The sequence below is a fragment of the Astatotilapia calliptera genome, chromosome 6 (assembly GCF_900246225.1).
Source record: "Astatotilapia calliptera chromosome 6, fAstCal1.2, whole genome shotgun sequence".
Taxonomy (NCBI): domain Eukaryota; kingdom Metazoa; phylum Chordata; class Actinopteri; order Cichliformes; family Cichlidae; genus Astatotilapia; species Astatotilapia calliptera.
Genome location: NC_039307.1, coordinates 8,423,099 through 8,477,928, shown reverse-complemented (window position 1 = coordinate 8,477,928; position 54,830 = coordinate 8,423,099). Strand labels below are relative to the sequence as shown.

Here is a 54,830-nt window from a genome sequence, read left to right as displayed (position 1 = left end):
TGGGCTCTCCCTTAGAGATAGGGTGAAGATCTTGGTCATTTGGAAGGAACTTGGAGTATAGCCTCTACTTCCACCTCAAAGCCACTTAAGTTGGCTTTAGTGTTGATTGTTTCACATCGTTTGTTCCTCTTTTGAGGATTCTACTCCGACTTCTGATTAGGACGCCGCCTCCTAGGTGAGGTGCTTTGGACAAACCCAGGAAACGGTGGAGAGATTATATCTTTGGCTGGCTTGGGAACACTTTGGGATGCCCTTGGTTGAGGTGTAAGAGGTGACTGAGGAGAGAGAGGTCTGAGCTTCTTTGCTTAAATTGGTGTTCCCACAACCCAAAACCAGATAAGCATCAGAAACTAGATGATGGATATTATCGTGTTGTCTCATTGTTCATCTGATTTGGCCCGTAAAATGTTTTTTCTTTTTCTCTTTCAGTGTTTTAAAAGCAAGTCTTTGAATGCATTGCATTTGCATTGCAGTTGCACAGAAATATAATACACAGTACATCACACTTACATTTTTAAAATTTTATCAAAATTAATGCTAGGCAGGGAGCTAAATCAATAAATCTTACACAGACATTTGTGAACGATGCTTTCAAGCAATTACCCGGTGGAGCTTTATGTGAGAAAACACACGTGTGATGAAAATTTAAAAAGCTCTATGAAAGTCTGTATAATATCCAGTTGAGCCAATGTGTGAACAGGTCCAATGGATTCACAGCAAGGAGTGTGACTGGGAGGATTGGGCACTGTGTCCTGCCTCCTCCCACTCCACTCAGGCCGTTCCCTTGCTTGAACTTGCTTGAAGGCATCTGACACTGACTGTGTCCTACTGTCTTTATGCCACAAAATGTCACACAATGTCAAAACCTGATTCACTCAATATTATCCAGACTTAATGTGCGACACAAGGATGCTGTTTTACACACGGTATACAACTGCTATTTTTTACTATACTGTGATACGTATGCACGTTTTGCTGATAGGGCTTCTAACCTGATTTTTAAATAAAAAATCTTTACCTGAAATAGAGCAGTATGTTATATGCTATCACCTCTATGTAGTGATTATATTTCCTATTTTTCCTACAGGCTCCATTACCTATAAATGCAGTCTTGTCCTTGCGCTGACACAATTCAACCCATTGCAGAAACCTTGTAAGTAAGAGTGTCTCACATCGCTTGTTCCTCCAGCCTTTTGAGGATTCTCCTCCATCTCCTGTTTCCTTTCTTCCTCCTAGGGCCTACCAGTCTTTCAGTCCTAACTGCTCTCCAGGATCACCAGCCAGCCAGTCATGATGAATGTGGGACAGGGTCTAGCCCAGGCTCCTGCCATTACCCTGTGACAATTTATTACCCTTTATCTGTAGGCGCAATTAACCCAGGCCCAGGAAATAGGGACTTATCAGTCCTTCATTACTAGGGCCTGCCCATGTCCCCATCCTTCTCTGTCACCTGACACACACACACAGACACGCTCACACACACACACACACGCACCTCTCAGCCTGTGCGGGCTTTAAGTTTCCCTTTTTAGTATGACTGGATTTTTCTTGTACAATCTCCATTACTCACATAGACTCTGTCTCTCTCACACTCCCTTAAACCCTGTATCTTTTACACGTCCTTTGTTTTCTATAACTCCCCCACACTGACATTTTCCCTTTTTTTAGATTTTTTTTTTTCTCAAGAAGCATAATGAGTGCCCAGAGTGATATTGCAGGGCTGGTATTCTGATCTTTGTGTTCTAATCCATTACAAATGTGAACTCGCATTTGGCACAAAATAGAAGAGAAAAAGAAAAAGGCTCTACTGTGGACAGTTTACTACTGAGGCAAAAGAGTCTGTGAAAGTAAGTGATGGTGTGTAGTGAGAATTATCCAGAATAATGGAGACATTGTTTCTGAAAACAGTTGTCCCTGTGGATTCTTTTATCCAATGTGGTGAGCATTAGAAATGAAACTCGCTTCAGTTGTACTGTAAGGGCAGAAATGTCCAAATAACATATTTGCATGTCTAGATACCATTAGAAGTACAGCCAGAAGCAAAAGAGTTTCATTTTGCATTTATGAGGCAGTCTAATTTATGTTTTTTAAAGCTAAGCTCAAGTAAAGCTGTGGTGGAAGCTGTGAACACTAAATTGATATAAAATAGCTAAAACAGTGACTTACCTAACACGCAGTTTCTTGTTTCTACATCCAGTAAATACAAAATAACATTTACAGACAACCAGAACAATGAGGCCAAAGATCCTGTAGGCTGCTGATAAGAATGAAAAACATAATTCGGTTTGGGTTCATCAGTACAAGAAAGCACCTTTTCGTATTACATATTTCAACTGTCGTCATCCTAAACATACTAATTGGATCTACTTCATCAGGACCGTGGGTTTAGTTTCGCTGGCAGTGAAATCAACTATAGAAAACCTCTCCTGTCACCAGAATCTCACTCAGACATCTCTACATCTTGACTTGTGCAAGGAAAAATGTGACGTCACCTTTTTGCAACAGAGCTCCACCCGCTCCAAACCAATCTGCGCTTAAACAAAAGGACAAATATACAAATCTCTCATATAAAATCAACACTTTGTCAGAAAAATAGCTGATAAATGAAGCCAGTGAAGGAATGCCAAAAAGCTAATGTTCCTCTACCAGTCACTCGAGGGTTGCTCATAAATTAAATCAGTCTCTGCAGACACCCATGTTAAAATGCCCAATTATACAGTGGAAATAAACATGTTTACAGCCTTTTACAAAATAAAGATTTTAGCATATCAGTAATCATGATAATAGTTTATATAATTCACTCATTTAAATTGTATTACCTTAAAGTTATCTGTGATTAATGAAGTGGCTGCTTAGAGTGACAAAGCAGGTTCTGACCTAGATGGTTATAGCCTCTACCTATTGGAGCACTTGTAAAAATCCTCTTACAAAAAAGTTATTTGTACTAACCGTGAGAAAAGTCTGCTTTCTTAGGGAGTGTAATTCTTGCTTTACTGTAATACATTAGCATTATTTGGCAGGTATTCCCTGGGTGTACTTTGCTAACCAAACTTGCTTGCATTAACCAATAAATTAGCATTTACCTTCCAGTACAAAGATCATCTCTCTTCTGGCTTAAAAAACTGCTTTAATGGCTTAGATTTAAAGCTGTGGCAAGAAGCCAGGTGCAGTTTATTGTTTATTGCATATGCATTACACAGAAAGAAGTTGAAATATGCATACATGGCCTTTAAGGTGATAAAAAAAAAAGAATACCCTACATAATGATATTTAAAAAAAATTACCACATAGCAGAAGCAGAAGCTACAAGAGCCCCTTTGCATGATTGATAGGGCTAGTCCGCTCGCATTAACCATGCATGTCAAGGTGATATCATCCTACTGCGCATTCAGGCATTAGACAATAGCCTGCTACAGTTTGTACAGCACAAACCAGGTTGTTATTCTGGCTGACTCAAAGCTAATCAGTGCCAGCGTATGAGTGACTGCTGCTGGCACCAATAACTGAGCACTACTGACATTTTAGACTGCACTGCCGCACTGCAAAATGGAGGGACGTATAAAAAGCCACAGTCAATCAGTTCGGAGATGAGCCAGCTCTCCTGCAGACCAGAGCAGGCTTCGCTGGAAGCTCGGGGCCTCTGTAGTCACATAAACTATTGCTTGTAAATATTATATAAGAGCATGAAGTAACTAATGAATGTGGGTCCTGTCCAGTTTGCCAGGAGCGGGAGGATGATGACAGCAAGGCTTAACAATACGGCCATTTAGCAGAGCTGTTATGCATTGGCGTGTGTGGGTGAGAGCTTGGGAGGTGTTCTTCATTTGCAGCTTTAAGCGCCTATAAAGTGGACAAAACTAAATATATGCGTTACATAAACAAGTTATAGTTAATGATTTATAAATCCACCTCTCCTCTGGTTCCTAACTCAAAATGTCTCCTGGTCCTTTTTAAAATTTCCAGCAGCTCCATTATAAAGCATTGGGGTTGACTGTGTGCGTGTGTGTGCATTGACTTACATCAGAGCCACAATGATATGTTCTGAGATTGTTAACTTTCCCTCTAACACAGGGCAGGGAGGGGGTGATAGAAAAGCTGGATCCATCCAAAAGCTGGGAGCTGTGGGAGCTGAGTCAGAAAACACAGATTTATTTGAGGCAAAGAAGGATCAGAAAAGCCAACACTCCAGCTGCCAAATCATAATAACATACACATAGTCCTAGATGCACACCCTCTGCATCTTATATTCAAGTGCTTGGTATACAAAATGAAGATTTCAGAGAACAGATTCTCCAAAAACGGTAAAATGCATCCACCTGTAGTCTCAAATTAAACAGAACTGCTGCCTTAAAGGAATCTTTTCAATAAGCCTCCTACTCTCTGTGGGCTGCAGTTAGAGACAGAGAAGGATCTAAGAGAGCAGTCAGTCAGTCACTTTGGGATGAAAGGATGATTTCAGCAAGGAAAAATAGTGAACTCCAAAAGGATCTGGAGCAGCAGCAGCAGCAGCTTGTTATTCTAATAGAGATGTTTCCTCAAAGATGTACTTTGCGAGATGTAACGTCAGAAAAATATCTCAAATGTCATCATGAAATGAGCAGAATCAATACATGAAACTCCCCTTGTGGAAACAGCTTTCATAACAGAACGCTCTTCCTTTCGAAGAGCTTTGGAAATCTGGTAAATTGACAAACACATGAAGAGAACAAGAGCTCATGCCTCCCTCTCCCAGAGGCACACCGCTAAAACTACAACAACGCATGTGTTCCTGATGGTAGCAGCCATCGACGCATGCTGGAGGTAACATGCCCAAACGAATGTCCGCTGGCAGCCACTGCATCCTTTATAACTTACAAGCTGCATCTTTAAGCAAAGATTAGCTTAAGGATTATGGGGCTGGAGGCTTTTAGCTCCACAAGAGTGCTCGATCTCTTTCCTCTGAGAGTTATCCTCCCTCGCTTTTCACTCATCCTTTATACTCATTAAACAGAAAAGAAATGTGTGATCGAGCAAAATGGCAGGGAAGGAGAGAAAGACAGAGGGAGAGAGTGAAAGAGAGAGAATTAGATTCTCTGACACCCCGCTAATTGAGCGATCTCCTCTGTGCTCGGCCCATCCTGCCAAGTTTTAATTAGCAACTAATCAAATCAATATGGAGGCTGCCAGGCGAAGGGGAAGGCACCTAGATGGAGGGATGGTTGCATGGATCACAGCTGCATCTGACCTTTGCACCTGGGTTTAGTTTGCAAGGCTGCAAGTGATGGAAGAGGGTGGTAGTGGTACTGATACTGGATTCGTCTCTGTGAGAGAAGGGTGGAGCAGTTCAGAGACAGGCAAAATTACAATGTCTGGCATTACCCAGCTGCTTAAGATAACTGAACAGAAGGATAAAAGCCGGTATTCACAATGATATGTTGTGTTACATGAGAGGAAATTCGTGGAGTCAGAGTCCCCCTTTGATTGTAGCTGTGTTAGTCGTAACGTAGTTGTAGTTGTAATGAAAGCACAAATGCTATTTTTACATCTGCTCTACAAATCTGTGCGAACAAATTTGCAAATTCATTAGGCAATTTTTACATGAATGGATCACACATAGACGCACCTCCTGCCTTCCTTTGGGCACACCTGCCCTTCAACAAACTCTTGAAAAGTGTTAATTACAGAGAAACTTGATGTGATGTGTTGTGCCATCTTCAGAGACATCTACATAAGCTGGAGATGAGAGGCAGAGCCACTTCTGCTCTCTCATCTGCCTCAGGAAGCTGTCAACACATCCTGACCTCCCCTGGAGGCGGCCAGCTGGGTCTGACGTCTTCTGGAGCCCGGGGGGGCCCATGGCTCCTCCAGCTGCCACCTCTCTCTTTCTCTTTCTGTCAAACACACACTAAATACATAAATACACACATAAAAACACAAACATTCACATATTTAGAGCATCACAAATGTCCTTCCGGTTTTAAGTTAAGTGTACAGTGGGCCCTCAGACCACAATTGTTCTTCAGTAGCATCAAAGTCAAAGTAGACATTGGCTTTTACTGGCCAACAACATCTATATATTTATTTTTCTGCAAGGAAGGAATAATGTAAGTGGGAAGTGAGATCATTTCCCAAAGTCCTTGGTATTGAGAAGTCATTAATGGCAAGCCAGAACCACATTAAATAACCATCATTGAAAAAATAAGCAGAAATAGCCTCTGAAAGCCGTGCTCTGAGTGGTTAAAGACAGAGTACATTAAACTAAAGTCAAAAAACAGTATTTGCATATTACTTTTGATGAATATATATTTTATTATAACTTTTCTTAAATGCCAAAACTGCACAATATCTAAAGAATATGCTGAAAAGTGAAAAACTTTTTATTAATTTCACTGCCTTTCTAAATAAGGTCACGACTTCCCTAAAAGTCTTAAATCTCCAGATTGCTTCAGAGAATGTTGAGAGCATTAAGATATTTGGAAAAATTTCTTGGCATCAACAAGGCTCTGTTTTTTTCAATAGGTATTCCAGTAATCTTTGCAAAGTACATACTCATGTTCAGGGGGCATGAGGGGAAAAAAAAGATTTTGTTTGTGAAATGTCAAATACACAACCCCAAAGAAAATGATTCACCACCTCTGAATAATAAACCTACTGAGATGTTGGAGCAGTGACAACACAGAAAATGCCCTTCAAGTATATGAATGTAAAGAATATAGGGATTTTTTTTACAAAACAGAAATAATACGCCAATCTTCTGCTACAATTTCATGGTTATAAATTCAAGTATTGCGTGAAATACTGAAATAGAGACAAGATGGGTTGTGAAATGAGTGTTTGCAGCTACCGAAGGGACATGCATGAAATATGTTGCGGATGTTCATGTTTCTCATGCTAGCAAATGCTGTAGATTAGTGAACTTTTTCTGTAGTGCAGTCATCAGGTCAAAAAGTCTATTTGACACCAAGAACGTTTTGGCCAAGTTAAAGACTTTCACTTTATTTTTTGCCTTTCCTCATCTACAGATACTTACCAAAGCAAAAAAGATTTACATAGTCTGTAGATAATTTATGGTGTTGTTCATGTGGACACCTGGTGCTTTACTTTAGACTTAGTTCCTCCTACGCCGAGCGGCGCATCGGGCAGCTAGTGATCTCCATCGATGTCGGTCAGCAGCGACTGCTTCAGCTTCGTCCCAGGCAAGGACACCTGGTGCTAACATCATATTATCAAAATGCATTTAAACTAGTAATAATCACCGATTTTTTGTTAAATCGGTGTGTTTTGCAACTTAGCAAATGTTAGTAAGCTGACACCCAGATTCTGAACATTATAACAGTTAAGAAATGTGCATACATGACATAACGATGGATTAAATAAACCTCTGCATTCTTTATTTTCATTGTGTCTTAAAGTATTGATTGAGTGATAATTTCAGTGCACATAAAACCCTCTTTGTTTTAAAATACAAGTTGGCTAACAGTCCTCAAAATGGCAAACCTGTAACATCACTTAAACCGAGTTATATGTTTGCCAGTTCGCAAACATGTGGCCCTGTTGAAGTGATAACCACTTGTGTGCAGGTTATCAGTTATAATGACATCAAAGTGTTGTGTGCAAATTGAAATTGTAGCTGTGACGTGGTCATGCTAGGCTAACAGACTTTTTGCTGGCTGGTAAAATGAACTTCAAGCATACAGCAATGCTAACGAAGTACAAAGTGCTCGTTTTGGGAGCTTAATGGATGAAGAACTGATTAAGATGTTCAGTGGGTAAAATGTTTTCTGTATCTGTTGTTTTTAAGTTAATATGAGCTCACTTTAGTGGGTGTAATTCAGGTATACTTGGTCATGACTCAGTCATCTTTTTTAACTCAATAAAGCTACTTTGTTACTTTGTTTAAAATGTAGCAAGCATATAACAAGCACTTCACAAAGCATCGGGCTTTATTTCACTCATTTGCTGTGCAATCGTAGTCACAAATTAATTAGCAAGTTAACTTGTGAGGGCTAGCTCCCTGATTTGAATATTTGTCCCTAAACACTAGTGTTCACACAAAAGGTTGCAATAGTTTACAAACACAGACATGTTGCTGAAATGTTCATTGTGTGCTTCAGGTACAAGAACATGAACATTCATGGATATTCAGGTTTAATTCACTGTGCTTCCGTTTCCATTCATTTTCTGCAAATGCAATAACATCTATCACACTGTACTTTACAGTAAGCTGCTTCCTTGGTTAAGGAAGCAGAATAAATCACCCTACATCTATAATGTATAACCTCTGTAAACACTTTCCTACTAGGTTTATCATCTCAGTTGCTACTTTCTCTTTTTTTACAGAATGATGTACACTTTTAAAATTATGGTCCCATTTAAAATAAAATAGCTGACGCAGAAGGGTGAGGGCGGGGCTACACTGTAATTGTCACTGCCTTATAGGTAAGATAAGATAAGATAAGATAAGATAAGACTTGATCCCACAACGGGAAATTTTTTGCGTCACCTCAGCTCAGGTACAGATATCAGAAAGAAATACAAAAATACAAATAAGTACAATCAGTGAAAAAAAGTAAGATAATACACTATATACAATGGTAGCATACACAGTATGTGATTATGGATATGGCTGGAAATATGGAAGACATAAACTATATAGCTTGATATGACTATTGTACCACTACTATTCCTATTTATAGACATGTACACACACACACACACATGTACACACTAAACATACATATGTATACATACATATATACCTGCACATGTCCATACACATGGAAGGCCCATTATGTATGAAGTGGTGACCGTGGATGTTCACAGTGTCCAGTGACTTATGACATCGTGATTGAGGAGTTATAGAGTCTAACTGCTGTTGGGATGAATGATCTGCGAAAGTGCTCCTTCCTGCAGTGAGGGTGTTTCAGTCTCTGACTAAAGGAGCTGCTCAGCCCACTCACATACTCATGCAGTGGGTGATGTGGGTTGTTCATGATGGATGTCAGCTTTACTAGCATCCTCCTCTCGCCAACCACCTCCACAGACTCCAGGGGACATCCCAGCACGGCGCTAGACCTCCGCACCAGTTTGTCAATGCTGCTCCTGTCCCTGTCCGTGCATCCACTCCCCCAGCAGGCCACTGCATAGGAAAGGGCAGATGCTACCACAGTGTCATAGAATGTCCTTAACAGAGTCCTGCAGACTCCGAAGGACCTCAGTCTCCTCAGTAGGTGGAGTCGACTCTGGCCCTTCTTATACAGGATGTCTGTATTTGTAGTCCAGTCCAGTTTATTGTTGAGGTGAACACCCAGGTACTTATAAGAGTCCACTATCTCAATGTCTTTCCCTTAGATGTTCACCGGTGTTGTAGGGGGTGACTTCCGCCTGAAGTCTATGATCATCTCCTTTGTCTTGCCGGCGTTGATTTGGAGCACGTTGGTCTCACACCAGCCAACAAAGTCACTGATGACCCCCCTGAATTCCTGATCATTCCCGTCTGATACGCATCCAATGATGGCTGTATCATCTGAGAACTTCTGTAGATGGCAATCGTCTGAATTATAACAGAAGTCTGAAGTGTAAAGGCTGAACAGGAAAGGTGAGAGAACCGTGCCCTGTGCTGCCCCCGTGCTGCAGATTACCACCTCGGACACACAGGTAGATAAAGCACCCTTAGTTTTTCAGTCAGATTCACTCCTAACTCAGACCAAAATACAAAAAAATCATGGCTTTAAGATGGGACTTCATGACCTTAACCTGGTAGCAAATAAGAGTCACTAGCAATATAACACCTTCAGTATTAAATTAAAAAGCAGTTTCTCAATAAAACAAGGTTAAATGAAAGAACAATTAAGATTAACTTAAAACAACATTAAAAAATACACATACACAAAATCTTTCTTCTTTTTTAATTCTTTAAAATAATAAATAACCTGCTCACAAAGGCTCACTACAAAAGCTACAAACAATTTTGTTTTTGTTTAGCTTTTAGTCCTTGCCCAGTAAAGTAATATAATAAGTATGCCTTAAGTTACATTACACTCTCACTCACTGTTAATTAATCAGGACTAAAGAGTAATCGTTCTTATGTGATGATTTATTGCAGGGCATACTGTAGTCTACATCAGTCACATAAGAGGCCAACTGCACTGTAATGCTGAAGGTGATCTATATAGCGGACAAATGAGAGGCCTAATTAATAAAGGCAGCCAGCTCACCGGCACCTCTTGGCCTCCCTGCTATTATATGTACATTAACAGCTTGTGCTCATTGCCTACTAATTAACTATTGCCCAACATGCAGTGAGGGAGGGGTAAAGGCTGCCGTATCGTTTACCTGGACAACCCTGGTGTTCCCCACAGCAGCGACGGCAGCAGCAGTGGGATCCCTAGTGATACGCCTAAGATGGGACCCGGAGGAGCACGTGCCCTTGAGGACAGCCAGGGACTGCAGGACAGAATGGATGGCTGCATTCACAGCCATAAATTCACTGCTTCCTAACTATCTCATTCATCATATGCACACCAGACTCCTCGGCACCGCGAACACACCAACACACACCTCCCACCCACCACTCCTACCTCCCTGGTTTGCCCTAATAAATAAGGCATACAGGCTGAGATAGAGCAGAGAGTGAAAAACATGAGATAAGTGTATCAGCAAAATGACCATATGACAATGCACAGCCCTCTATTTCACCTTGGAATGCATGAATTCATTCAAATTTGGGGAGACAACAGCTCTCCTCTTTCTGTCTCTCTCTCTCTCTTTACATTTTCATATCTTCTTCTCAGCTGGTCACCATTTATTCCAGAATTTCCTCGTGTCTTTGTAGATACGGCATCAGCCTGAGCTGTGTCGGGTGGTGGAATAAATCACATGGCTGGGAGTAGAAGTGCAATACAGAATATGATCTCATGCAACACCAGTATGGTAATGTGTTTGTGATGGTGCAGGAGACACATTGCCTGAGAATGTGTAACCTTATAAACTGAAATCACTTTAATGTTGTTGTTTACTCTGATGCAAAGGGTATTGTCTGCTTTTGATTTTTGGCCTCTGATTCTAATTTTCTTGTTTTTTCTTTTTCCCCACTATAAATGCAGATGGAGGATGTTGTTTCATTCTTTGCAACACCCTTTTTTATTAGATTTTTAGCTGAAACAATCCAACTGAGCTTCGCTGTGTCTTAGAGGAACTCCGATTTAATATGCAGCAGACTTTGCTTCCCACCTTGTGTTTGAATCTCGATCCCAAAAGGTATATATAAAATGTATAAATTCATAAAAGTGTCTTAATTGAGTTTTGCACATCCATTTTTCCTTTCTAATCATCTTTGTTTTTCTCCCTCATTTCACTGTGACCAGCAAAGTGATTTATGGCAGCAGAAGACATTGTAAGGCTGAGTAAAAAGAAATTTATCTCTTTTGACTGAATCCACATTTCATACTTTTAACTGCTATTTCAATATTAATTCTCTTATCTCTGAATCAATCATAATTAGTCTTGCTGCTTGCCAACCAGCTTGGCCTGAATGTAGTATGAGGACCATGACCGGAGGAGGAACGCTCCGCACGAGACATATTTCTACTGCCCCCAAGTGTTCAGGAAGAAAACTGAAAGCACAAAGGAGGCAGAAGCCCAGCTGGTATTAAACACACTGACACCATCTCTGAAAACTGATGCTATAGCAAGCAGCTAATAAGTTTCCAGACTCCAGTGGTTAGTCTCTCATTTTGCTGTGATAATGGATGTGATGTTTGCACAAGAAGCTCTGTGTCCACTGTAAAATCCTTCGCTCTTGCCAGGAATTTGCAGCAATGAATTGCTGCGCTCGACCTCTATCGCCATCGCACTCGGAAAGAACACTGAGGGACCAGATCATTTCACTTCACAGAAGTCTCATTTCTCGGCCCAAGTTGCAGAGAGAATTACTTGAGGCGATGGAGACTTTGTCTACATAATGATAGAGGTTAGCGAGGAGCACAAAAATCAATACGGACAGAACAGCACACAACCCCATTGAACTCCTTGAGAAAAAGCAGGCTGTTAGAATTCTCGCCATTACACTAATGTTATTATTTCACACGTGGGTTTGGTTTCACACAGAGACTGTAGAGCAACATGCTTTGTTTTACGGAAGAGGATTAGGGCCACTGGGGGGAATAAAGTGGGCACGTCTTTTTTTCCCCTTCTTTTCTTGAATTCTGAGATTAAAAGTCAGAATTCTGACTTTTTTCTCAGAATTCTGAAAAAAAAAAATTGATGAAAAAAAAATCAGAATTCTCACTTTAATCTCAGAATTCTCACTTTAATCTCAGAATTCTGAGATTAAAGTCAGAATTCTGACTTTTTTCTCAGATTTTTTTTCCAGTGGCCCTAATCCTCTTCCGTATTGTTTTGATGCCCCGTCCTTTCAGACTTTATGAATGACCCCACCACAGTATACAACCCCTGGTAAAAATGATGGAACGACCACACTTGGATAAATCGCGTGTATGCCACAAAACTATTTTGTTTCGGTACATGTTTTTTTGTTTTGTTTAATAGCACTTCATTAAAAAATACCTCAAACCTCAAATAAAACCATTTTACTTAACGATAGATATTATCCTCCAGATCAAGTGGAGACAAACATTTTGAAATCATCAACAAAAACATCACAATTAGTACTTTATTGCAGCCTTTATGACAGCCTGGATTATCCCAGGCATGAACTCTATGAATGATAAACAATATTTTCCATCAAGCTGGTTCCAGCTTGTAAATAGCAGCTGACAGATCAGCTTTGCAGAATGGACCATTGTCATGCACATTTTTTTGGTTTCTACCATAAATTTTAATTGGATTGAGATCTGGACTGCTTTAAAACTCTGCTCTATTAAGAATGCATTAATACCCTGAAAATGACTTCACGATGGCCAAACTCACTTTCTATCAATAGAATCTTAGAGAGTCCAAGACTTCTGGGTAAATTTGTGCATTTAAAGCTAAGGTCCACCTGTCCCTTACCTGATATGCAACCCCATATCATAAATGAGTGAGACAGTATGCTTGTTTCTTTCAGGCAGACATAAAAAAATCCAGTATCATGTTCTTGGCCAATGCAGATTCACGATCCCTCAGTGAAGATCAATTTCATTCAATCATCCACAGTCCACGATCACTGCTCTTTAGTCCACAGGACCTGTTTTGGGGGGTTTTCTTGTTAAGGTGTTAGTGGTGGCTTTCCTTTGGTTTATCTATGTGTAAATCCCTTTCGATTCAGCCCATTTGCTACAGATCTATCACAAACATTGACTCCTGTTTCTTCCCATTTGCGTTTATTGTGCATTTTCCATTTTCCAGTCATTGCTTTGTGTTTTCTGTCCTGGTGATCTGATATGTGATCTACCCCTATGTTTTCTTTTTATAACTTCCTCCTTTGTTTGCCATTTTTCTAAAATTTAAGAAGAGCTGATTAGGAACGACCAAATTCTTTGTAATAACATTTATCACACTTCACTTTACAGTACAGTTGTTTCCTCTCTTGCTGGTGCTTCCTTTCAATCAGATTGGTGCAACAGGTCATTAAGGTCTGTGTTTTACATATTTAGATTTGTGCATGAATTTGTTTTAGAAATGCAGATTACAAGTAAAAAATCTAATGTTAAGTTACTAATATATTTACTTTTATTTATTTTTTCATATCTGTCATTTATTTGTTAGAAAGTTTTTAAAAAATCTAATAAACATTCTGCAAATGCGATAATATTATATAAATAAATATTTAAAAAGTAAATCTTTTTAAAAAAAAATCTCCAAATGAAAATCATCTACAAGAGGCTTAAATTTCAAACAACTCTCACTTTGTCCCGGATTAGCTGCTCTACTGTTTTTAATCCAAAGAGCAGACTAGTGAGCACTGAAATTCACCACAGGAAACTCTGGCAACTGTTGAATTCTGCATCACATCAAAGAGCACTTAAAGATAAGGCGACATCCAAAAGTTCAAGCTGAATCAGAAGCAGGCCTCTTAGCAGTTTAGCAGACTGTAGCACACTGGTGAATCCACCAAGGAGTGTCTCAGAAAGAAATAATGAAATGGCCTAGTTAAGAAAAGAAGCCTACATTTTTAATCCCAAGGAAATATTGTGGAGGGATTTCAGATGGCCAGAATCTCCTCTTATGTGCTGAGAAACATCTCTGTGGTGGACACACACACACACACACACACACACACACACACACACACACACACACACACACACACACACACACACAAGGACTTGCTTGTGCTAAAGGTGTGCTATGTTAGCCTCCACAGAACAACATTACAACATTTTTGTGTAATTGAATTTTCCTTATATAGCAGCTTTAAACGCGAGCACTGCATTAATGACTCATTCTGGGTCGTACTTATTTTTCACAGTTGTGACTCAATTTACTCATTTGTACTTTGGTCTAACAGCAGGTAAAATAGTTTCGTTTATGGTAAAGTTTATTTTTTTTAATTTTACACAGTTTCTATAGTAAGAAGTTTGAGGGAAAATCCTCAGTACATAAGCATGTCATCACGCTTTCACAAAAACAATATTTTGTATCTAATACATTCAACAAAGGCTCACAGAGACACAACCTAGTTGCACTTACATTGCCTCTGGCTCTTTCTATCAAAGCAGGCCAAACAGCAGACTTTTTATTACGGTATTAATGTATTCTATTTGTTTAGAGAGCTGCACATCTTCACTTCTCCTCTGCTGCAGTTCTCTAAAGCCTTTGGGGACATCTCAGGGATCCAGCTGACATATGGTGAAGACAGGAGAAACATGTTGGAGGCTGCCAGGATGTGGACCCCAATCCCCAGATGTACAGTGACATATTGTCTTCAAACAGACCGTCTCTATGGCAGAAACACTGAGAAAGACGGAGAAAGACTTTTCTAACCGCGGGTGTTTTCTCCCCCAAGCCATTTTCAGTTTGAAAGAGCCCAGGCACTTAATTCTCTTCTTGCTGTTTCAAGGGGTTGCAGCTACTCCTACGGATCATCTGAGGGGCTAAAACGGGTTTATAATTACCATGAAATATTAGTAAATTGCTTAGTTATGTTAAAAATACAGGATGCCATACTCACATTACAACAAACCAGCAAACTGACTCAGCAGAAAGAATCTGGGCTTTGTCATTGACTTTTAAAGACAAATTAATAAACTGCCATAATCTTAACAGCCTGTAGTTGGATTTTACAGCGAGGGGGCTACAAAAAGTAACACATTGTGTGTGTGTGTGTGTGTGTGTGTGTGTGTGGGGGGGGGGGGGTTATGGGCTAATTGCAGGATTTGGTGAAACCAAGTAATGTAAGAGGGGGTCCTAAAAGTAGCCCCAAGAGATTACTATGTAACGTCTCGATATAGAAATGACCAAGCCTGAACTGGTTATGACCACTTAGCTTTAGTGCATTAATTATAGCACCCGCAATAAACTGGGGTTTATAGGAAAGGGTGTTTAAATAGCACATAACACGTAATTAGAGGTGTTTTCAGTTTATCATCCTTTTTTAAAATTATGCAAATCCCAACAAAGTGTACTGAGTAATAAACAATTTGTGCTAGCAAATATTATTTAAATGTTAACACAAGTTGTTAATTACAATGAAAATGTGCAGATAGTTCTTACAGAGCTTTTCTGAAAGTGAAACCGGTTTTACTTAATTTTGAATTACTTTTATAACTTTCTGGGAAATGATTGTAATTCTTATGGTATTTCATTTTTTATTATTTTTGTAACAAATTTAACTTTATTATCAATTTGCATATTGCAAGTGCATGGCCAATGAAATACAGTAGCTTATACCTGTAGCCAAAAAAAAAAAGGGAAAAACAGCATTTATTGCTTATTCTTTTAAACGGGTATGCAAATGCCAGAAATCCATAGTGAGCAAGGAATAGGTTTTAAAATTTTTACTAAGTCTGTTCCCAGGGGAGCAAATTTCCCTGAAGCCCTGATGATTTATTCAAGTGCTCTTTTAGAAATTGTTTTAAATGTATTTCTGTATGATTAGAAAGTTGTGTTTAAGCAGAAGACATGGGAGAGGAAGGCATCTGAGGTGGCAAAGCTCTCAGACTGAATTCATAATTGCAACATGACCAGTGTCTTTCATCAGCTCACACTGGATGCTGCCCTGTGGCATAATTGGTTCTGCCTTTGAGTCTGTGTAATATCACATTTTTTGCAAGCCATCCAAACAGTTCAACTTCTTAAGTTATACCTTTCCATCTCATCTTTGCACATTTTGCCTGATGTCCCCAACCTTTAAAACATGGGCCAGCTCAAGTTTGTTTCCCCCCCCCCCATTTTACAAGATAGCAGTTAAGTGCTGTGAACCCATGAGGTATTCAGTTTGTGTGCTCTTCGCGCACAAGAAGCACTTGAACAGAACTGTTGCATTAGCAGGCCTGTTACCTTGTCTCTTCAGTGTCTTATGCAAGGTCAGCAGCCATACTCAAAGAGGATGGGGACGAGACCAAATACACAAAGGATTCCTAGGAAAAGTCTCAGTGTGTGCAAAGGCAAAAGGAGGGGGGCTGTTTTTCCCCCTTCAAACAAGTTGTTATATCTATAGCAAAGATTCAGCAGCTTCTAATAGCCATTAGAGGGGGGGGCACATGTACGGCACAGATGTATTTATTTGAGGTTTTTCCTGAGCCCAGACTCAATATCTACCCACTGTCAGCGTATAGCTTTATGGATGAAGTCCTCTAGGGTCTGTTCCCAGGTCACAACAAAATCCAACCACTCGTACTTTGTGTAAATGGTTTCTAGTTGTCTCAATAGGCAGCCACATGCTTTCAGGCGATGCCTGCGGGCAGACTGATCAATAGATCATCACTTTCTCAATTCTCAAACCAATTGGAGCTTTGACCGAGGAACAAACTGGTTGAAAAATTACTTTGTCTTGTCTGCACTGCATTTGTAGCAGTTACTGGGTTTCTTTGTGGACTTTCAGGCTTAGCTGTTATCTGAAGCCACTTTACTATACATCTCCAATTTCTGGAGTTGATGTGGTTTGTGTGGTAGTTCAAACCTTTGAACACGATTCATGTTCTTGTTTTGCTCATTGAGCCTACTTTTGTACAATTATGATTAAGTAACATTAATTGTAGTGCCACAGTGACACGTCAAGTTATCAAAGAAATCAAACCATCAACCGCCAACAGCACACACTTCAAGTCCTGGCTCAAACACTTCACTGTACGTAAGAAATCACAGTAGCCTGCCAGCTTTCCTCTGGTTGTTTTTTTTATTTGCAGTTCTTTACATTTTAGAAAAAGAATCCAAGGATTTTGCCTCCTGTGTGTTTTCGTCTGGCCTCTTCATGATCCATGATGCCAGCTGAGGTGGTCAGCACAATGTATCTATGGAAACAAGAGTCAAACAGAGCATTAAAATGTGCAGCACATTTATGACTGCATCTTCCAAAACATTAAGTGAAACTGCTGCCAGCTATGGGAGTGTTTAACAAGAAAAAGTACCAACTTCTATATAGAACTCCCAAAATTACATTATATTTTACCCTTCTGCGCTTTACCTAAACAGAAGCTGCAAAATATTCAAATAAAGCTATTAAAAAATCCCATTGAAATATTAACCCATACTTTAATAGAGTCAGTGGCTGATGCAAACTGGGCCCAATATGTCTGCAGGTTACTATGGATTTCATGCTCCAAAAGCAACTGCATTTAACACATCAAAGCTTAACTACAACTGTCACAACAATCTCGATCCTATTCACGCTCATTTTTGGCATTTCCATTCAAAAACAAAAGGATCTCCAAAAACAAAGACCTTTATCTCCCAAATTAAAAGCTTAGGCTCAAATTCAGTGTCCACATACGAAAATATTCTAATCAAAATTTACCAAATATTTCTTTGTAAAAACAAGTTTGAGTCTGCGTATACTTTGCAGTAAAATATGGGACTCTGAAGTGCTGCTGTTAATGTTGCATTTCCAGCAAAGTATAAAAATATTTTGCCTCACAGTTATTACCCATAGTTGTCCCAAAAGCTCTACGAGCACAGGTCTTTAAAAGTTAAACAGACTTTCGTTCACCTCAGAGCTGGTTGAAGTTTGTGAAGTGCTACAGTGTGTTTGCGTTGCTGGAGTTTAGTACTAAAGTCTGCTAAAATTAATCCGTTGTTGAGATTTTATGGTGTAGAAAGAAACTACTTCGTTCTTTCCTAATTAAGTCCAAATGCACCCAAGAGAGCCAACAACAGTACAAACTGTACACCATCCAGGGCACGCACCATGCCCTTTATTTCCAACACCAACCACTCAAACCCTTACAAAGGAGCGGAGTTACATTGGTAAGTATGTAGACAATCGGTGCAGTGTTAATTTGTTCAAACATAGCTGCTGTTTAATTCCTTACTGTCCAATAACAAAGGTGTAAAACACCCACATTCTAATACTGATGTGCTTTTACGATGTGTGCTCTCCTGTCATGCTTGACAGAGCATAATAATCACAAGTTTATTTGCCACATTTATTGACATTGTCGCTAAAAGCAATATACTGTCTGCAAAAGATGTCACAACATCATACATGTACATGGTCAACATACATGTCTGAAGCAGTTAAGTATGCTTGGCTGCTTTAGTGAAGTCTATGCTCTCGAGTCTGATGCTGATGGAATTTGTCAAAGCAAAACGCTAAATGTAGCCTTAACCTCAGGATAAGGTAACACACTGCATCATGTCTCAATGTATGCTCAATCATCCCGGTAAGTAAATCCCAAAAGGTTGATTCTCCCACTGAAAACGCTACATCCAGATGAACAGATTCAACCTTTTGGGACACTGCATCATATTACCATTAAAAAAAGAAAAAGAAAAAAGCTGTAATTATTAGTTTAGGACATTTAATTCTTTAAATGCAGTCTTTAGAGGAGCTGCTGCCTCATCAGTGGACAGACACCAAAAAAGCCAACTCATTCTCAGTTGCTTGATTAAAAGAAAAAAAGGAAAGAGGAGGAGGGGGAGTGTCACAGGGGTGACACCAAGTTGGCTGAACAGATTTTAGGCCTCAACAGTGATGAGATGTCACTCAAATTGGGGGAGTGTTATCTGCAAAACGTATTAAGGGGCATGTGTGGGAACCAAAATTGTTATAAAAATTCAGCCAAAGTTCTTTTCCAGCCACACGTATGATAACAGCTGCAGCCTCCCTCTCTGTCAGACACAGTAATGCCACAGTGGAGTCAAGGTGGGTAATGTTTAAAAAAACAAAACAAAAAAACTATAACTAAAAAGTCTTTATTGCTCTGCTTTCTGAAGCCATTTCTTTGATCTGTACAGTGAAAAAAAATTCTAATTTAAAAGTTGCTGGTAATGCTGTTATGTAGTCGTGAGTTAGGCCTTAGAGATGTTTTTAATGATAAAGCTGGTGTCGCAAGGACAACAGATTTCTGGCCTGCTACCAATACAGGGTGGAGGGTGAGGGCGCAGACAAAGGAGACGACACAGCCAAAAGTACATTTGGATACCTCAGAGAACCACCATGGGGGAGAACAGCTCAACTATCAGCTAAAGCTGAAGGCCAACTGTCATTCGCTACTGAAAGCAACACCGACAAAGTCAGTGACCCTGAGCAATTTGGAATCAAAGGAAACTTAAGGATCCTTTGACACGCTCACCCCCAGGAACCTTGTTTTACTTCATCCAGCTAGATCTTCACAACTAAATCTTTTAGTCATCTTGATTAGAGTGAGACTAAACTGTGAGTGACAGAGTAAAATAAATGTACACAAGTGATTTATAAAACATGGGTAAGGGAAGCAATAATGAATGTAAAAAATAAAGTAGTCATTTCATCCTGTTTTCATAGTACCTGGAGATAAAATTGTAAATAAAATTAAATTACAGCCCTACTGTAAGCACAAACTACATCAAAACCTTTGAGTAAAAAGACAATTAAGAGTACTTTATCACACCACCTGCTGAAGAAGCATTAAACAGGTTTTTAATGCTTCTTAAAGCTGTTTTTTTTATGAAGACACTTCAATCAGCTGCATATCTTTAAACTCAGCTACAGGCTGAGACAGCAGCAATGTCCTCTCTGCCCTCTAGATCACAACTGTAACAGATCGTAAAATGATCTTTCAGACAGATCATCCAACCAACAGGGAAACACATTAACAATGTAATGTGTGCAGGACTACAGAAACAGTGTGGTAGCCATCTGATCGATGGGCCTAGTATAGTTCTGTACTAGTCACACATCTGTCTGAAAAACTATTAAGAGTGCAATTTAAAATAAATAAAAACATCCACTTGTGGCTGCCTTATACAAAATAAATCTTTGTCCAGTTGCATTGTGCTCAAAACATTTAAAAGCGACAAACGGCGATACTTATGCTACAGTTACTCATAACAAATCGAGACATATGGATCGACACAGTTAACCACCTGAAACACTAACCAACTACACCATTTTGTCAGGCAGGGCCAACAAAGAGAAGGCATCAGAGGAGCAAATGGCACACCTTTCAAACCAGAGCCTCACTCATCATATAGAGACATTTAGGGGCCAAAATACACTTAGAAATGCCTGGTTGCTCATTTCTATTGGTTTTTGCATTCAAAGTGTGATGACAAATAGTTCTCACCCAAACTGTCTTGAGGGCAGCAGGTTGTTCTGCCACTTCTCCAGGTCCTTGAGTTGGAGATCAAAACGTGGACTAATCACGCCACACTGACAAGAGAGAAAGAGTGGTTTAGACTCCATTCACAAAGCATTAAAGCTACAAGCAAGGCTAGACAATGATAAGAGTTAAACCAAGTTTAACATATCGAAATGAAAACAATGGCCACTGACTTATTGGTACATAACTGTAAAGACTGTATAGAAACAGCTTCTCTGTCGCCATTATCACTAGAAGCCCTTTAAGACCCAAGTTAACTTAAATGGCACTAACATAAAATTATATTTCCTTCAGTCGTTCATAGCAAAAGAAACAAAGCATGTGTTTAAAACTATCAAAGAAGTGACATGAATAACAGTGCAGGTTGGTTATATTTACCTTGTTCAGCCTGCCTGTGAGATTGACAACAATTTTTCCGGCTCTGTGGTCATCAATGATCTCAAACTCACCAATATAACCTGCAAGGCACAAATGACAAAGACCATTAAGTTAAACACGTTATTAATGCGCATAATTATTATACACATTAAGTTAAACACATCAGGGTGCTTCTAGAGGTCTCAAATTAAACTGAAGTTATAATTTTACCAACTGTACACACAAACAAAGCAGTCAGCCCTTCAAGATGCTTTACAACTGCATGTGGTGCATAAAGTATCAACTTGGAACGCACACACCTTTAACATAATGACACTCACCGTGCTTCATCATGACGGTTAGGAAGCGCACAATAACCTTGGAGCAGGGCCTGATGAGGACCTGACGTTTCCCACGCTTCTCAGCATTGTTGATGCTTTTGAGAGCATCTGCGAGAACGTTCATGCGCACCATGATGCCTGTGGACACACACACACACACAAAAAAGACTTTTAGCATTAGATCCAAAGGCCTGGACAAGAAGGAAATTAGTGAGTATCATCACCATCGACGCTCTACAGACTACACTAGAACACTGATGGTGAAACGTTACAAAAAAAAAAAAACAACTCAGTGAATTTGACAAAAATGCTCACTACACTACAAAGGAGGACTTAAGTAAAAGAAAGTCTAGTTAGCAAAACCTTGCTAACACGAATCATGCCGACCCTTTTCCTTCCGTCTACAATTATGAGCCTGGCGGCTAATATTTTCCAGAGATGGCAGGTTAAATACTGCTCACACTTTACTCTTGACAAGTAATGCTGTGGCTTCAGTTACACTAAGAGAGGAAAAACGGAGCCTTCCACTGAAGCATGGTCATTCATGAGCACTCAGATTAGCTACTTAGCTTATCCAAATGCAAACGCCACAGTAAGTAGTGCCCTTAGTTCTGCAGTTACAACGGTCAAAATATTATCGACAATATGTACCACATACAGACCTGTACGGACAGCTAAAATGTCTTATTCGTTGGACATTTGAAACTCGCATAACTGGGAGCAAAGCTAACAGCTATCAAGCCATCAAGCCGCCCTGAACGCACCAATTCCCGGGGCCAGGCAGTCCCGCTAACACAGGACAAAAATTATGAATCCGCTTCACTAATGGAAACCATAATCAGCCCAAATCATTACTACCAACTTTGACTTCGAAATGGACTCACTTATGGATTATTTCACAATATGATGCTTTAGATACTTAAAAGATTGAAGGTGACGATGTAAAAACACATCTTACCGGTTCTGCAATATGGCGGAAAGAGGAAGTACGAAAATCTTGCAGTGCATTATGGGGAAAAAAGGTCGAGACTTTTTCAAGCCGAGATGGCCCACAGCGCCAAAGCCCAAACTCCCCCAACAATGCCCACGTACCGAAAAATTCATGTTTATTTTGTCCCTGAAAACTGCCAGCGTTTTATAAGAAGTCTGACATTTATAAGTAACTAATATTTTATTTTGTTTGGCAGGTTTGGAAAAATCGTCTTATTTTTTTATAGTTGTGGGCTTAAGTGGGCCACTTTCTTCGACCTCAAGCGAAGATGAAATTCAGAAAAATAAATAACTTTACTGTCAAGTGTCCCTAAGCGCTTTGTATAAATGTGAAATTTAAAGCAGTGTCCCCAAGGGACGATGAGTGTACTGCATTAATATCCAGGAGCTTAACTATGAGTGCTTTTAAAAGTGAAAATATATGAATATGAAAATATACATGAGTATGTACACAATATTATTATTATTTCCAGTCCTAAACCTGGCTAAGGGCATCCAGCATATAATAAAACATGCAGATCCATCTGATCTGGCCACCCCTTAGGAAATACGAGAGAAGCCAAAATTATATTTTGTTTGTTTGTTTGTTTTGCCCAGGGAAAATATTGAAGTTCAGAATAGATATTGTAAATTGAAGACTTGGAAAGGCAATTAACTCTCAATGTCATGTCTCAGTGAATATGTCTGGTCATGGTTGTATGTTGACAAATTTGTGAATATTCACACTAACTAAAAACAACGCCATTTCCTGTTCTTGTGTTTACTTAGTAAGATTTGTTGACGCCGTTGCAAATAAAATTTCCAATTTCAAGGAACACTTTTTTGGTCATTAGGCAAATAAGACTCTGATTTTTGTTTTTTAAATATTCTCATAAATGAGGACTCAGAGATTATCTTAGCCTGGAATTTGAAGGACAGTACAGCCAGTGTGCTACCTTGGTGGTGAGTAAAGAAAAAAGGGGCATATATTCATGTTAAAAGGGAGTTTTTTCTTCCCACTTTTGTCAAAGCACTTGCTCACAGAGGGTCATCTGATTATTGGTGGTTTCTCTGTATTATTGTAGGTTTTTTACCTTACAATAAATCCTTACAATTTAAAGCTATACAAATAAAACTCAACTGAATTGAATTGAACTGAACTGAATTAAACACCATCATTTATGTCATTATTTCATATTGTTTCTGCTGTTCTCACATTTGCTAACAGTCTCTATGGACTTGGTGCTCCTCATAGAAGGAAACTGTAAAATATACTTTCAACAATTATTGAATCTTCTCAATGTGTATTCTGACTCAGACTCTGTGAAGAGTATAATAAAACAGATTGCAAAGTGCAAACTCTCAGATCCACATCATATTTTTATTCCACATTTTGACACGTGCAACACCCTTATTGCAGTACCTAAAGGAAATTAAAACATACAGATACAGCATTATCTGTAAATGCAAAAACAGCACAACATTATGAAAAATCATGCTTTAACAACAATGAAGGACTGCAATATTAAGCCCTATGAAATACTAGTTGCATTATGTCTGTGTATGTCACTAGACATAGATTGTCACAACTGTGCAGTGAGTAACTGCAGCGTTTTTTGTTTTTTGTTTTTTTACATTAATAAGTTCACATGTCAAAACTGTGTTTTTTTCCTTGAATAAACTCACAAATTATTGTGGTAAGTCACTGATCACCTTTGTCTGCCCTACACAGAAATATTACAATAACTAATCACATTTCTATTTTGCATGCATAGAAAGTATGTATAGATACTATGTAATATATGTATATATATAAATATATGTATGTCAGCATAGCATCAGAATCTACACACTCAAACTAAGTCACCAAAATCGGTAGTGTCTTTGGAACTAAGTGCACCAAAAATTACTGAGTAAAAGTAAGTGAAACTTTTTGATATGTTTTCTCCAAAAAAGTTGAACATTTAGCTCATTTGTGTATTATTATGTAGTAATCTGATTACTAGAAATTTGACAGATTCTGTATTTTTCAATAATGCATGGTGGAAATCAGTGAATAACTAAAACAGACTGTAGATAAAGAGTATAAAGTTTAACTGCTAAAAGCTGCATGAACACAAAAGCATTTCTATCTTGTTTGAGCAAAATGTTTGTGTCTCCGTCAGCTTTCAGGTACTTTCTATTCATTACAACTCTACTACCATGCTCTGATGTTACATGTTCCTGTGGAGTGATCAGGCTGAAAGTGTGTTGTAGGAGGTTATGCACAGCCATCTGCTAAACACTAAGCTTGTTGATCAGTACAGCTACAACACCTCTTTCCACTGGTGTCCAGTAGAGGGCCCACTAAACCATTCAAACCCAGATGCAGTGACATACCCTCCAGCCAAGTCTCAAAGTGAACAGTCATGTGGAGCATAATGGAATGCTGAGTAGCACAAGACATAGTAACCAGATTTCTACAGCATTTCTATGGTTACGTTAAATTTTCAACACATTTGTTTTCATCTATTAAGCCTCTGGCTAACCTTTCGTGTACCCTAAATTTTCACACTTAGCCACCATTCCTGACCATGCTGACAAGAGAATCTGCATCTCCCTGGGGATCCAGGCCCAGCCTCTGGAGGTCCAGACCCATGGCTACCAGCATCTGGAGCAAGGTAAGCTCCTGCTGGGTGGTCTTATCCACCAAAGTTGGGCAGGTGGGGTTACACTGTGGCCACTGACAGGAATCCACGAGGTGAAAAGGACATCCTTTAGCCGGGGTCCTGTTGTTACGTATTGCTTCCAGACTCCTGTCCCAGCATTGAAGGGCACGTGGCAGAGACGTGCCTCTAACTTGAAAACTTGTCCAGTTACTTTAGGAACAACAAGAAGGAGAAGTTATGAATTAGAAATAAAGAAAGAAAAATGGGAAGGTTGTCAGAGTTAGTAATTAAGGACCAGAAAAGGGCAAATGGCAGGAAACTGTTTTACTTTAAGGTTTGCAACTGCAAGTGTTGCAGCATACAAAGCTACAAAAGACCTTGAACTTTCAGCTCCTGACTTTGATTGCACCCACTTCAGCATAACTAAGTATACTTATACAAGACTGCAATGACCCATCAATGTCCATGTGAACAACTAAATAATCTCTATGTTAAAGTGGTACTGGGAGGCTAGAGAAAGTGTGAAGTGGCATTTGGTGACAATGTGGTTTGATGAACAAGCAAAACAAAAACAGCAGCATGAGCTCACTGGGTAGATATGACTGCTGGGGAGAAAAAACAAGGGTGCCAGGTGAACTTGAATATCCATTCTTACCTTTTGGTAATTAGTGTGTGGGAGAGACAGGACGGAGCAAATACAGCCCTAAAAGACACGCAAAGAGAGAGCATTTGTTAAAATCCATCTTGATTTATTTTTCAACTAGCTATAGTAAGATTTGAATCTAGTCACTGCGTGATGACGACTTTTGACAGGAATGCATAGATGGCACAGAGAACGTCAAGGAACTGTTGGATGTTAACATAGAATTTGATTGTCTGCTGTTTTAAATGGCTGGCAGTTCACTCAACAGTTACAGGCTTTGATATGTAAATGTACAAATGGAAAGTGGATAGTAGCTCACCACCACTGCTCTGCAAGCTCTATTACATTTTGTTAAAGTCACCAATTCTATTTTAAAATATTTTTTTATAATTATAAATTGTAGATTGAATTGATTTCCTGATCTATTAAAACGAATGATTGTATTTGCCACTATCAATGGTCAAGAATATTAAAAGAAAACACTAAAAAGCAGTTCCGTGTTGTCGAAAGGGCTTAATTTCAATTTCAGGAAATGGCTGGAAATCAATGAGTGCTAAACATACAGTTTTTATGTTCTGTTAATGTTAGTAATGTTTAGACGTCAATATATGATAAGTTCTACGGAACTTACGTAACATCTCTCAGGGAGTTTTTGAGCTCCAAGCCCAGGTTCTGTATGTACTGCCACTGCTCCTCAGACATGCTCTGTCCCCCTATATAGATGTTTTCCACCCTCAGCTGTTCCTCATCAAACAGCCACTGTACAATAAACACAGGGGCTGTAGGGAAAATAACATTTAGTTGATCAAATCAGTAAATTCCATCAAGTCTATTAGTCACTTCCTGCCAGTTATTAAGCTGTATCCACACACACACACACACACACACACACACACACACACACACACACACACACACACACACACACACACACACACAGATATATACACTCCCCTGGATGAGTAGGGGTCAAACAAAGTCAGGAACTACCTGAAGAGCTACGTAGGGTCTTTTGGATTTATGTTCACCGCCATGTTCGTGATCTTTTTTTTTTTTTCTGTGTGTACAATTTCATAAGATCTGCAGGTTTTTGCGCTGGCCTCAGTTGGTGATTAAATTTGTTATTTAGACCAGTCTCTAAAAAGTTTTTATATTTAACAGCCAAAATGAAAAAATCCACCAGTTAAACATACTGTTACTAGCCACACTGGCCCCCTTTTCAATGATTACAGTGAATACAACTCAGAATGTCATGATCTAAAAGTTTACGCACCAGCGTAGCAGTTAGAGTTTCAAGATTTACATAGAAAATCTCTTTTCTTTAATTTCAGACCCTGATTTGGAGATTTTGACTAAACGTGCTTTTATATGCTTTGCTGATTTAGCAACTTTAAAATTCCATATATGTGACAATAAAGATCTTAAAAGTTTGCATCGAGGGCTATAATATTCAGAAGGCCTCTAAAAAAATGATGCAGTCCAGATGAACTTACATTGGCTTATCATGTCATCAGCGTGGGAATCAGTCTGTTCACTGATTGAGTGAAGGAAATTCACAGTTCTAATATGTCAGTGCTCATTATTTCTGAACTGCTCAAGTCATGTCATATGGTGTGCATTTAAATTTAAAACATCATCATAAACAAAGACACCAGTCAACACTCACACGTCAAAGTAGAGTATAGTCTATGACCGAAGAAGCACTTCCACTCCTCCCCTCTTTTAAAGAGCTGCCGACACCTGTCAGGAACAACCCCATTCCACAGCCTGAGATAATAATGCACAGTTAATCAATAAAATTCACGAATAATATGATTTCCAAATCCTACATCGGGCATAGGAAGAGATCTAAATATTGTCTTCACCTGAGTCCAATCTTGATAGCATCCTCAGGTGAGCAGGAAACTGTCTCAGGGCAGTTTGGTGATCTTTGCTGCTTGCTCTCCAGAAACCAGCCTGAGTCCACGAGGCCTCGGACCTGAGCTTCTGCACCAAGCTGCTGGAGCTGACTGGCCACCCTCTCAATGTTGAGCAAAACACCTGTTCCACCAGCGCTGCAGGGGAGCCAAGAAAATGAATAAATAGTTTGGCTTTGAGGGTGACATTTTTGTTTAGGATATCAAACTGACAGTGCATGCCAGCTCATAACGGGAAAGTAAACATTTAGCAGGTTTTACATTCAGTTGATCCTGTTTTAGGGCCCGGGGACGTCTCAAGAACCATGCTGCTAACCTGGGAGGAATGTGCACCATTACTGGGCAAGGCCTTTTAATAAACATTATGTCACTGATCACAGTTGACTGTAAACATCTTCATTGTTGACAAGAGGATGCACCCAAAATAGGACTTTAATGGTAGATATGGAGACGGTCCAGATGGTACAGAGACTCTTGTCCATCAGAGCACAATAAAACAAACTCACCTGCTACCAGACAGCATGACAACCTTGGCCTGCTTGATTCCTTTAGGGATGAGATCTTTGATGACCTCACGGATGATTAGGGATCCCATGAAGTTATATTCAGCTGATAGTGAAGACAAGTATGACAAGATTTTTATTCTCTAATTAACTGAACATTTAGAGAATACATGTTTTCTTGTATCCAAAGGAGCTACGGTTACCTTATTGTGAAAGATTTGAGGAAACTTACTTGCATTTGTATTCCTATCTCTGACTTTGTCCCTGCCTTGTCTTGGCCTGGAAGGGGGTGTTGGTGCAGGCCCAGTGCCGCTCCACACATCACTGGAACAGTAAGGGATGAATCTGCCATAAAGAAGACAATCACATTTGTTAGACTAAAGCTGGAGGCCCTGAAGTTGGTTTCTTCCCTCCCCCATAAAAATCACCTCAGGCTGGAGCTGACAACTTCTGTCATATATCAGAAAGTGGCAAATCTCTATTTTGATCACACAGCCTGCATGTTGCTGAATTTCAGAAACGAAACTTTATCATTAAAGATTAAAATTGCTTGCATGGATGAAAGCGGAAAGTTAAAAATATCACCCAAAACACTACACGCATATGCCAGTTCACCACGCAGTATATATCCTGCTGTGCCACCAGACTTTTCAGACGTTTCTTTCCTCAGGCTGTGCGATCACTAAAGTCATCCTCGACATTTCAACATAAAAAACAATCTTCAAAAGAAAGAAAGAAAGGGAAAAGAAAACAAAATAAATTATTTATTCGTCATTAATCGGTGATACAGTTTTGTTGTTGTGCTGCATAATTAAGTAATCTTGTCTGACATAAAAAGGGTCACTGAAAGTGTTGCACGCACAAAGAATTGTGTTTTCAATCCTTTTTAAGTCAAGCATATTACCAGCTGCATTAAGAAGATATGTTTGCTGAATCCCTGATTATGCAACCTTTTTGTTGTTGTTGTTTTTCGATACAATCATTTTAGGAACTGTAACATTAGACACTTTATCCAACGTTTCACACACAAAAAAATCACCTAAAACAGCTTCAGGAAGCGACCTTACAGCTAAAAACAAGTTTTTTTTATAGCATTTCTCAGATTAGTGCACAGAAAAAAATGCACATTTATGTGTTAATTTAAGTTAATTTAATTTAATATAGCTGTTTTCAGTTTTGGCCTGGATGTTTACAGATATTTGTGAATATTTATTCAGCATATTTTTTCTCAATGTAAGTAATGGTAAATGGCCTGTATTTGTATAGCACTTTACTAGTCCCTAAGGACCCCAAACCGCTTTACACAACCAGTCATCCACCCATTCACACACACATTCACACACTGGTGATGGCAAGCTACATTGTAGCCACAGCTGCCCTGGGGCGCACTGACAGAGGCGAGGCTGCCGGACACTGATGCCACCGGGCCCTCTGACCACCACCAGTAGGCAACGGGTGAAGTGTCTTGCCCAAGGACACACGATGAACTGGAGAAGTTTTATGACATCCAATAAAAACATCTATAACTTTTCTCCTTTAAAGAATGAGTAAAGAATCCATAGAAAATACACATACTCAGTAGCACTTACACGCAGAAAACCATAGTTTTAGTCCAATTTTTTTAATTTTCGAAGGTTTTTACAAAGACATTCTTTATAAATGTTACCAATTATATCTTGATTTACTGAATATTCTTCCCTAAAAATTATTTTTCTGTCAAGAGGGTTTCAATATATATAAAGTGACAGAAGATCTTGATGTAAAAACATTTCATTCTGATGTACAAACATGTGTTTATGAAGTGTCTATTTAGTAAGATAACACTTCATTTACATATTCAAACATCAAAGTTCAGAAAATTTATAATACAAAAAAATAACAATCTTCATATTTGTAAGTTGAATGTTTAATCCTACTCCCCTGCAGTGTCTCCCATTATGTACACAAATTAATTAATACAACAACTATGGGAACAAAGAAAAAGTTGTCTTTATACACCTTCATTAACCGCAAAAATACAAAGCACATCTATGCAGGTACTTACACAATATTTGTGTTATGCCAGTGTGGGTTGTCCTCAGCTTTAGAAGATAATATTCCACTTCCTGTAAATCCAACAATCGCTCATTAAACAGATGTCCACTTGCCTCACTAGTCAAAGAAAGCAACTCTGTGGAAACGTCTATGAAAGGCATTCTGAAACACTGTCGGCTGACTAACCTCTTTTAGTTTCAGGCCACCCCGATGAGCTCATTAGTCGGGGGATATTTTGGTACCTGTAATCACAGGTCTCTCTGCTGTAGCAGCACCAGCCACCTAAATATAATAGACACTAATATTAGACATTCACATCCAAGATAGGGACACCCTTGTTAGCCCATCACACAGGCCTGTGAGGAATGGTGAAAGCAATGGTTGCACCTGCAGGCTGCTACACTAACATGACCATAGTATGCATTAACTGTATTATTATGGGGTCTTTACCTTACAATATAAAGCAGCTTGAGACAATTGTTGTTGTGATTTGGTGTTATATAAATAAAATTGAAAAAAGATAATAATAACAATAATAATTCACAGTTGAGCAAAAGACTAGAATGATCTCTTTAATTTACAAACTGTCAGCATGCAGATTGCTCATTTTTGCTGATTTGTCACTCAGTAACATGCAGGAAAATGATTTGTGTTCAATATCAGAGTACAAGTAAATTTGGAAGACACTCCCCCGGTGTTAACCTCAATTCAAGTCTGTGACACGCAGCAACCAAAAAAGTTGACAGGACAAGATGACATCCACATTAAGATTCCAATGAGCGGGTGTCACGCTAAAACAAACTGACCTTAGGGGACTAAATTAACCATATGGGGTTTTAAATACTCACCTTCCAGAAATAACAACCATCGGCGGCTTCCTCTGAATTCCTTTAGGTAAAACCTGTAGAACAAATGAATGAGCATGAGGAGAAACAGAAGATAAACCATCTTTGTAAAATCACTGACTCAATCAGGAAACAGACATTAAAGAGCAAAAACAACCAGAACTTCTCACCCAGCTACTGTCCCATCATTACATGTAACTTGTGTGTTTGTGAGGTAGTGCAGCCTCATATCATCTGTCTGTTGTCCAGCTCCACGAGTCCCTGCAGCACCTTCCTGTCTTGATTCGGCTGAGCCTCCGGTGTTTCTGGAGGTGCTTCCAGTTCTTCCAGTGCTTCCTGAAGTAACATCAGCTGCGGAGGCAGACTGGCCAGCATCACCTTGTTGGATCCCACTAGACTTCTTTGTGGACTTTCCAGTAGCTTTAGCATTACGGTTGTTCTGACACCACAGTCCCCCAAGCAAGAGCAAGAAAACAAATGGACCCAGTATCTTCATATCTGAGGCAACATAAAAAATTAGGGACATGCTGATTAATTCATGCAAAACATGAGAAATCTTCAAAAACTTTCCAACTTGCAAATACTTTACCTTTCAAAGAAGAATCAGTTTTGAAGATTGCTGCAATGAACCCCTCACCCCAAGGGTCAGGCAGATAACTGGTTCTGCTGGAGAGAGAGACTGGTGAGACATTCAGTGCACTGTGACAAGGTGCGAGAGGAGGGTCCTAGTCATGAGTAAGTGATGAAGTCTTGACCAGGTTTTGATGAAGGCTGCAAATCAGCGACGACCTTTATAGTGCCACCATATGGATCAGATTTCCTCCCATTTTCTCTTGCAGCTCCTCTCAGGCCCTGAGATCATCTGGTGACGACACACCGCAAGGGGAGGTACTGGATGGTTAGTGGTGAGGAGAAAAGATAACACACGCATCTCTTCAACATATTTCAATTCTTTGCACACACCCACCTTCAAGCACTTTCCCAGCTGACCGTACCTCATGCACAAGTTCTTTTTACCCCTAACCTCCTTCTTCTCCCCCCTCCATCCGCTGCTGATTGCCATTTTTTTTTTCTTATTTAAACATCTACATGGTCAGCATGACCGCACAGTCGCTTTGCATGGAATGTGACCCAGAGGTCATTCGAGCGCCCACCTCAAACATTTTCTGACATGGGAATCAGTCGTACCGTAAGGTTCCCGCATGGTCAACAGTCTCAAAGCACAGGTGGAGGAGACTCTTCTTGGTTGTAGCACCATACGCATTATGCATTGCCTCATTCTTTTAAGTACGCTCAGTTTTACAAGAATAACAGATATCTAACAATTTATTTACTGGGGTAAAGTCATTACATAACTAATATAAAGTATAGGAGCGTGGTTTAGTCCTTTTCAAAGGCACATTAACAGAAAAACATATTATAATTAAAGAATAATAGCTTCTGTTCCTTTACTTCATTTAATAAAATCATTAGTGTTATTAAAGAACTTAAGATAAAAGGTCAGGCCTTTGCAGCACACAAATTATTCTTTGTAAAAAAATTGGTGGTGGTGGTGGTGGTGGTGGTGGGGGGGGGGGGGGGATTAAGGCCTTCTACTTATCAAAATCCCCATTAAGATAATTCTTTGGAGCTTATTATGTCATTAGACAATCTGACTATTTAAGCATATTATTTTTATTAACTCAAATGCAGGAAGATTTGTAAATTCCTCGCACAATTTTCAGTTCAGTTTAATTTTCAAGCACTTTATGCAGATGATACCACTTAACACTTAACAGCTCCACTGTAAGACTTAATTTTAACTATCCTACCATATTTCTGTGATCTACAGACGCTGATTACAATTAAAGGAGGACTGCTGAAGCAGTTTTATATACTCTAACCTCCTTTTGGTTCTTGTCTTGGGCTAATCACTCAAGCTAAAAAAGTTCAGCGATTTCTATCCTGCAGAATTAAAGGTTTTGTGCACTGATGGTAACTTTACCCACAGCTTTGCAGACTTCTGTTTGTCAGGTTAAGTTAGTTTGCCTTTGGTGATGAAAGCGACAGAGTATTTGAAACTGATCTGTAGCTGTCGCCCCTGGGATGGCTGCAGGGTGACGTACCACCGATCACTAAGGATCACGAGCCCCAGAGCTCTAAAATTCTCATCAATGAAATGCACACCATCCCAGAGTGTCAATCAAAGCAAATAATGATCGCTTGGAAGGCCAGTGGCTACACAAGGCAGCACAGGGCTGTATAGGGTAGTCTGGGCTGAAAAGACTGCAGGGTGCACATTTCAGAATGATAAAGCAAAGAAGAGAAAAATAAATACATTATGCCAAAGGCAAATTGACATCTCTATTGGAAAACTGTACAAACAGAAAACAGCACACTTAAAATCAATGTAAAATAGCAACTAGATGCTTTTGGAATGATTTAAATCTTAAAGGTTCATCCTGTATATAAACATTTCTATCAGGATACAGCCACATGTCTGAATGCATTCTGGATGTACATATGATACAATGATATAATATGTTGTCTGCAATAATCACCCAACCATTTAAAGACTTACAAACAAAGCAGACAGTTTTCCTTGGGTTTGTCTTATTGCTTTGGCATGAAAAATGGTATTTTGTCTCATTTTCAAGCACCTCGTTCTATTTTATCTACTTTCAACTATGGCCAGAAACAAAACAAAGCTACTCAAAAATATGTCTGAGATCGTATGTGCCTACACGCAATAAAAATGTAGCCTAAGGCCTATACCGAATTTGATCTACCGAGCTGAACAATTCTTCATTCCTTCAGTTGTCTTGAAGCATGCACACCACCATCTGTCTTCCCAGAAATCAATGCAACAATCTGTTTAACAGATACCTCAAATAGCTAAAAAACGAAAGAAGTTGCTGTAAATCTATCACCATTTCGCGAGAATGTCACGAACAGAGAGATGGCATTGCTGCTATTTTGTTATTCTTTCATATGGGATTGGACAGAGTGATACGTTTTTTAGTACAGGCCTCAGATCAGCGGATCAAAATGAATTTGTGCTCTAGATCTTGACTGATTCAACTCCCAGAGCATTTCAGTCTTGTCCCTTTGTAGCTTCTGCAGCAGACACTACCAGACCACCACAATCACACACTATGAGTGAGACCAGACATGCTTCTGGAGCCTATCATATGTGTATTTTTCCTTTGATAGACAAACATTGTAGATAACACATAAGGGGCTTGTGTGACATGTTGAACTTCACCCTGACCGGGACAACAACTTGACCCCTTGTGCAGCATAGAAGGCATTCTTTTTCCCCTTGTGTTGTTATGTTTCACAGCGAGCCTCCAAGGTCAGGATACCTCAGGCTTCGGGTGGTCCGGGCACTTTGTCTGCTGTGCATGTGTGTCATCACCAACCACAAGAGCTGAGGGCTCAGCCATGAGCGAGAATATTTGACGGCTGATAACTTCAAAGAACAACGATCCAGGGACGGCTGTCGTGATCTAAATTCCATTGCTTACACTAAAGCACAGAAAGGTTGCGACCCACGCGTAACAAGTATAAAATCCAGCCCTCCAACTTTTACAGTAAACCTTTTTCTTTAGAATAATTAAAACTCTCATGGGCTGCATCAATACACCAGCAAAACTTTAAATAAGTTTATGATCCAAACCTAATCGTAGCTTGAAGCCTCCTTTTCACGTTGCATGTAATCTGAAAATCTGCAAGAGCATCACTTGTTGTCACCAGCAGTGGAGGGCATAGCTGGACATCGAGGGCCATGATTAATAGGTGATAAGAGTGGCATCTTTACAAGCGACACGAAAACGAGCCTCAGGCAAGAGATATGAGACTTGGCCAGAGCACTACTGCCAGAGCTCTCCATTCAATCAGTGAGGATGACAGAAAGAGCCTTAGCGGGATCGGTGTAAAGCGCTGAGCCACTGCAGGAGGCTAGCAGGTGGGGTGGGAAAAACTATTCCTTAAACCAGGTGTTAAGAGGCCTTGCACGGTAACCTTCTGCAAGCTGCTTATGCATCACAGTAAATTGAGGAGGGTAAGCAGCAGCAATACAAGTTGTTGAATTCTGGGGGATGGGGGTGTAATGTAACATACAGAAAAGGATAGATGACTAATGAATAAGTCTTGTTTGCTTTGACACACTGCAGCTCATTCTGCTGATCCCTTCACAGCCAACTATGTTCTGTGTGCACTTTATTCCGATTTCAGACACAACTTCATCCAAGTAAGTTCCTTGAATTCCACAAGGAAAATTTTGATGTACAAAGGGCAAACGGAGATCAGAACACTAAAAGCTTCACATCATGAAAGCATATTGCAGATTTGTATTACTGAAGTTCATACTGATGTTGCACAGCTTGCACACGTTCTGTTTTTCCCTGAACAATTTAAATCAGTGGAGGTACAATTATTATTTTTATGGACTTTTACACTTTCTAAATATTCTTTTAGATTTGCATTAATTGCTGAAGATGTTTTAAATATCATATACAAAGTAAATACTAAAATAAAGCGACGTGCTGGTAAGTTCATACTCAAGCAGCAGTTCCAGGGCTGAAAAATGAAGTCAATATAGACATTACAAAAAGAATACAGTTAACAGTTCCTAGAATGACCACTTAAAGTTAGCTGCAAGAGCAACCCGTCCCCACCACCCCCACGTAAAATTCAAAAACTGTATAGGAAAGTCCAATGTAGACTCTACATCTAAAAGGTGAACCCAAAAGTTTAACCTGTTCTTTCTAATAGCCGGCAAAAGCAGACCCTTCTGGTTCAATTCAGACTGTGGCTGTGAGAAAATGATCATTTTGTAATTATGATTTCTGATGTTAGTCAGAAAGGGCAATAAAGAAGGTCATGCTTTATGGTGTGTCTTTTGTAAGGTAGCGATTAACCAGACCTTATGCATTCACACTTTTGTTCAACACATTCAGCTTCACTAATACCAAGACGGCGAGAGCCAAAAGTGGATCTACCGGTGGTGGAGTGATTAGCACGTTGACTGACAGAAAGAAGGTTCTGGGTTTGAACTCTTACCTCGACCTTTCTTTAAGCCTTTCAGTGCAAATATATGTATGCATGTTAATTGGTGATTGTCTGTTCTTGGCAATAGATTGCAAAATTGCTGTATGAATGTACACTTTATATATAACTTGTAATCTACAGCCCTTTGAATGGTCAGTAAGGCTGATAAAGCATCATAGAAATGTGAGTATCCATGACATATAGCTACAGTCTATAGTTACATAGACATATTTACAGACTTTTTAAGCCATGTTCTCCTTTTATAAAAGCAGGTTTTATAACTCCTGGACTTGAAAACTATAAAGGCTAAAATTGTGCATTATCAGGGTTGTAGCCTCTCTGAGTGACAGGTGTTTGCAGGTTAAATCTGATTAGCCTGGTTGTCTGTTACCACCGCAGCTGATTTGAAACAGGTTTGGTTTGGTGACTTTTGGCAGATTTTTAATGCAAATACTTTGGTTTTAGCACTAATTAGCAGCTGTGAATGCACCTATCTAAATAAGATAGCTAGCATTAGCTGTTCACTTAGCACTGCTCTCTCATCCAAATATGGTCACCTCTGGTGACAAGGAAGACATGATGAAAAAGCCCTAATGCAAATTTCAATTATTGAAAATGGACATTCACAAATAAGTGGCTGAAGTCACAGTGGCTACGCCCATTTACATTTATATACAATTATTTATAGCTTTAATTACTGACTTTACACTATGCAGTTCAATGGCTTTGCTCGTGTCTTACCTAAGTGGGGCACTGGTTCTGATAGAAGGATGGTTGTGTTGGTGCGGGACAGGGAGGGTGTCAAGCTGCGCTAGAGTCAATAGCTTTAAGCATCTTTGGAGCTCATGACATAGTGGAGCAGCAGCGTGGCCTTGGAGTCATGCTGGATGAGCCACCATGCCTGTCAGTATATTGATTGATACCAGTGGAGGGGTCACGCCATGCTCAACTCCGCACTCAACAATAAGTCCTTCACACAAGTCCTACAACTTCATCAACAAACTATCACACTACCCCACGTGTAGGTCCCATCTGAAAAGAAGATGGGACCTAGATGTCCATTTTGATGTCCATTTTCCATTGATTCAAATACATTTCAGTTAAATAAAATAGTTCTTATTAAAGAAATCATATATTTCTTATTAAAGAAATCATATATTTTATACCACAATGAAAAGGGATCATTCGGTGCATCCCTAATTAAAATTCCAAAAGAATTCATCTACTATAGTTTAGGATTCTCTGTGGATGCTAAAGAGAAAGGGAGACATGTAAAAAGGGTTTAAAGGTATGTGCCCCAGAAATCAGTTTTCCAGCTGAGGATTTTGGTTTTATTTGCAAAGATCATGATGAAGCAGTTAAATCACAAAAACAGCATAGTATTATGTTCATACTGATTCTACAGTCATGCATATATGCACAAAATATTCTGCCAATTCATGAATCATATGCACTTAGCAATATTACTGGAAATGCTATAGGGATGTCAAAACAATCCATTTCATTTTTGTTGAAGGGTCTCTGCTGAACTTACATTTTACATGAAACGTTGCTTGATAGCCAGTTTTCATACTTACTGTCTGATTCGGTGGATTTGACAGAACGAAAGATTTGTTGCACTCACAGACACAAATAGATCTATACTCCAGACTTAACTTCACCTAAAAGTTCTTTGATGTTGCAGTTCTATATACTGAAAATCATTCTGAAATGTATGTGGTTGAATATGGATAACAGTTTTTCGATATGAATTAAAGAATTTTAGGTTTTGCTCAGTTTAACCTTCCTAGAAGACTGACCTTGATGTGTTTTTCTCTCACCAAAGCCGTTGGTGGTTGGCACTGCACGGCAGGCCATAAATCACAAATTCCAGCTTCCAGTGATGTCAGTCCTTTGCATCTTGTGTTGTCACTTCACAGTGTGAAGATGTGAACACGTGGTCACTCTTTCACGCCACACACCCCTCAGTAACCCAAAAGATTTCCAATATGTTTAGGCATTTCGATGCATTTGTACATACACATATGCACAGAGCACACTACACTCATTTACATGTCAATAAAAGGGTGGGGGAAAATGAATGTGTTACAGATCAAACTAAAATTTACATAAGTTAGTCCCTCAATGCAGAACAGAGATCTAAAGCATATAGTAACATCACACCACAGGTATTTACTGTATGTGCAGACATACCCCAGAACAGTAAAATGTTTACTGTTTGCTATTTATAGAGCATGGCCGTTGACCTGGAAAACCAGATGTAGATGAAAAGCTCCACTGACTCCTCTTGATTTATAAAACCCCCCAAAACTTCAGATGGATGTAAATTTAAAATATATAAACAGAATGCAATGACTTGCAAATTATTTAAATCCTATATTTCTGTAAAAATAGTACAAAGGCACGACATTAAATGCTAAAAAATTTGATTTTATTTTTAGATATTAATGCAGCATTTTGAATTTGATGTAGCAACACATTTAAATAAAAAGTTATAGGCAACAAAAAACACATGAAACACGGTGAAACATCTCACATTTAACTAGTAACAGGATAGTAACCTCACTAACCTGCAACTTCAGAGTTTTCAGAGTCTTTCATATATATATATATATATATATATATATATATATATATATACCACCTCTTGAAAAAAAAAGTGATTGTATTTGAATTAAAAAGAAAGAACACATGTTGAAAGCTGCCAGACATTCATTAAATCATATCAAACTACTAGCAAAATTCTATCTACTTAATTCCTTGTGCTCTCAGTTCTAGAGAAGTACTTTTTTGCTATTAGTTACCATAAACCCCAGAAAGGCCTTATTACTGGCAAACACCAACTATTAAAGCCAAGAAGTAATAAAATCTGTATCCGAAAGATCTTATGACTTATAGGGATTTGTATTTTTCGTGCTGCTGAAGATTTACAACTGCAATTATTCATGGGTAGCAAGACAGTCCCAGTTTAGTAAAGTTTTATTGCTCTCTTCAAATTCTTGTTGCCAATCTCTGAGTCTGTGTTTCAGCAAATTCCTTTTGATACTGAGAAAAGAACCTAAACAATGCACATGATCTCCTGATGGTTTTAAATGATTGAAGAATTGACCAGAATGTGCAGACATTATTTTAATATATATATATATATATATATATATATATATATATATATATATATATATATATATATCGAGCACGATATAAGATATATCGAGCACACCATTTGTGTTTACATACGGTGGATAATTTAGATGTAGTCTACACTACAAAAGGAGCTTTACATATGTTGCTTTATTTAAACAGTTACACCTTGCTATAAAATTGTCAGCACTATTAATCGGGCTCAAAGATAATGTATGATGATCTACCTTTGATTTGCAAAGCTGCCTATTGTCTCATGTTTCTGATCTATAGTGGGTGACCTCCTGTGATTACAAAAGTGAATGTCATGCGTTTCCATCCTATCCTGAGATCGTGAGAATACTCCAGGCTTTGCTCACAGTAATTAGTACTTGGTCACGAAAATCAAATAACATGCAGTCAATAAAGGCAAGCAGGTACAAATAAAATGGAAAAATAATGGGGAGATGGGGATTATGGCAGCCACACTCATGGGTCAGTTGAACTACCAACTGTAACTAGAAAAATTTGCATTTCCTGCGAAAATGCAGTGTGGATGCTTAAAGCTGAAGCTGTATGCAAAAAGTAGCTGAAAAAGCTGAAAAGTTGCAGAAATTGTAAAAACTTTGCAGAAGCAAAAGAAGTTTGCTAAAATGGAATAACTTAGCAGAACTGCAGTATCTTAGAAGAAACATAATACTTGGCAGAAATACAATAGCATAGCAGAATTTAGCAGAAATATTGTAACTTACCAGAAACATGATAACTTCTCAAAAATACAAGAATTTAGGAGAAATAGTATAAGATAACAGAAAGAATATATTTAGCCAAAAATACTTAAACATTACAGAAACACTATGATTTAGAAAAATAGTACAACAGAGCAGAAATATTGTGATTTACCAGAGACACTGTGATGAACTATGAATATTGTAATTTTAAATTAAGACTATGTTTTAGCACAAATATTATAATTTGGCAGAAATACTATAATTTAGCAGAAATACTATATTAAGCACAAATCCTATAAAAAGCAGAAATGGTATGATTAAGCATAAATACTACATTTAGTAGAAATACTTTGTTTTAGCACAAATCCCATAAAAAGCAGAAATACTGTACTATGATTTAGTAGAAAGACTATAATTAATCAGAAATACTAAATTTAGCAGAAATACTATATTAAGCACAAATCCTATGAAAAGCAGAAATAGTATGATTAAGCATAAATATTACATTTAGCAGAAATACTATATTAAGCACAAATCTTATAAAAAGCAGAAATACTATATTAAGCACAAATCCTATAAAAGCAGAAATAGTATATTAAGCACAAATCTTATAAAATAGCAGAAATAGTGTGATTTAGCACAATAGTAATAAGTTAAACAGAAAAATTGGAAAAGCAAAATGGACAGCTGAAAAAATGCTGAACATGCTGAGGTTCCCTCAAATATACTTGTTAAATGACAAAAATCAGCAAAAAAATTTATGACTGCCACACAATTACAAATATGTACACATGAGGAAACACACATGCACAGAGAGACCCACACACAAGATCCAATTCAGTCAACCAGTCTAAATATATTGAATTTGAATCTTACAATGGGATCATCCCATTAAAAGGCTTTCTCTCTCTCTCTCTCTCTCTGTCACACACACACACACACACACACACACACACACACACACACACACACACACACACACACACACACACACACACACAGGGAGAGAAAAGTGAGTTTCTAGGTCAGCCTGGGAGCTGCTGAATTTGAATCCACCAATCAGAGAGCCTGTGCACTCTTTCCCTCCAAAACAGGTGCATCCTTTTTACACACGCAGCACAGAGAGACAAAGGATCATTGCAGTCTATTTCTCATAATAACGACTCCCCTCAAACAAATGACCATAATTTCCTAACCGTAGGAGCTAGAACGGTCATTCTTACACCGTTTTGTTCAGAAGAGATGGGGGAATCTTCAAGTGTTGACAATTTAATATTAAAATATGAATTTTTAGAGATATATGACACGGATGACTTGTTGACTTAGAAGCCACGAATTCCCCAATATGCAAATTTGAATACCTGGAGCCCACATACATGATTGGCTGGCTGGGAAGCTGTGCAGGCCCTGATTTGTGGATTTGAATTCCTCAGCCCTCAGATATGATTGGCTGGCTTAGAAGCCATGAAGTCCCCAATATGCAAATTTGAATGCCTCAGGACACATATATGATTGGCTGGGAAACCGTGCAGGACCTGATTTGAAAATTTGAATGTCTAAGTCCTCACAGAGGATTGGCTGCCTGGGGACCTGGCAGAAATATATAGAAATACTATGATTAAGCATAAATACTACATTTAGTAGAAATACTATGTTTTAGCACAAATCCTATAAAAAGCAGAAATACTATAATTTAGCAGAAATACTATATTAAACACAAATCCTATAAAAAGCAGAAATAGTATGATTAAGCATAAATACTACATTTAGTAGAAATACTATGTTTTAGCACAAATCCTATAAAAAGCAGAAATACTATAATTTAGCAGAAATACCATATTAAGCACAAATCATATAAAAAGCAGAAATACTATATTAAGCACAAATTCTATAAAAAGCAGAAATACTATATTAAGCACAAATCCAATAAAAAGCAGAAATACTGTACTATGATTTAGTAGAAAAACTATAATTAATCAGAAATACTAAATTTAGCAGAAATACTATATTAAGCACAAATACTATGAAAAGCAGAAATAGTATGATTAAGCATAAATACTACATTTAGCAGAAATACTATATTAAGCACAAATCCTATAAAAGCAGAAATAGTATATTAAGCACAAATCTTATAAAATAGCAGAAACAGTATGATTTAGCACAATAGTAATAAGTTAAACAGAAAAATTGGAAAAGCAAAATGGACAGCTGAAAAAATGCTGAACATGCTGAGGGTCCCTCAAATATACTTGTTAAATGACAAAAATCTGCAAAAAAATTTATTACAGCCACACAATCACAAATATGTACACATGAGGAAACACACATGCACAGAGAGACCCACACACAAGATCCAATTCAGTCAACCAGTCTAAATATATTGAATTTAAATCTTAGAATGGGATCATCCCATTAAAAGCCTTTCTCTCTCTCTCTCTCTCTCTCTCTCTCTGTCACACACACACACACCCAATATGCAAATTTGAATGCCTCAGGACACTTATTTGATTGGCTGGGAAACTGTGCAGGCCCTGATTTGAAAATTTGAATGTCTCAGTCCTCACAGAGGATTGGCTGCCTGGGGACCTGGCAGAAATATATAGAAATACTATTATTAAGCATAAATACTACATTTAGTAGAAATACTATGTTTTAGCACAAATCCTATAAAAAGCAGAAATACTATAATTTAGAACAAATAGTATAAAAAGCAGAAATACTATAATTTAGCAGAAATACTATGTTAGGCACAAATCCTATAAAAAGCAGAAATACTATAATTTAGCAGAAATACTATGTTAGGCACAAATCCTATAAAATAGCAGAAATACTATAATTTAGCAGAAATACTATGTTAGGCACAAATCCTATAAAATAGCAGAAATACTATAATTTAGCAGAAATACTATATTAGGCATAAATCCTATGAAAAGCAGAAATAGTATGATTTAGCAGAAATACTGTATTTAGCACAAGTACCGAAAAGTACCAGAAATACTATGATTTAGCAGAATAGTAATAACTTATTGAAACACAAATGCACAGAGGGACACACAAACACAGGCTCTAATCCAGTCAACCAGTCTAACTATGTTCAATTTAAATCCTACAATGACATGCTGTCAAATAAGGGCAGGGTTCTCTCTCTCCCACTAAACACACACACACACACACACACACACACACACAGACACAGAGGGAGAGAGCGGCCGAATTTAAATCCACCAATCAGAGTGGCTGTTTACGTTTTCCCGCCAAAACAGGTGCATCGTTTTACACACGCAGGACAGAGAGGCACAGGATTATTGCAGCCTATTTCTCATAGTGAGGACTCCCCTCAAACAAATGACCATAATTTCCTAACCGTAGGGGCTAGAGTGGTCATTCTTACACCGTTTTGTTCAGAAGAGATGGGGGAATCTTCCAGTGTTAACAATTTATCATTAAAATATGAATTATTAAAGATATTTGACTTGTAATGCACCATAACTGAGTAGAGCGAAGCAAAAACTGCCTTGACTTGCCCTCAAACAACGCTTTCTAACTCTAAATCTATTTGGAGTATCGATATCATTCTTTCACCGTAAGAGACAGCAGGCTTTGGTGAACAATCATGGAAATTTTCAGGTCTCTGTGGAAATCCAACAAAAAGTTATGACGAGAGAAAAAAGTGGTTCATTTCCACAGTTTGAAATCTGAAGAAATCTGAGCGAAGGACAAATTTCCTACCCTCAAACAAGTCCAACTCATTTCAGAACGGTAATAGGTGAGAAAGAAATTCTTGAATTGTGAGCGTCACGAGTGTCTGAAGATATACCGGGACAAGCCTCATGTCTTAACTTTGCTTCGTTAAGGAGATATGACGATTCGAATATGCCTCTCATTACAGAAATGCAGCGGTGATTTTGAACAAACTCTCCATTGACTTTATATGGAGAGTTTTCTGACCTTGTGTTAGTCTGAGGAGATTTGCCAAAATTCTATAAATCCCACAACAATGATGGTGACATTTTCTGAAAGCCAGCAAAAATACCTACGTTTTGATGTATAATTTGTGGAAGTTGAGTGAAAATTGAGCAAGTAGCAAGAAGTTGTTCGGACATGAAGTGAAAATTGCAAAACCTTCAGTGACACACTGGAAGCCAAGAGCATAGCAACCATAACAACGCATGTATTTTGTGAAAAATCACAATTGTGCAACTCAAAACTTTAAGAGGCATAAAAGTAAAATGGTAAAAGATTTGAAAAAGCTGAATCATACATGAATAGCCCAATAATTTGTGAACATTTTAAAGTTTGAATGGTTGTTCTAGGTGAAAGTATGAGGAAGTAGTTAAGTTTCAAAAACAAGCAAAATTTAGCAGAATTTTGGAAGTTTCCCATTCATTTCAATGGGACAAATTAAAGGAAAAAAGTGGAATATTTTAAAAAGTATAATAGCAAAAAATAGCAAAAGTCATAGCGATCATTAGCAGAAATAGCAGAATAGTTTAAAATTTGAACGGTGAAAATCGGCTGAAAATTGTGGAAGTAGTTAAGTGCCAAAAAGTGTACGGAAGCAACTGGAATAATAAAGTAGAATAAAGAATAAAGAGAAACAGGAACTCAATAGTGTGGATGCTTAAAGCATCCACACAATTATAAACTCTATGTATAAAGTGGCTGTAGCGAGCATTCATCCACTGTAACCCAGTTCCTTTCTTTTCCTGGAGCATCGAGTTAGCTTTTTTGGTGATTCTTTGTTTATTAAGCCAGATTTAACTGTATTCGTATGAGAGGATGAAGTGCTTAGCTTGGTTCACGAAGCGCATGCAACCAGGGCTCAAATGTGAGCATCAAAAGGTCTCGAAAACTCCTCAAGCAGCCACTTGAGGCTGGTTTCAAAATATGATCCTTACCCATAGATTACCAAACTAAAATGACTACCAAGAGTCAAAGAAAAAGGCACAAAGTTATACTGGTGCTTTCCTTTTACCTCGAACGTTGGAGCTGAAAATGACGTCATACCCAAGTTGACAGCGTTCCTGTAGCAGTAGTCAGAAAAACTGGCGTTCGTTTGCTCCCTAGCAAGTTAGCCTTTCAGTTTTCACTGGAATATAACACAAACACTTTTTTCCCTCCCCCCATTAAAAACACTGCTGTAGCGCATTCATGAATACACCCTGGTTTAGTTTCTGTATGGCTTATTTAGTGAGTCACAAACATCTAACAGTGATAATGCAGACTACAAATTATTTAACTTGATCTTTTACTGATGGACATTAAACAATTCTATTTTTCAGGAATGAAGGATAAAACTGCATATTAACCCCTGAAGTCAGGACCTGACCTTATGCTAAGGTAAATGGATCTTCACACAGGGCTGCAATAGCATAAAGCAAATGTAAAGATTGACCTGCAGTCAGGCAGCCGCCATTAATAAGCAGCTGAAAGTGAAATCTGCATATTTCAATATCTCATCTAACATGTGCAGGCTGAACCACTTATGATGGCACAATCAAACTGAACATTTTACTATGACTCTGTCTGTGGTTTTTATTTTTTTTATATTTATCAATTCACATACAATGAATAAATATCAGATTTTCAGTTTTTTTAATAACATTATTATCATCTGCTCAACCAACAAGATGATTAATACCCCCCACTACTGGCCATGAGTCAGCATGTATCATATGCTCATGCTCAAAAAAATGCTAAAACTAGGAGAAATCAGGTTTGGGTCACAACTGAATGGACATATGGACAGAATGATACTGAGTCAGGGGGGGAATGAACATTTGGCTCAAGCTACACAACCTGATGAATATTAGGGGCCCCTGGACAAGCCTTCTTGCTCAGTGACCTAATGTACCCAGAACAGCTGTGTGAGGCTGCTTAGCAGTTAGGCCTGGATGACAAGTCATTGCTCAGCTTGATATATGAACTATTACATGTGAAACAGAATGGTATGGTGGTGGTAGTGGTGGTTGTGTGTGTGTGTGTGTGTCTGTACTTGGATTAATATGTTCTTATCATGCGTGTTTAGGGAGTCAAGCTTTTGGTCAAAGGCAGCTAAAAGTTATTAAAATATTGGTCTTTGCAGCTCTTGCCGATAAGAAAAACACTAAAGCAACTTAAGGCACAATTATATGAAAAATATGTTATGTATGTGGGGGTAACTGGATACATGTACAAATGGAAATATCTAAAGTCCATGAGTATCTTTATTTCACCAGTTTCTCACTTTCTCATCAACACTGACACTTTTCAGACAGGCAGACTGACCTTCCTGCAGCAAGCACAAAAGTAACACAACACAAAAGTAAAAATTTGCCTTCAGAAAACAGAACCAAGGCCTGACATTTATTACAGAAATTTTAACAGATACGATCAGGTACAGGTACGTTGTGCTTCATTTACATTTACAAAGATGCAGAGTGAGAACACAGGTCCAAATTAAGTCATTTACAAACTTGAGTCAGAATAACAAAACAATTCAACTGCTTTAAGAACAGTGTTAGATACGTTGGGAAACATATATTGCAGCTTTGCAGCCTAACTGTATTGCATTTTTTAATAGCCAGTATCCAGGTACCTAAAACACACACACACACAAAACACACATTTAGGCAGCAGTACTTTCAACAACTTAAAAATTGTAAAGACAGTTAAATACTCTAATGAAGCAATATTTATTTATTTCTGTGTGGAGTCATTTTTCTAATTGATATAAAATTAGTTTTCGGTGCTGTCAACAAAGCAAAGGTGGCTATTTTAAGGAATCTAAAAAATAAGACATATAAGAGTTATTTATCATTTTTTTCTCTGACACATAATTCCATATATCTTGCTTCATATATTTGCTGTCTTCAGCATATATCTATAATGTAGAAAGTAATAAAAATAAAGAAAAAAAAAAAACATTGAATGAGAAGGTGTGTCCAAAGTTTTGACTGGCAGTGTGTATATATTACATTTAAAGACATAAAATACACTTACATTTTCAGCATCGTGCGCCAGTCCTGTATCATGATGTTCCATCTCATCATCTCTAAATTCCTTTATCACCTGTTAAATATATTCATGATAAAACAAATTAATTTAATTAATTAATTACATTTCACTGCACAAAATTCTCAAGCTATTTGGCCTTGAGTTGGTTACATTAAACCCATTTTCTTTTCAAAATAACTGCAAATAACTGAGTCATGAAAAATTTTATACACCGTGGTCAGAAAATGTGTATCTAATAAGAACTGCTTTGTGCTGAAAAGTGCTTTGTCCCCATCTGGAAACATCCAGAGAGGTAGAGTCACTCTTGACAGTATATATGAAAAAGCCACTGGTGAAATGCCAATTTTATTCCATGTGCTATGATCTGTGAAGCTGCGTTGGTGTGTGGAACTTGTCCAAATTAGAAGTTAAATAAACTTCAACCTGCATCAGTGCGCAGTAACAAATGTCAGTAGCCATTAAGTGATGTAATTGTGTAATGGCGAAAGCACTGAAGTCAAAAATGTCAAAAATCATGCTGCATAACCTTGGAGAAATTGCCTATAAAACTGTAAAACTCTCCAAGTAAACCTGAACTGTACTGAACTGCTTAGATAAACAGAAAAAATTCCACCCACGAATAGATTTAACACTGAAAGTCAACAGAGATCCAGGAAGAGAACAAGGCTGTGCCAGAGGTTTGACTGTGGTTGGCTTACATGCAAAAAAGAAAAAAAAAAGAAAATGATCCAGCTGCTAGGATTGCACTAAACAATAAATGAGTGAAACAATCAACAAAGACAGTTGTAATTTTTTAATAAATGCAATTAGAAATATGCACAAGCTAACTATAAACCCATATGGAAAAGAAATAGTAAAAACATATATGATTTACTCATGAAAGTGGCCACTTTCATGAGTAAATCATATATAAATCATATAAGGCTTGCATGATTTACTCATGAAAGTGGCCACCTTCTCATTACTTTCATATATTTTTTTAGTAAGTATACAAAACATACAAGTTTCATTATATAATTTTTCAAGGGATCTTATATGTGTTTTCACTCTTGTATGCTTTTCATACAAGTTTCATACAAGACAGATAAAAACTTTATAAGATTTATATATATCTTTTCCATATGGGAAAGACCGAGACCATTTCAGACTCATATTGGCATTAATGGGATACAGACATCATTGAATTAAATTTTCCTCAAACAAAATTTAAGGTGGTTTTATTTATTTGCTGGTTAGATAACTCTTACTTAAATGTAGTAATGTTAGTAAAAGGCGATTAGCGATTAGGTACAAAGCTGTATTAACTAGCTTGAAACTGAGTTTAATTGATTAATTATTATTTAGCGTGGCTTGTAACAATCACCATAATCAAAAACATTCAACATTATTTCCATTTTGGTATGCTAGACTCTAATCTCTTTTTTTTGGAGGGGCAGGTGCCTAATATTATCACCCTTCGGCTCCTCTTTAGACTCAGCTGTTGCCACAATCTCATAATGAACAATATGAATTTCATGCACAGTAAAGGGCAACCACAGAGCAGAGCTACGGAGATAAGAGACTCACTTGTAAGAGTTCAGTGTATCTCTCTGGGTCCTTCTCCATCAGAGTTCTTATCTGGCTGTTATAGTGTTCAGTGATACTCTCTTCCACTGCCACAGTACAGGCCATGGCCCCTTCTTTTCCCAGTAATGCAGATGATGCCCCTTCAAAAGAGAGAGATACATGCTGTTAACATTTAATGAAGAGATTTCCTACTGCTTACTGTTTATACACTTGTTAATGACACGTCAGGGAGCCATTGTGAAATTCAATAATCATTACTCTTTGATGCATTTGTTTATCTTCTCAGCAAAATTATGTCTTTATGTGTTGTACCAACCTAATACAAACCCAGCAATATTCCAGAAAGGTAACAGTGCTGTGGGGCGAACTCTGTTCTCAGCAAGAATTTCATTGAATTTCTCAAGGTGTTTCTTTTCTTGATCCCACATTTCCTGTAGGAAAAAAAGCGCAAAGTGTCAAAATTTAGGGACATATACTGATTAGGGCTGTTCGATATAACGATATATGTCAGATGACGATATAAAAACGTCTATCGTTTCATTTTACGCTATCGTTTGATTCCTGGTGTTGCAAAATAAATTGTTTATGGCAATATTTTTCCATCGTTTTGATGGTCACTGTAGTGGCTATATTAATTTCTTAAAGTTCTCTCCTTCTCTTATATTTAATATAATCACACTACGGACGGACAAGCGCCTGTTTTTATGCGTTGTCGTTAGCAACAACAACGGTAACAGCATCGCGTGTTCGCTTGTTTATTTTCCACATAAACCTTTCACAATAAAGCTCAAGATCCTGTTGAGACTTTTCAAAGTAAACTGAATCACGTGAAAGAGTATGCAGACTGTTTACGGATGAGAAGCAAAAAGGAGCCATCAGGTGCTAAAAAATAAACCTTAGACTCAAACGTTAGAACAGGCTTTTCCCCGCAGCACGCCGTGTAATAAATACTCACAAAGAAAACGGCGGCCGTTACAACTTATGTATAAAAATGTATCGTTTCATGCATCGGTTAAAACACTGGACTCCAGCTACATGACGCGCAGCTGGAAACACTTCCCCCAAGACGAGCTGCCCGAGATTCACAGAATTTACAGAAAATTTTACATTTTTGTGATTTATATCGTTATCGGACGATAGAATTCTTATATCGGGATATGAGATTTTGGTCATATCGCACAGCCCTAATACTGTGGGGGCTGTGCGATATGAAAACATACGGACACTTTTAACATAAATTAAAAAAAAAAAAAAAAAAGGGAAGGGAAAATTAAAAAAAAAAAAAAAAGGGTACAGCTGTCACTTTCATTTTTATTGCACAAAAAAAAAGTAAAAAATCAGGACCATGAGGCTAAAGTGCAAACTGCACACAGAAACAACTATCCAATGCAGCAGCTAACATGAGATCAGCTCTTTCAGTGATGAGCAATAAGGCCTCTGTTAGTTTACCCTCTATTTCTAACCATTCCTAGTTCTATGTGCCATGTCTGGAGAACTGACTGAAGGAAAGATCTTGTGTATGTCCTCGTTAGGATAAAGATCTGTGGCAGTCAGTGGGAATTTAGACTTTTTATATGGTTAACTGGTAATCATGTGACAATTCTTCTCAGGTTGTAGAAGAACCAGGATGTAATTTGCAGGGGAGTCTATATGTCCCTATAAGTAAGTTTTACTAAAGTTTTTTTAATTTAAAAAAAAAAGAGAGAGAGAAATGAACTGGATTCAGAATTTTGGGAGACTCAGAAACCCCCTAGAAATACTGTTTATCAACCACATGCCTGAGAATTAACATCAAACAGCAGTGAGATGTGCAGCCTGTTCTTTCATCTTATTGAATTTCATCAGCTGCCTGCAAGATCCTGCAGAAATCATGTGCACGGTTTACTGGCTTTACGTGATGGTGCTGCAGCTGCTGTGACAGGCTGATGGAGAGGAACAGACATGCTCGTATGTAAAAAGATCAACCCTAATACGGGCATCTTTCGATGCATCATTCAGCTTATTTCATTTAAAATATTGTATTTAAGAGGAAGGAAGAAGAAGGAAGATTTAAATGGATTGTTACGCTCGACTGGATTGCCTTTGTCCAAAGAGGCAAACATGACACTAAGAGTACTATGCATAATCATTTAATTAAAGGTAATTTGAGTATTCTTGTAAAAGCTGCTGTTATGTTTAAATTTATATAATAATTCAATAAACTTAACCACAGCAACAACTGGGGGCTGAACCCCCTGTTATTTATTTGTTTTTTTTAAATAAATTATAATCTTGGTGTGACACAGAAGTAATGAAATGATCAGTTTATATCAGTTTATTCGGTTAATACCTGAATGAATGGCCCAGTCTTCGATCGACCCAACACTGCCATCTGGCCGGCGTAGATGCGGTTGGCTCCATATTCTCCAGCATGGTCCACGCGCAGCATCCGGTGCACCATCTCCTTCTCCTCACTGTCGCGCGGGGGCGGAATTACTCCGTAAGCGCGAGAGCTCTGCTGCAGAGTTAGTGCTAAAACAAAGTAAAAGACGTATGTAAAGCTCCTTCAGTCAACCGCCTTGAAGCTGAAACATTTATAATTACACGACTCTTAAGTGCCCACTATGAAGGTCACGCATTTACTTCGTTTACAAACTAAGTAAATGTCAAGAGTTTGAGTTGAGAAAACTGACAATGACGAGTAATCTATCAAATATTTGATTTAGGCTACATTACGTTTACAAGTGTAGACCCAGTCTAGTCTTACACCTACAGATAAACGTAAACTGTGTGCACTGATAGACGCTACATACTGTGAGGGTTAGATAAGTGTTTTTAGCATGTAGCACCGTAGCTTCCAGGTATCACTGCTTACCTCTGCATTTTAAACACTGACGAATCATCGCTGTGCTATTACTCTGTGGCCAGTGGCAAAAAACTCTAAGTGCGGCTGTCTGCATGATAGTCCGGTAATGGTTTAACTAGCTGTGTAATTAAAAAAAAACATGCATCAAACTGACATTGAACGCCAGTAACTGCACGTAACGGACGTCTGCTCTTCTTCTTCGTTTATTTAATTGCGGGCGCCAACTAGCGTTTAGGATGTGTTACCACCACCTATCGAGTTTCCCTCCCTGGCAGGAGGAATATTTTCTCTGTCAACCATCGTGTTTCTGAATTAGGTGAACTAAAATTAAACTAAAAACTACGTTTTTGAAGTTTTTGGAATAATAAGTTAAATTGAGGAAAATAAAAACCAGTCAGCTTTTTTTGTTGTAACACAGCCTGGCTGATGATCAGACTTGTTGACAAGATAGCTGCCTAAACAGTAAAGTGTTATATTTTGATCATGATACCTATTTTGAAGGTCGCAAATATTGATCATGCCATTTTATTATATTTAAAAGTCAGGACGAGGCATTAACCCATTACAGTTGGTTGCTGGTTATTCTAATGTGTGAAGCACAGAAAGAAATTTATAGGTTTTGCTATAATTGGTTGGGCGTGTTGCACAAACTAATTAGTAAAATAAACTGAGAAGTAAAAGAGGTTTCTGAACAGCCACGTTCAGGACAAAATAACCTTGCTTCACTACAATGTGTCCAATAATTTTTGAGGAATAGTGATTCTTGTGAGTTGTCCCTTCACCTCAGCCTTCATATGACTCTCTAAGCAGGACTGCTGTGGTTAAAAAATAAAAATAAAAATTCAGAAAATTCTTCCAAATGGCATTGAAACTAGCTTAGCTGTTTCAGGCTGTTTTTGCTGTGCGTGTTATACTAAAAGAGTATGAAATACTAATATGCAGTAAGTGAAAGTAGCAATACAACAGTGTTAAAATACAATACAATCCCAGCCTATCTAAGCCTATCCCAACTGATTACCACTCCTACTCAGGGCAAATATATAGAGACAGAAAAACACTTACTACATGAGCATATCTTTGAACTGCTGGAGAAAACTGGAGTACCCGATGGAAACCTACACAGGCACATGGAGAACATGGAAAATTAATTTAAATTCAATTTAATTCATATAGTGACAAATCACAGTAGCATCGCCACCTCAAGACAGTTTATACTGTAAGGTAAAGACCCTACAATAGTACAGAGAAAACCTCAACAATCTGATGACCCTCTATGAGCAAGCACTTGGCAATGGTGGTAAGGAAAAACTCCCTTGTAACAGGAAGAAACCTCTGGAAGAATTGACAGAAAAGGGGCAGCCACTCCACACAGAAATGCCCCAGTTAACCAGAGGACTCAAACTCAAGATCTTCATGTTATGTGGTGACAATGCTAACCACTCCACCATGTGCTGCCCAGACTCAAACCTCTGTTTATCCGTACTAAATACTAGTTAATGCCTCAAGAAGGAAAACCTAATCATCAGAATGGCTAATTTCAGGATTTTACACGTTATACTATAAGATATTTATTGTTGATTCATTGAGAAGTACATCTCTTTACATTCCCCAGCTTGTTTAGCTATTTTATCCCCTTGTGATTTACTCCCCATATAAGCCTGACCTATGGTTCTATAAGATGTAGTTGCACTAGTGTTTAGTATGTTTAACAGAGTGTATCTGGGCTATTTAGGTAGCCAGTTTGAAAATAATATGTCCCTGTGTAGTTTATTTTGTTCAATCCACTGTAATACTGTTACAATGTATATAATTTTGGAAACAAAGAACACCTTAGAGATCAAGTTTCCTTTGATCTGTCAATCATAACTATATCTGCCTTATTTCCTTTTTAAAAATAGTTTCTATAACTGAAATAAAACTTAATTTTCTTTAAAATAAAGATCAGAGAGAAGAACATGTCAGAATAACTACTAGAAAATGAGCTAAAGACCTCTGTGTTTCCTTATGTAACACTTTGTCTTTTACCATTTAGTCACTTCCCAAACAATTTCTTCCCTTCTGCCCCCATGCAAAATTATAGTGCATGTATTTTTCCATTATGCAAACATGTCTCTTTGTTTGCACACAGATCAAAATATCCTTAAAGGTTCGTCACAGGATGGCATGCTTTTTAACAATCATTTTATTAAAACAATAGCAAGAACCTTAAAGAGAACTGATTTATATTAAAATTTTCTGTAATGATTTTTGTCAGTACTAGAAATCAGAAATTCTCTTAACTTGGATAAAGGTCTGGAAGCAGAGGATCATCAATGAAGCTACCTTGTCTGAAGGTTTGGTTTGTTGATTTTTAATGTGAGGCTTGCAGTCAGCATGAGCAGTTTAGAATATTTTATTAAAATATTGCTTAGCTTACAAAGATACCAGCTCATATTAAGAAAACACAATGAGCTTTGAAGTACTTTATTAAAAATCATTATACCTAAAATATTCAGCACAAAGCTGCAGGCAGTTCTTTGGTGCAAGAAGAAAGCCTGAATATGTTCATCAAGATAACTGAGAAACTAAGATACATTATAAAATGTAGTCTTATTTGGTTCTTGTGCCTCCTCGTTCTCGGTGTTTGCTTCAGCATGACCAGGAAGGACTCAAAGTGTTCTGTTGTATAATCCTCCATTGAGTCACTAGCTGCTTATTGCTGTGCAGGTTCACAGGGTCAGCATTCTGGGCAACTAGTCACTAGCCTGTCGCAGGATTATATCACAACACAAACAAATCCACACTAAACACGTAATTTAGAGTTCAACCAGTTCACTCGGCCTACGTATCTTTGCCCTGTGGGAGGAAAACAAGTATTTAAAGAAAAAAGTAAATAGAGAAGAGAAAATTACCTTCTGGTCGCACATGCTCATTTTTTCTGCGTCAAACAAATCATGAGTTTGCCTTTTGTTTAGGCTTGTTATTTAAGGGAGCAGCCGGAAGTGACACAGAATTCAAGACTAAACATTCAAGCGACAAAAATTAGGGTTTTCAGGAGCAACTAGAGATGTTGCTGATAGTCAACAGATGGCAGTGTTGCACAGATTAAGACATTTAAGCAATCTGTCCTCTCCAGCTGGTCCCAGATTCCATGGCAGTTTCAACTTGTTGATATGCACTTCAGTGAGGCCTTCCCAGCATTTTTTTTTTTAAATTTTATTGTAAATAAAATAAAAGGAATTGTGAAAGTCACCGCCTTAAATCATAATAGCCTGTGGTCTAGGCCTAACCCACCACCTGTCACTGTTATTCCGCTTCATGATATTACTTTGTACTTTTATTTAGTAAAATGTTTCCTGCTTTTGATGAGTAAAAAAGAACTACTTTGACAAAGCACATCAAATAGTTAGGACAGAGGAATCTGTGGAATGATGAGGTCGGCTGCTGCATAGCTGCGATGGTCATGAGTAAACAAGGCCAGGATAGTGAATGGTGGGGTGTGTCGGTTTTGTCTGTGTGTGTGTTTGTGGTGAGACGCCCGGTTATGTGTTTCCCTATCTGTCTGTCTGACTGTGGGTGGCTACATATGTGTGGCTGCACGTCGGTAAATGTGGTTTGCCTTTGTCCTTTCTGCTGGTGTGTCGGC

The 54,830-nt window shown here is 38.3% G+C and overlaps 3 protein-coding genes across 3 annotated transcripts; all 3 read right to left on the bottom strand.

The window, feature by feature from the left end:
- Positions 1-17,238: 17,238 nt before the first annotated feature.
- Positions 17,239-22,354, bottom strand: rps15a (ribosomal protein S15a). The gene is made up of 5 exons (XM_026170047.1): positions 22,317-22,354; positions 21,359-21,496; positions 21,039-21,118; positions 20,625-20,710; positions 17,239-17,372 (listed from the first exon to the last, which is right to left on the bottom strand). Exons 2-5 carry the CDS (start codon positions 21,489-21,491, stop codon positions 17,279-17,281), a joined length of 393 nt encoding a protein of 130 aa, XP_026025832.1. The 5' UTR covers positions 21,492-21,496; positions 22,317-22,354; the 3' UTR covers positions 17,239-17,278.
- Positions 22,355-23,701: 1,347 nt separating this feature from the next.
- Positions 23,702-31,663, bottom strand: notum2 (notum pectinacetylesterase 2). Its single transcript, XM_026169240.1, has 12 exons — positions 31,506-31,663; positions 31,087-31,414; positions 30,920-30,972; positions 30,258-30,353; positions 30,082-30,142; positions 28,270-28,382; positions 28,041-28,143; positions 27,484-27,672; positions 27,285-27,385; positions 26,250-26,397; positions 25,631-25,678; positions 23,702-25,185 (listed from the first exon to the last, which is right to left on the bottom strand). Exons 2-12 carry the CDS (start codon positions 31,410-31,412, stop codon positions 24,882-24,884), a joined length of 1,542 nt encoding a protein of 513 aa, XP_026025025.1. The 5' UTR covers positions 31,413-31,414; positions 31,506-31,663; the 3' UTR covers positions 23,702-24,881.
- A 14,323-nt stretch (positions 31,664-45,986) lies between these two features.
- On the bottom strand, positions 45,987-51,463 carry coq7 (coenzyme Q7 homolog, ubiquinone (yeast)). The gene is made up of 6 exons (XM_026170046.1): positions 51,215-51,463; positions 50,690-50,871; positions 48,677-48,791; positions 48,361-48,500; positions 46,780-46,848; positions 45,987-46,375 (listed from the first exon to the last, which is right to left on the bottom strand). The coding sequence occupies exons 1-6, from the start codon at positions 51,297-51,299 to the stop codon at positions 46,298-46,300; spliced, it is 669 nt and encodes a 222-aa protein (XP_026025831.1). The 5' UTR covers positions 51,300-51,463; the 3' UTR covers positions 45,987-46,297.
- Positions 51,464-54,830: the final 3,367 nt, after the last annotated feature.

Bases quoted from the DNA above. Each gene is read 5' to 3' on its own strand.
- rps15a (XM_026170047.1), bottom strand. From the start codon at position 21,491: ATGGTGCGCATGAACGTTCTCGCAGATGCTCTCAAAAGCATCAACAAT. The intron at 21,119-21,358 runs GTGAGTGTCATT...TGTGCCTTGCAG, and splicing joins AACCGTCATGATGAAGCACG to GTTATATTGGTGAGTTTGAG. The intron at 20,711-21,038 runs GTAAATATAACC...CTCTCTTGTCAG, and splicing joins TCACAGGCAGGCTGAACAAG to TGTGGCGTGATTAGTCCACG.
- notum2 (XM_026169240.1), bottom strand. From the start codon at position 31,412: ATGAAGATACTGGGTCCATTTGTTTTCTTGCTCTTGCTTGGGGGACTG. The intron at 30,973-31,086 runs GTGAGAAGTTCT...TTTGTTCTACAG, and splicing joins AATGATGGGACAGTAGCTGG to GTTTTACCTAAAGGAATTCA. The intron at 27,673-28,040 runs GTGAGTTTGTTT...GCTCCCCTGCAG, and splicing joins GTCATGCTGTCTGGTAGCAG to CGCTGGTGGAACAGGTGTTT.
- coq7 (XM_026170046.1), bottom strand. From the start codon at position 51,299: ATGCAGACAGCCGCACTTAGAGTTTTTTGCCACTGGCCACAGAGTAAT. The intron at 50,872-51,214 runs GTAAGCAGTGAT...ACTTTGTTTTAG, and splicing joins TCAGTGTTTAAAATGCAGAG to CACTAACTCTGCAGCAGAGC. The intron at 46,376-46,779 runs GTAAGTGTATTT...TGTGTGTTTTAG, and splicing joins TGGCGCACGATGCTGAAAAT to GTACCTGGATACTGGCTATT.